This window comes from Hordeum vulgare, chromosome 2H (genome assembly GCF_904849725.1).
Source record: "Hordeum vulgare subsp. vulgare chromosome 2H, MorexV3_pseudomolecules_assembly, whole genome shotgun sequence".
NCBI classification, from domain to species: Eukaryota; Viridiplantae; Streptophyta; class Magnoliopsida; order Poales; family Poaceae; genus Hordeum; species Hordeum vulgare.
In genome coordinates, this window is record NC_058519.1 from 382,475,508 (window position 1) to 382,547,596 (window position 72,089).

Sequence of the window (72,089 nt, forward strand, 5' to 3'; positions counted from 1 at the left end):
CATATTCATCATGAGGTTTAAACAAATTTTCAAGATCATAAGAAAAATCATCACCACATTCATGATCATTGCAACAAGTAGAGGACATAGCAAAACTAGCATCCCCAAGCTTAGGGTTTTGCATATTTTTAGCATGATTGTCACTAATAGAATTTATAGTGAAACCATTGCAATCATGCTTTTCATTCAAGGAGCCCTCGTGAATCACTTCATAAATTTCTTCATCATGATTTCCAGATTCACGCATCTCAAGCAAAACTCCATAAAGATAGTCAAGTGCACTCAACTCACTAGCAATTGGTTCCGCATAATTGGATCTCTTAAAGAGATTAGCAAGTGGGTGAGGATCCATATCACTAGATTTTCAGCAAGCGAAGATGCAAGCATATTGAAGGCACATGGCACACAAGCGAACAGAAAGCAAGCGAGAGAAAAGGGCGAACGAAAAGGCAAAAGAAAAAAGGCAAATTGGTGAAGTGGGGGAGAGGAAAACGAGAGGCAACTAGCAAACAAAGTAAATGCAAGAGATGAGTTTGCGACACTTACTTGGATGAGTTCTTGACTTGATCCTCCCCGGCAACGGCGCCAGAAATCCTTCTGCTACTTCTCAAATAATAGCACCAGAAATTGACACGTTGATGGAGATTGGGATTGCGTTGGTTTTTCCCTTGAAGAGGAAAGGGTGATGCAGCACAGGAGCAGTAAGTATTTCCCTCAGTTTGAGAACCAAGGTATCGATCCAGAAGGAGGTTCTCGTCAAGTCCAGAGTACCTGCGCAAACACAAACAAGCTTGCACCCAACGCTTCAAAGGGGTTGTCAATCCCTTCAAGATTGTTTGCAAAGTGAGATCTGAAGGCGGAAAGTGCAACGAAGTAAAAAGTGTAAGGCTGAAAATATGGTGTGGAGTAGACCTTGGGGGCCATAGTGTTCACTAGAGGCTTCTCTCAAAATAGCAAGTATTATGGTGGGTGAACAAATTACTGTCGAGCAATTGATAGAACCGCGCAAAGTCATGACGATATCTAAGGCAATGATCATACATATAGGCATCACGTCCGAGACAAGTAGACCGATACTTTCTGCATCTACTACTATTACTCCACACATCGACCACTATCCAACATGCATCTAGTGTATTGAGTTCATGACGAACAGAGTAACGCTTTAAGCAAGATGACATGATTTAGAGGGATAATCTCAAACCAATGATGAGAACCCCATCTTTTTACCCTTGATGGCAACAACACGATACGTGCCTCGCTACCCCTTCTGTCACTGGGTGAGGTCACCGCACGGTATGAACCCAAAACCAAGCACTTCTCCCATGGCAAGAATCATAGATCTAGTTGGCCAGAAAAAATCCACAACTCGAAGAGAATTACAAGGATATGAAATCATGCATAAGAGATATCAGAAGAAACTCAAATAAGATTCATAGATAATCTGATCATAAATCCACAATTCATCGGATCTCGACAAACACACCGCAAAAGAAGATTACATCGGATAGTTCTCCATGAAGATCATGGAGAACTTTGTATTGAACATCCAAGAGAGAGAAGAAGCCATCTAGTTACTAGCTATGGACCCGTAGGTCTATGGTGAACTACTCACGCATCATCGGAGAGGTCATGGTGTTGATGGAGAAGCCTTCCGTGTCCAAATCCCCCCTCCGGCAGGGCACCAGGACGTGCCCCAGATGGGATCTTGCGGAGACAGAAGCTTGCGGCGCCGGAAAGTGATTACGATGCTCCCCTAATTTTTTTGGGAATATTTGGGAATTTATAGGCACAATATCTAGGTTAGGGGACCTCCAGGGGCCCCACAAGCATGCATGGCGCGCCCCCCCCTAGCCGCGGGGTGGGGCCCCTCGGGCCCTTCTGGCTTGGCCCCCAAGCTCTCCGATCTTCTTCCGTTCCAGGAAAAATCTTTTCGGAGATTTTCTTCCGTTTGAACTCCGTTTCAAAATCTCCTCTCAAAGGGGTCAAAAACATGGAAAAACAGGAAGTGGCACTTGGCACTGGATTAATAAGTTAGTCCCAAAAAATAAATAAAATGCATGCAAAACATCCAAAGTTTGACAAGATAATAGCATGAAACCATCAAAAATTATAGATACGTTGGAGACGTATCACCGGCCACCACCACCACCACATCGGCCTCTTCACCGGATCCGACGCCGCCTCCTCCACCCGTCCCCGGGAACTCCGGCTACACCGGGCATTCCCGTCAACGCCGGTGAGCTCCGGGCCCCGGCCATCCTCTCCTCCTCCCTCTCCCGGTTCCATTCCGGCGATCGCCGCCATGTTCCGGCACCGTTGGGCTTGTGGAGGTGGAGGTGGACCTTGCCTCCTCTCTCTTTGTGTTTAGGTTCGTGTTAGGAGAGAGATGTCGAGGAGATTGGAGATGATAGTTAGAAAGAAAAGAAAAAAATGAATGTATTATATGCATGTATGTATTTTGTGTGATGTATGTATGTATTAGGTATGTATGCATATATGTAGAAGAAAGAAAATACGTTATGTTTGTGTATGAATATGTGTATGTGTGTTTTGGGTGTATGTGGCTAATGCCACTTACCGGTGAGGCCAATACCCCCACTCCCACTGACAGGGAGGCCCCACACGCACTGTTAAAATATAAAAATATAAATGTGTTTTTATTAATAAAACAAATAAATAAATAAATAGATATACTATTTAAGTAATTAGTTAATTAATTATATAGATATTTAGCTAATCTGTTAATTAGGATAATTAAATTATCCTACTAGAGTATGACATGTGGGCCCCCCACTAAATTAATCTGATTAATTAATATTAAACCTAATTAAAAACCGAGTCTATGATGCACGGGACCCACTGGTCAGTTGACGAGTCAACTACTGATGTTAGTGTGACATCATGCTGATGTCATAATTGCATTTAATCAAGTTAATCAAATCTGTTTTTATTTCCTAAATATTGAATAAAACTTAAAAAATTAATATTAAATAAACCCTAAGTCAGATCAAAATATTGTCAACATGAAAGTTGATCAGCAGAACGAGACGAACCCGGATACACGGTCCTTTCGTGTGTCACGCGTCCCTAGCATAGCAAACGTGGAACTTTTTCATCGTTTTTCATGTGACCGGTAGTAGCCCGAGACCCGGAAAATATCATCAGATATTCTTCCGACCCGTCTATGACGGATGTTTGTGCGTTAGCTCATGCCTAGTCTGCATATTGACATGCCATGCTTAGTGTTGCACCTGTTGCTATTATTTATTGTTTCTCCCCCTCTTCTTACCGTAGACCCCGAGACTGACGCTCGCTGCCGGGTACACCTACGACCCTGCCTACCATCCCTTTGCCGCAGAGCAACAAGGCAAGCAAACCCCCTTGATCATCCCTATACCGCCAATGTCTTTCCTCCTCCTGCTTGCATTAGAATTTTGCTACTGTTGTAGTTAGCTCCTATATCTGATGCATAGCCTATTTCTGATGAACTGCTACTTTCAGTATTGTACCTTTAAACTATTTAGTATAGGTGGAGCGGTCATCTCCTCTGACCCCCTTAGTCCAGTTGCCCCGCTTTAATGTTAAGTCTCGATCCCTGATCGACGATCCAGACCGAGCACAACACTTACACCCCCTTAGTTGTGCGACGCTACAGAGATAATATCGGGTACCGAGGGTGACACCTTGCTAAGTACTCCTGATGATATCTTTGTAGTACATCTAGTCGGTCGTGGTTATCGAGGGTGATTCCTCTTCACCATTCCCGACGATGCCTCTGTCGTGCAGCCCCTCAAGTGTGGGACTCTCTAGGGTGATTCCTCTAAGTCCACCTTGACGGTTACATCATTCGGAATCCAACGAGGGCAATACCTCGGATTCCCCTCGATGTTACAACCACACAGTTACTCGACCATGTTACTGGGATCATTGGTGATTAGTTGTTAGGCGGGTGGATTCCCGCGTGTTTGTGTCGATGGCCTAATTAAAATGATAATGGATTTGGGTATTTGATCTAGGTTTGTTGGAGACCTTTTCGCACTAACCGGCTACGCGGGAAGAATTATGGGTAACCGACGTCGTGGTATCAGCCGAAGCTTTTCAGATGTCAGCAATAGAGCGGCGCACGCCCGAGTGGTCCCGAGATGCATCACGCTTGTGATTAAGGGGCGCTAGGACTGACCTCGGCCGCCCACGCATCGTGCAGGAGCGTGGAGGGCAAGTGGGCCCATGAACCCTTTCTGCTTAGGAGTTAGACCGGCGGGTTGGCCTCTCTGTTGAGTCTTAGGTAGGGCTGCGACGTGTCGATATTCCGAGGCTGGGCAGGACCCGGAAAAGTGTATCCGACCAGAGTGTTATCGAGCTTGACGGGAAACTTGGTGCACCCCTGCAGGGATGAATATTAACTATTCGGATAGTCGTGTCCACGGTTATAGGACGACTTAGAGTTGTGCCCTGACCTTATACAACTAAAATTGTTACTTAACTGGATTTAGTTGCCCCGGGATTGCTTCCTCGCATGGAGTCGAGGGAGGATCTCTGGGCGTGCCCTCATATTAATATTGCTGCAACAATATGACTATTAATTGTGATATCTTGCTCTACTCTCGTCTATTGTTGCAAGACCGTGAAGATGCTAGTCTTTGATAGGACTAGGCCTTCTCTCTCTATTCTTGCATTGCTACAGTCAGTCCACATATAACCCCCCTTCTTTGATACTGAAGCATACTTAGCATAGTTATGATGTAAGACTTGCGAGTACTTTGGATGAGTACTCATCGTTGCTTTGCTCCCCCTTTGTCCCCTTGATCTGTTGCCGCGACCAGATGATGGAGCCCAGGAGATGGAGTTTCCTGCCGCCCCAATGGTGTCTTCTTCGTGGAGGCCGCCGAAGATAGGAGTGGTTAGGAGGTTCCCAGGCAGGACGCCTCGCCTCGTTCGATCGTGTTTCTTTTGTGCTAGCCTTCTCTAAGGCTCCTCATGTTTTATATCTGTACTCAGATATTGTTGCTTCCGCTGACTCGTGTGCTTATCGAGCTTCTGTATTCTAGCCCTCGAGGCCCGTGGCTTGTAATATGAAGCTTGTATTATTTTATTTGTGTCTAGAGTTTTGTTGTGATATCTTCCCGTGAGTCCTTGAGTTTGATCGTACGCATTTGCCTGTATGATTAGCATACGATTAAGTTGAAGGCGTCACACACCATGTGCCAAGACGCAAGCGCGGAGCATATCTTCGAGTATCTGATTCACTCTTTCCGTTTGTCCACCCGTTTGCGGGTGGAAAGCAGTGCTGAAAGAGAGCTTTGTTCCGAGGTATTCTTGGAACTTCTTCCAAAATCTTGTGGTGAACTGCATGCCTCTGTCAGATACAATCTCCTTGGGAACTCCATGAAGGCTTACAATTCGCTCAATATAGAGACTAGCCAACTTGTTCCCATCATAAGTGGTGTTGACTGGAATGAAATGGGCCACTTTGGTCAGATGGTCGACAATGACCCATAAAGAGTCATGGCCTTTGCTAGTCCCACTTCCATTCTGGCACTTGGAGAGGTTGTAGCAGTCCAGCAGGTTGCTGATGCTAAGCCTTGACTCGCTCGCATACGTCGCACTTGGCAACATAAGACGCTATATCCCTCTTCATGCCATGCCACCAGAATCTTTCTTGGAGATCTTGATACATCTTGGTACCACCAGGGTGAATAGAGTAGGGTGTATCATGTGCTTCCTGTAGGATCAAGTCCTTGAGTTCAGCCTTGTTGGGTACGCATAAGCGTTTCCCAAACCACACTACTCCTTGTTCATCCACCGAGAATCCTGGGGCCTTGCCTTCTTGAATCTTCTTCTTGATGCCTTCAATGCTCTTATGACCCTTCTGGGCCTCCTTGATATCATCAACCAGTGTTGGTTTGACTTCGAGGTTATCTAGGAATCCTGATTCTCTAGCTCCAATCCGAAGTTCTCCAATTCTTCATACAAGGCAGGTTGCCTTTCCTTGAGCATGACGTTCAAGGTGCTGGTCTTCCGACTTAAGGCATCAGCCACTACATTGGCCTTACCGGGGTGATATTGAATGCTGAGGACGTAGTCTTTGATTAACTCCAAACATCTTCGTTGCCTCGTATTCAATTCCCTTTGGGTGAAGATATACTTCAGACTTTTGTGGTTAGTGTATATTTCATATAGTTTCTCCAGAAGGTAATGTCGCCATGTCTTTAGGGCATGCACTACTGCTGCCAATTCGAGATCATGGGTGGCATAATTATCCTCATGCGGGCGCAGTTGTCGTGACAGATACGTCACAACTCTGTCGTCCTGCATTAGAACCCCACCGAGTCCGGTCCTGGAGGCATCACAATATATCACAAACTCCTTGTTGATATCTGGAGTGGCCAATACCGGGGCGGTAGTTAATCTCTTCTTCAATTCTTGGAAGCTTGCTTCACACTCCGACGTCCATTTGAACTTCTTGCCTTTCTTCAAGAGTTGAGTCATAGGTCGAGCGATGCGGGAGAATCCTTCTACAAACTTGCGGTAATATCCAACGAGTCCGAGGAAGCTCCTGACTTCCTTCACATCAATTGGCGATTCCCAGTTGGTTACCATAGTAATCTTGGAGGGATCAACTGCCAATCCACTTGTTGTCATGGTATGACCCAAGAATCCAACTTCGTTCAGCCAGAATTAGCACTTGCTGAACTTGGCATAAAGTTGGTGCTCTTGAAGCTTTTCCAACACTAACCTCAAGTATTGCTCATGCTCTTCTTTGGACTTGGAAAAGATTAATATGTCATCAATGAATACGACGACAAACTTGTCCAGGTATTCCATGAAGACCTTGTTCATGAGGTACATGAAGTATGCTGGGGCATTAGTTAATCCGAAAGACATGACAGTGCATTCGTACAGACCATACCGGGTCACGAACGCAGTCTTGGGTATGTCCTCGGGTCAGATCTTCAATTGGTAATATCCAGATCGGAGGTCGATCTTGGAGAATACCTTGGCTCCATTTAACTGATCAAACAAGTCTTCAATCTTGGGGAGTGGATACTTGTTCTTAATCGTGACCTCATTGAGAGAACGGTAATCGACGCAGAGTCTGATAGTCCCATCCTTCTTGGACACGAAGAGAACAGGCGATCCCCAAGGTGACACACTCGGACGAATAAACCCTTTCCTGAGTTGCTCATCCAATTGCTTCTTCAACTCTGCTAGCTCTTTGGATCCCATCCTGTAAGGCTTCTTATAGATAGGCCTCGATCCGGGCATGAGCTCAATGATGAACTCGATGTATCGGTCAGGAGGCATTCCCGGTAGCTCATCAGGAAAGACGTCCGGGTACTCACAGTCTATTGGTACTCGATCGAGTTCTACCTCTGACAGGCTGTTAACCCATGGTACTCGAGCGGGTACTGGCTCAGAGACATACTTGACTTTGACCCCTTGGTCGCTTGTCTTGGTAATGGCCATGTTGGCACAGTCCAAGATGCTTTGATGCTTGGCCAACCAATCCATGCCGAGAATTACTTCTAGGGCTTGCGACTTAAGCACGATTAGATCCGCTGAGAAGCTCGTCCCATTGATAACTATCTCGACCTTCCTACATCCTAGGTTGGTCCTCAACACTTCTCCCGGGGTTTGAATTGCCATTTGCCCGCGAAGCAGGGTAGGTTTTAAACTACATTTTTCCGCAAATCTTTGTGTAACAAAAGAATGCGAAGCACCACAATCAAACAATACTGTTGCTGGGGTGGAGTTGACGAGGAACGTACAGAATGCAGTTCGCATCTTCATGTACCTCTTCTGAGGAGATATGATTAATCCGCCCCCTGCTGTGATACTGCTGATTGCGGGGAGCTTGATTCCTGCATGGTGCTCCTTGGCCTTGATTTGGCGCATTGGGGCGCGGTGCGTCGGGCTTATTGGGACACTGCCTGGAATAGTGCCCTGTTTGTCCACATCCAAAACAGGTAACTTGTGCTGGAAGATTGGTCTTGACTCCACTGTTGTTCGGTGGATTGACTGCTGGCTTGGTGTTGACTTGCTGCTGAAGCTGGTAGTTCTGGCGAAATGTTGGAGTCTTGTACTGTTGCTGTTGATAGCTGGGTCTTGCTGGTGCTGACTGCCATTTGCGTGGCTTCGGGTTACTCGGTCCTCCACTACCCATTAGCTTGCGCTTACGGGTGTCATCCATAGCACGACGCTTATCCTCCAACATAAGGGCCTTATTAACCACATCGCTGAAGGTCCGACATTCACAAACAACCAGATGATACTGGAGTGAGTGCTGCAGTCCTTCCATAAAGCGTTCCACTTTGGCGGCCTCAGTATTGACGCCTTCAGGTGCGTATCTCGACACGAGGTTGAACTTCTGCAAATACTCCTTGACAGATCCACTGCCTTGCCTTAATGCTCGGAATTCCCACTTCTTAATGGTCATCATTCCGGGAGGAATGTGAGCAGTGCGGAATCCATCTTTGAACACGGCCCAAGTGATGACTTGTCCTACTCGCATGATCTGAAATCGATCCCACCAAGCTCTGGTTGTGCCCCACAGACAGTGAGAAGCATAGAGGACTTTCTCACGATCATCAGTGCATTTGACCAGCGCGAGGAGGTCTTCGATAGTACTGATCCAGTCATCGGCTGTCGGGACCCCGATCCTAAGCCATAGGAATCCAGCCTGTAACACATTGCATCTCTTTGCGGTCTCACGCACGGTTATCCCCACGGTTGCAGCCTTACCTTAGCCGGGACCGTTTGCGCCTTTTGACTCACGTATGCAATTGTGTCGCTATCAATCCAATGACATAGAACCCGAATCGACATGTCTAGTCATAAACCAAAGCGGCAGTTCCACACAGGGACAGGCATACATGACCCAGCAAAGCAGGTGTCGATCACCAGCAAATGTAGACGGGTCATAGCAAGCTACAAGGACTCCATTACATCGCGTGACATTTCCCCAAAGGGGACAGGCACAACAGCTAAGAAGGACACATGCCGGTCAACCAATGTGTCCGGAGCAGTAGCGAACTACCATGGCTCGTTGGAATCACAAAGGGGCATTTTCCTGTAAGCAGTGCTACTAAAGCCTACGGCTAGGTATTCGAACCCAATACATATCAAGTACAACACACGTACGCATGGCATACCGATATGTATAGATACATCGATGGCATCACAACATAACCATAAACATACAACCTTATTTAGAAGGCTCGAAAGAGCCACACACATAATATTACAAGGTAGGGGTCTCACGACCCATCATCACAAGTCATACACACAATTCTTACAAGCCAGCGGAAGATTTAAAACTGTCTGAGTACAGACACAGGGAAAGATAAAGGCACATGGCCTGACTATCTACAGACCCATCCTAGGGCCAGATCGTAGCTGGGATACCAGCTACACGTCATCGTTGATGTCTAGGTAGAACCCTCCATTAGGGTCATTAACAACCTCTGCAACAATTTATTAAGCAAACGTGAGTACAAAAGTACTCAGCAAGACTTTAGGATAAACTATCTACTCATGCAATGTATCAATAAGGAATTGTGGGGTTTCATGCGGAAAGCCAACATTTGACTCATGGCTAGACAACTTGCATTTTTAAATAGTTTTGACAACTTTGATTTCTCGCACACGAGTCCACTAACACCACAACAATGCTCCATCATGGAATCATTCCGTCTCCATACGGAAATGCCGTCCATGACACTCACGCTTATCTTGACAATTTTATGAGTAGCCATTATTGTTATCTATGAACAACATCTGTTTCCAAGTAGTCCATATCCGCGGACGCGGCTATTCGAATAGATCATAACCCTGCAGGGGTGTACTTATTCACACACGCTCTCTCCACTTATCGCCATGTGCACGTCATGCACCTCGGCAACCTTCAAGCGGAAGCCCAGCGAGGGAGTCGGCCACGACTGTTAACCACGCTAATACTTAGTCCAGGTCTATCGCCTATCCGAGGGTAACCCGCACGGAAGTCCGGCCGAGGTTTCCGCCACGGCCCCAAACGATGTGCGCACGGTTCCCAAATCCACCATCCGGGTGTCACTTGGTACATCGTGCCACTGCCTACCGCATCATAGCCCACCTCTAAGGTCAGCGATACGCACGGCCTCCAGCATGACTATAAACACCAGAAACTACTTGCAACTCCTGGACCGAGTACTAAGCGATTAATAAGTCGAGAGGGTCAATTAAGTATCCCAACGTGTGGTAGTATCTAGTCTTGGATTACATACACAGAACTCAGTTCCTAAGGACGGCTCCAATGAAACAACCCGCCATGTACTCCTACATAGCCTTTCACTGGTACCTTTACCAAATCAGGTTCAACCACTCAACCTTTACTTACTGAACACATTCTCACAATTCTGTTCATCACCCAGATGACAGACCATACACAACTCTAAGCATAGCATGCATAGCAGGATAGGGCACATCATGTCTCAAGCATCTACCAGGTATGCTAGGTTGCAAGGTTCTGCTATTTACTGTGACAAGGACAGGTCATGCAAAGGAAGTGGGTTCAACTAACGTGATAAAAGCAGTGAAAGCATTTTGACCTAATGCAATAAGTAAGAGCAGGAGCGAGAACATGGGATTTATCGGGATGATCAAAATGGTTGCTTGCCTTGTTGCTGAGTAGAGGGACAATATCCGTCAGTCGGATATTCGGTGGAATCCGGAGGAGCGGGGCCTACCGGTAAAACAATATCAATCAATAACAATCATATGCAACAAGATGATGCATGAGCATGGCATGAAAATGAAAGGTGGTAGGCTAATGTAGCTACCATTTCTTAAGTTGAAGTTGATTTGAATCAAGATTCAAATATCACTTCAAACAAGGTATTTTCTAATACCCTTTTAATTGATTCGACCTGATGCTCAGGTAATCTTGTTTTAGCATGCATGATGATGGTATGTTGGGTTGCTGGTTGTGCTTGATCATGGTTTGGTCATAATATTTGAAGCGGAATTCAAATGGATTTCAAATTCCAACTCCAAATTATTTAATAAGGTTATCCTATTCATCATTTTATATGTTTGGTGATGTTAACATTTTCAAACATGTTTGAAAATATCAAAATCAGATTCCTTGGATTTTTCTGATCCTTTTTCATATATAAATTATTTTCAGTGGAGTTACAGATGATTTTCTATGATTTTTAGAAGTTTTGGGCATTTTCTGGAATTCTTTTAAAATGGGAATTCTCTTTATTGCGTCATAACTACGTCAGCACTGCGTCAGCAGGTCAGCCGACCTGGTCAGGTCAAATCTGACAGGCGGGGCCACTAGTCAGCGACACGGGAGATAATCCCGCGCTGACCAGCCCCTAAGTGGGTTTGACCCACTGCTAGGGCCCACTGTCAGTGACTAATTAGTGCTAAACAACAGGGATTAGGCCGGCCACGTCGTCCCCTGCCGAAGACTGACCGACGGCGACCAGATCCACGGCGGATCTTCGCCGGAGATGCACCAGAGCTTGTTGTGGTGCTCGGAATCGAGTGTCGAGAGCACTGGAATGATCCCCAGGCTCGGTCTCATGCACTACAGGCATCAGGAGGGGTTGAGGGTGGCCGGAGGATGCCGGCGACGAGCCGAGGCGGCTGCCGGAGCTCGGGCTCGTCGGTCTCGTTGCTAAAGTGCAGGAGAGAGAGGGGAAACAGGGGGAAAGGCTCGTGAGCTCACGGTGGAGACAATGGAAGGCTCAGACGGCTCGGGGAGGTGCTGTAGCCGGCGATCCAACGTCGATTTGCCGGCGGCCGGAGGTTGAAGATGACGGCAATGGGGCGTTGCAGAGCTCAGGGAGGCCAATTCCTTTGGCGTGCGCGTCGAGCTCGATGAGGCGGAGAGGATGGAGCACTCGGGGAGGCTTCTCTATGGCCAGAGAGCTCGGGCTCCTCGAGCTCAAGCTCCTGCTAATGGCGGCAGGGAGAGAAGAGAAGAAAACCGAGAGGAGGGGGAAGAATGGAGAGCGAGAGAGGATAAGGGAGCGCTCGGGGAACTCATCCCCGTTGTCGCGCTGTCCTGGGGGCACCGGGGAGCGCCACGGCGAAGCAGGAGGTGGAGGGGGTCGCCGTGGTCGATCTCTCCTCTGCCAGAAGGCACAGGAAGAAGACGACCCTGCCCTTGGTGGGCTGGGCCTTGCAGGTAAGCGTAGGATAGTTTTTTTTCCTTTTTCTGTTGTTTCTGTTTTCTATTTTATTTGCTGATATTATTAGCTATTTATTTTGGCTTCAAAAAGCAATTCAAAAATTAGTTTGAATAGCCCTGAGTGTTAGTTGGAATATTTCCAACTACTCCTGAGGCTTGCGACATTTTTAAAAACTTGAATATTTTTGAATTCAAATATAAGGTTGAATTCAGGGGCTTTCTGATTTTAAATAAAATGCCAAAAGTGATTTGAAAATATATTTCACCCCTGATAACTTATTTTCAATATTTATCAGAAAAGGTGAACTTTTAAGAAGGCCATTTTGGGTTCATTGATTTTGGCAAGATTTGAATTTCCTTTGAATAAGAAGTGACTAGGGTTTTTGGTTTGAGTTTCACCACTTCCTTTGATTTTGTTTCAACTTCTTGAATGCAATGGAAGAAGACATGAGCACAAATACTAAACCCTAGTTAGGGATCCAGGGATGTGACATTGGCATCCAATGGTTCAGTCGTCTCCGTGAATATGGGTGGCATAGTTCGCATGAACTCAGAAAGAGTAGAGCGACCACTGACATTCCCGTTCTGCGGCGGGTTGTTCACCAAGGCTTGAGCCAGCTGCTGAATAGCGGCATTTTTGGCTTGACGTTCCTCTCGAAGAGCTTGAAGGAATTGAGCCATAGTCAAGCTTTCGGGAGGAGGCGGTGGCAGTGGAACATCGTCTTGCTGCTCGTGCTGATCTCCAGCTTGAACTTCCCCTTCGGTTCCCTGCTGCTATCCTAAGGAGGCAAAGCCGAGGTTGCCGAAGGTGCTGTTGCGAGTTGCATTCACCATCCTGTCAAGGGAGTAGACAGGTCAATTTGCCGAACTGGCTGAAATCATAAGGGATTATACTCTAGTAAAGAGGGGGTCTGGTGATGTGCTAGTGCGAATTTTTTAAGCCAACGGTTTTGAAGGAGCTAATGCATTAGATTAAAACAAGCGATGTAGTCGCTCACAAGCTGCCTAAGGCAGAATGCGACTTGCATCCAACATGCTTACACAACACTCATGGTTCACTGAACCGATATATGAACTCCTATGCTCGGGGAGTATCTCCTAATTTCCTACGTCACTAATAGTAAGCGGCAGACTGTGCGGTCTCATAGGAGGGTTCTGCGGGATCTTCGTCTTCATCTTATTCTTCATCTTCATTAGTGCCTCCCTTCTTTGATGGAGTAGGAGAAGGAAGCGGACCATCACGGCGTCTCTTGGTTGGCAAGGTAGCGAAGAGTTTGGTGTATTCTCCTGCGGTCAGGCGACGAATCTGAAGAGGAGTAGCCTGAAGCGGTGGTATTCCTCCTCGAAAATCGAAGCCAGGTGGTCCTTCGGGTGCTCCTTCCTTCTTCACCTTGCGGTTCTTCATCTTCTCCGTGCGAAGTAGATCCTTGACTTGTACAAAGTATTAAAGGAGGTAAAGCGCTCCCGAGGACACATGAGAATTTCTGTCAAGCTAGTTTTCATCATGTTCATATGATTCGCGTTCGCTACTTTGATAGTTTGATATGTGGGTGGACCGGCGCTTGGGTACTGCCCTTACTTGGACAATCATCCCACTTATAATTAACCCCTCTCGCAAGCATCCGCAACTATGAAAGAAGAATTAAGACAAAGTCTAACCATAGCATTAAACTAGTGGATCCAAATCAGCCCCTTACGAAGCAACGCATAAACTAGGGTTTAAGCTTCTGTCACTCTAGCAACCCATCATCTACTTACTACTTCCCAATGCCTTCCTCTAGGCCCAATAATGGTGAAGTGTTATGTAGTCGACGTTCACATAACACCACTAGAGGAGAGACAACATACAACACATCAAAATGTCGAACGAATACCAAATTCACATGACTACTTATAGCATGACTTATCCCATGTCCTTAGGAACAAAACAAACTACTCACAAAGCATAATCATATTCATGACTAGAGAGGTAATGAGTAGCATCAAGGATCTGAACATATAATCTTCCACCAAGTAATCCAACTAGCATCAACTACAAAGAGTAATTAACACTACTAGCAACCTTACAAGTACCAATCGGAGTCGCGAGACGGAGATTGGTTACAAGAGATGAACTAGGGTTTGGAGATGAGATGGTGCTGATGAAGATGTTGATGGTGACGAGTCCCCTCCAACGAGAGGAGTGTTGGTGATGACGATGGTGACTATTTCCCCCTCCAGGAGGGAAGTTTCCCCGGCAGGACGACCCTGCCGGAGCTCTAGATTGGTTCTGCTCAAGTTCCGCCTCGTGGCGGCGGCGATTCCTCCCGAAAGCCTCCTCTTGATTTTTTTCTCGAACGAAACCCTCCTTATAGCAAAAGAGGGGGCCAGAGGGCCAGCAGGGAGCCCACAAGCCCCCTAGGCGCGGCCAGGGGGTAGGCCGCGCCTAGCAGGCTTGTGGCCTCCTGCTGGCTCCCCTCTGGTACTTCTTCGGCCCAATATTTTTTATAAATTCCAAAATAATTCCTTGTTGATTTTCACGGCTTTTGGAGTTGCGCATAATAGGTATCTCAAACTTGCTCCTTTTTCAAGCCAGAATTCCAGCTGTCGGCATTCTCCCTCTTCATGTAAACCTTGCAAAATAAGAGAGAAAAAACATAAGTATTGTACCGTGAAGTGTAATAACAGCCCATAAAGCGATAGATATCAACATGAAAGCATGATGCAAAATGGACGTATCAGTGTTCCTTGGATATTATCTTGGGGGTGCCTTGGGCATCCCCAAGCTTAGGTTCTTGTCGCTCCTTATTCTCCCCATATTGGTGTCTCACCCAAAACTTGAAAAGTTCAATCACACAAAACTTAACGGAACTTCGTGAGATGGGTTAGTATGATAAATAATGATCATTCACTTAGGTATTGTCAAGACACGATTCATAATTGTTCCCACATGATACCTATTGTATTCTACTATTCCCATAATTTATATCACTGAATATAGGCTATGGGAACACTAAAACAAGCAACCTATGCATGCAAAACAAAATCTGTCAAAAACAGAACAGTTTGTGAAGATCTGTAGTGTAACCATACTTCCCTGTCTCTAACAATTCTGAAAAGTTTAGGACAATCCAAGAAATTTGTATATCAATCATTTGTAAAAATTTATATCAGAAGAACGTTCCTGTGAATTTACGAAATTCCTCGACTGAGAGAAAATGTTTTTGTTTTTGTACAGAATCAAGTCAACTATCATCCACACTATCCCAAAGGCTTTAGTTGGCACTTTATTGAAATAAAAGGCATAAAACATTATTACTACAGTAGCTTAATCATGTTAACACCAAACAACATAAAGTAAAGGTGTTGGGTTGTCTCCCAACAAGCGCTTTTCTTTAAAGCCTTTTAGCCAGGCATGATGATTTCAATGATGCTCACATAGAAATAATAATTATAACATTCAAAAGAGAATCATGAATCTCATGACAAGCACATTTAAATCTAACCCACTTCCTATGCATAGTGATTTTGTGAAAAAATAATTTATGGGAGCAAGAATCAACTAGCATAGGAAGGAAAAACACACATAACTTCAAAACTTTGAACACATAGAGAGGAAACTTGATATTATTGCAATTCCTACAAGCATATGTTCCTCCCTCATAATAATTTTCAGTAGCATCATGAAGGAATTCAATAATATAACTATCACATACATCATTCTTTTCATGATCTACAAGCATAGAAAATGTATCACTCTCCACACAAACAAACTTCTTCTCATTCATAATAGTGGGAGCAAACTCAACGAAATAACTACCATGAGGTACTTGATTGACATAACCACTTTGAATATTAAAATCATGATAACAAGTTTCATGGTTACTATCACTCTTTATAGCATACATGTCATCGCAATAATCATCATACATAGGAGGCATGCTATCATCATAATAGTTTTTCTCATCAAAACTTGGGGGACTAATAATATCATATTCATCCAGCATAGCATCCCCAAGCTTGTGGCTTTGCATATCACTAGTATCACGAATATTCAGAGAATTCATACTAAGAATATTGCTATCATGCTCATCACTCAAAGATTTAGTGCCAAACATTTTAATAACTTCTCCTTCCAACACTTGAGCACAATTTTCCTTTCCACCATTTTCACGAAAGACATTAAAAAGATGAAGCATGCGAGGCAACCTCAATTCCATTTTTTGTAGTTTTCTTTTACAAAACCAAACTAGTGAAAAACAAGAAACTAAAAGATTTAATTGCAAGATCTAAATATATACCTTCAAGCACTCACCTCCCCGGCAACGGCGTTAGAAAAGAGCTTGATGTCTACTACATAACCTTCTTCTTGTAAACTCGTGTTGGGCCTCCAAGCACAGAGTTTTGTAGGACAATAGCAAGTTTCCCTCAAGTGGGTGATCTAAGGTTTATCATTATATGGGAGGCGTAGGATGAAAATGGTCTCTCTCAAGCAACACTGCAATCAAATAACAAAAGTCTCTTGTGTCCCCAACACACCCAATACAATGGTAAATTGTATAGGTGCACTAGTTCGGCGAAGAGATGGTGATGAAGAAGGTGATGTTGATGAAGACGATCACCGCGGCGACAGTTCCCCTGGTGGCACTTCGGCACCACCGGGAGAGAGGGGGAGAGGGTCTCCCCCTTGTGCCTCCTCCTCCATGGTCTCCGGTGATGGTGACCCCCTCCAACAGGGTGCCGGAGAGAGCCAAGATTGTTTTTTCGTGGCTCTGGAGTCTTGCGGTAGTAGAACCCCCGATCTAGGTTTCTTTTCGGGGGTTTCTGCATTTATAAGAATATTTGGCGTTGGGATCACGTTAGGGAGTGCTCGAGGGGCCCACAAGCTAGGGGCGCCCTGGTGGCTTATGGCTGCCTCGGGACTCCTCTCCGGAATCTTTTTGCTCCATTATTTTTCATATTTTTTTAAAAATATTCTCTGTAAATTTTCAGCCCATTCCGAGAACTTTTATTTCTGTACAAAACAACACCACAGTAGCTGTGCTAAAAACAACGCCAGTCCAGGTTAGTTCTAATAAAATCATACCAAAATCATATATAATTATTGTAAACATGGCATGAATACTTCATAAATTATAGATACGTTGGAGACGTATCACTGATCCATGTGCCTACACTTTACATATACTGAATCTTGCTAAGTTGCTATTGCTCCTGTTACTTTCACACTTGTTACTCAATCTGTACTATTACCGTTGTTCCCAAAATTGTTGCTATCACTATTACCGCTACTACTATCATTTATCATGCTACTGAGCCTTTGCTGTAGAGCAATGTCCTAGGTGCGGTTGAATTGACAACTCAATTGTCAAGGCCAAAAAATATTCTTTGGCTCCCCTTGTGTTGAATCAATAAGTTAGGGTGAAATACTATCTGTGAAGGCTGTCACGATCCCCTATACTTGTGGGTTATCAGCTACCAAGTGGGTGGTGGCCTGGTGGGTGTGACGTAAAATTCCCCATGTCTCGCCTCAAGACCGATTCAAGTATAGGTCGAGGACGGGTCATCCGTAATGTTCATTGTCTAGATCTGGGCCCGCGTCTTGTTCAACAGCAATATGTTGGCCGGACTGGTCTTCCCGACTCTTTCAGAGTTGACCTCCGACGCGTCGGCACAAAGAGTGTTCTTGGGCAAGGCTGACCCCTGGTCTCCGGATGCTATGATCGGATCCGAGCTCGAAGCCGGATCCGTGGTAAGCATCGACCCACAGAAGGGGTCGGGCAAGAGGCCCGAAGTTAAAGCTTTGGGATTTCCATGCTCATTGGGCGAGGCCGAGAGCTCCGTAAGGACCAGTTCGCCTCAGGCGTTGGCGATGTACTCTAGGTTGCCGAACATGAACTTCTGCTCTGGAGGGAAGCTGATGATCTAGTCAAGGTGACCGGCCGCATCGGTATGTAGAACGATGATGTCGAACGCGAAGAGCTGTCCGGGGATGAAGACATCCCCAGTGTGGATGCTATCATTGATGACTAAGCAAGCCATTGATTCTTTGGAGACCCCACATCGAAACTCTCAACGGAAGCGCCAATGTCGGTGTTAAAACCGATGGATCTCGGGTAGGGGGTCCTGAGCTATGGATCTTGGATCATTGGGGAACAGGAAACACAGGGACAATATTTACCCAGGTTTGGGACCTCTCAAAGAGGTAAAACCCTACGTCCTACTTGATATTATTGATGTTTGTATGATGATTAGTGAGTCGATATACCACGAGATCATATGAACTAAACACTAGATGAGTAGTATAATGATTCTCTCCCTCTACGAGCTAAACAATCCGGTTTATATAGACACCGAGGTACCTAGGGTCAGGGCCGGCTCTATATTTTTGGGGGCCCTAGAGCGAAGTTTAAAAATAGGCCCCTTACGAATAATAAATATATATGCATTTATAGATATACAGACGTAAAATATTGAATTTTAGATCTAATCATACATTTTTATTTAGAGACGTCTATAAATAATTAATAATCGCTTAAGTTATGTCATATCACGACAAAAGAAAAAAAAGTAGAAAAATATAACAAATAATATTCTCTGCTAGTTTGATTACCTCAAATAAGAACCAAGTTTCTTATGAATTCATCGATAATAATGTAATCAGACCAATCAGGGCCTGAGATCAACTGATCTAAAAGGATTAGGACAGTGGGCAAATATATACGCAGAAACGTAGTATTTAAATTATATCGAGTGAATGGATGCATGGATCAGGACGTTGTTATTTTATAATCACCAGGCCTGATCACGTGCTGCAGTGCTGGGTGATCTCCAGTTCTTCCCCAGGCCTGATCTCCACTACAGAAAGTATATACAAACTGCAGATACGTATATACCAGTCCCCTCTTTCTCCGTCGGGGTCGGACGTGCCTACCAGAGTGTCGGAGGTGCAACCGCGCATGCGCATGCGCAGCGATGCAAGCAGGCGGCCGAGGCAAGGCGACGAACGAACAAGCAGGGATTGATCGATGCCTTCTCCTCTTCCGAAGTCCCGATCAAATACTTTTTATCAACCCATATAACAACAAAAGTATACTTACACATATGCGGTGATGGGCCCCTCCGGAACATGGGCCCTTGGGCGTCGCCCATGTTCGCCTAGGGCCTGAGCCGGCCCTGCCTAGGGTTACACATGGTCGATTGCCATCATGAAATAAACATGTTGATTCTATCATCTTGGCTTGGAGGATACACCAAGGTGCCAAAGAATTCCTTCGTGAACACGGATTCGCCTTATGGCTCGGCCTTCAAGTGATAGTCACAAAGCGGCCAGCCATTCCGACACACAAGAGATACACTGACGGCCCGAGGACCCATTAGTCCAAGACTCCCTCACTAGGAAGGAAAGCAAGAAAGAAAAACTGAAAAGGAGCAATAATTACTTTTGTGTTTTTGATTTTTTTTCAAACACACAAAAGAATGCGAAAATAAAACTAAACTTGTATAAATAGTGAAAAAGGACGAACACCGACGAGTGGAATGAATGTGTGATACATGAATGTAATGCCGGTGAGAAATACATACTCCCCCAAGCTTAGGCTTTTGGCCTAACTTGGTTTATGGCCATGGCTGGTAATAATGAAATCCATGTGGGTATTGCAGCTCCCAAGGATCCCACTGGTAAGCGGGTTCCTGCGGTTCCCACTCGTAGAAAATCTCGTGGGGCTCCCACTAATATGCATACTCCCGCGATGACTCTGGTTCTGGTGCAGCTAGTGGTGTTATGCCCCAATATGTGCAAATATCCACATGCATAATGGTGTACGTGCCACTGGAAAGATCAAACAAAGAAGGAGCAGGCAAAATAATTCTCTCATGAGAATCCTGACTGAATACCAGGTTGTACCAAAATTTTATATCACCATAGTCAATGGTTGTCCCCAACCATGCTAGCATAATCAAGATATTTATTAGCTAAAATCTCATCCTCCCCACATCTAATAGGAATCCCAAAATGTCTATCGAGGAGAGAGGCATAAATGCCACCATGAATAGCACCCTTCGGTTGGTTTATGTGTAACCGTCGAGCAACAATGGCTGCCAAGCTAAAAGATCTATTACCATAAAGAGAATGTTGTAAAATAGCAAGATCAGGCGAGCTAAGCATTCCACTTTCCCACCTACCAGTTAAACACCTCCTTGCGAGTAATGCATAATAATGCTGGATGGGAAAATGTAAACTAGCAACCCTAGCATTTCAAACTCCTCTCATCTCCCCTAGAGTTACAACAAATATAAAATCTTCAACGTCTCTAGGTCGTGGATCTAGATGGGTGCACTCGTTAGGAAGCATGCAAACTCGTGAGAAATCCTCAAGTGTCATTTATGTTTCTACATCATATAGGTTGAAAGTTACGGTGCGTGGAATACTCCTAGCATGAAAATTAAATCTTCCATTAGTGATAAAATCTTTCGTATACTTGGAATAAAGAGGATTTTCAAAATATCCATCAAGCGTGTTGGCAGAAAGACGGATCTAAGCATTTCAACAAAGCGCTCAAAGTCCTCCCCATCCTTATTTTTCGAAGGTTTATGAGGAAATGGTATGGGGTTTTGAACACATGACTCTCTTTCTTTACCATGTTTTCTAGCAACGAAATCACTCTTATCATAACGTTTGTTCTTAAGAGGTAGGTTATCAAGATCAACAACATGTTCTATTTCTGCATCGTTATAGTTTTATTTATTATTATCCGGTTGAGCATCAACATTAACATCACCCTTATAATTATCATTGTCAATATCACTAGGTGGGTGTTCGATACCAGATTGTGTCTCAGCATCAAAAATAGAAACATCATTATGATTCTGAGGAGTTTTTTTTATAAGAGGTTCATTAGAAGCACGCAAAGTCCAACCATGTGTTTTTTCCTTTTTTTCTTCTTCTTGGATGAAATTGGTACATCATTATTAATCATCTGCGAATCTTGTTCAATTCTTTTAGGGTGACCTTCAGGAAATAGAGGTTATTGAGTCATCCTACCTCCTCTAGTCATAACCCTAACAACATTATCATTCAATTCATTATTCATTTTAGCAAGCAAATCATCTTGTGACTTGGCAACTTGGTCTAATTTAGTATGAACCATAGATGCATGTTTACCCAAACCTTTAACGTCATTAGCAATTCTAAACATCAAGTAACTCAAATGATCAATCATCACGCCATTTCTTTAAATTGATCTTTAACATACATATTAAAATGTTCTTGCATTAACAATGTAATTATCAAATTCGTCAATGCATTGACTAGCAGTTTTGTTATAAGGTATATCAACCTCATCAAATCTACGAAAATAACTTGCCTCTATTATTTGTGCAAGGATATCGAGTGCATGTATTTCTTCAATAGGTGGTAGATTATTAACATCTCTCAAATTTAATACCTTTTTATTTCATGGATTTCTTAGCTTCTTGCATATCTTATGGACTGAGGAATAAAATACCTCTCTTCTTTTGAATTGGTCTTGGGGGTGGTTCAGGAAGTGTACAATCATCAACGTTTCTTTAAAATATTATTCAATAGTTATTCAACCTATCCAATGGTTTTTTCCCTGAAAACACAACCATCACAACTATCTAGGTAATCCCTAGAAGCATCGATCAGTCCATTATAAAAGATAACAAGTATTTCATTTTTCGTTAGAGTATGATTAGGCAAAGCTTTAAGTAATTGGAGAAACCTTCCCCAAGCTTGAGGGGGATTCTATTCTTTAGTTTGCACAAAGTTAAATATTTCATGTGTAGCAGCTTGTTTCTTATGAGCATGAAAATGTTTTTTTTGGAAAAGTAATATATCATATCCTGGAGAATACGCACACAACCTAGAGCAAGAGTATATATTACTCCCTCCGTAAAATAATATAAGAGCGTTTAGATCACGAAAGTAGCGAACTTTTTCCTCATGAGCAAATTGGGTGGCAATATCATTTAGTTTGGTAAGGTGTGCGACAACACTTTCAGTTTCATAACCATGTAAATGATCAGATTCTGCCAAGGTAATTAGTTCAGGATCAATAGAGAATTCATAGTCCTTATCAGTAACACATACATGAGAACTAGCAAACTTAGGATCATATTTCATTTTCTTCGTCACATTTTTTTTTTCTTTTAGCTTACTCAGTAGTTTCTCAAGACCATCTCTATCATTACATGCAAGAAAGTCTCTAGTTATCTCCCCATCAATAACATAACCATGAGGTATTTTAGGCATATCAACTCTAGTAGGGAAGCTAGGCATAATAGGTGAATCATAGTTTTCATCAGTTTGAGCATTTTTGGTTTCTTTAGATCTAGCAATACGAGCATCAAGAAATTCACTTAGCGACACCATTTCAGTTTCATATAGCATAGTAGTAGCAGCATCATGAGTTTCATCAATAACATAAGTAGTATCATCAATTTCTTGTGACATATAAGATTGAATAGCAGGTGGTGGTGTCACAAGCTTACTTAAAACAGAAGGTGAATCAAGTGCAGAGCTAGATGACAGTTCCTTACCTCCCCTCGTCTTAGAGGGTACGATCCTTGTTCTGGAGTATTTCAGTTTATTCATAGTAAACAAATGTAAACCCCAAGTGAACTCAATAAATAGAGATATGCTCCCCGACAACAGCGCCACAAAAATGTCTTGATAACCCAGAAGTATAGAGGATCGCAACAGTCTTCGAGGGTAGTATTTCACCCAAATTTATTGATTCGACACAAGGAGAGACAAAGAATATTTATGAGTATTAGAAGTTGAGTTGTCAATTCAACCACACCTGCAATATCTTTCTATAGCAAAATGTTTAGTAGTATAGTAACAATAGTAACAGGAGTAGTAACAATTTGTGATGTTTTGTAAGAGCAACAACAATAGTAGTAACATAGCAAAGAATATGAGAATAGCCTAGGCATTGGATCAGCGATGGATAAATATGTTGGATGATATTCATCATGCAACGATTATAATCTAGAGCGACACATAACTAGCACAAATTCATCAATGTAATGTAGGTATGTATTCTGTATATAGTTATATGTGCTTATAGTAAGAACTTGCATGAGACCTTTTGTCCCACCCTCCCTTGGAAGCAAGGTCCAAAGGGAAACTGAGGGATATTAAGGCATGCTTCCATAGAGAACTCGAACAAAGCATGAACACATGGTGAATACATGAACTCCTCAATCCACGGTCGTCCCCGGAGATGATCCCAATTATTGTCACTTTGGGGTCTATGGATCATAACAGATAATAAATGCTAGGTGCATATAACTTGCAAGATCAGATCTAAAACAGTCTCATATTCATAGAAACAAAATAAGTTCATATCTTAAATCATGGCACTTGGACCTGAGTGACAAGCATTAAGGATAATAAATTCATATCAACATCAATCTCAGAACATAGTGGATAATCGGGATCAATCCGTGTCAAATTAACTTAGTTACATGACAAATCTCATCCAATCCCATCACCGTCCAACAAGCTCATGAAGGAATCACTCACTCCCGATGGTGAGCATCATGTCATTGTTGATGGAGAATGGTTGATGATGATGACAACGATGAATCCCCTATCCAGAGCTCCAAACGAACTCCGGATCAGCCCTCCCGCGGAAGAACAGGAGATGACAACAACACCTTCTCGTACACGATGAAATTTCCTCTCTATTTTTCCTATGCGGAATGGTACTTATAGAGTTGGAGCTAGGGAAACTGGAGGCTCGAGGGGCCCACGAGCTTAAGGAACACGCCCTATGGGGTGGGCGCACCCCGAGGCTCGTGGAGTCCTGGTGGGTCTCCTCTGATTACTTCTTTCGCCAATATTTTTTATATATTATAGAAGAAAAGTATTATCGCATTTGGACTCCGTTTGGTACAGATTTTCGAAAAATTCATAAACAAGCAGAAGACAACAACTTGCACTTGGCATTGGTTTAATAGGTTAGTTCAGAAAAATGAGATAAAATGATGTATAAAGCATACAATATTGATAAAATAATAGCACGAAATAATAAAAAAAAAATATATACGTTGGAGATGTATTAGTGCGTTGCACGATTACAGGCGTGATTTGATGGAGGATGAACTATGGTGGTGATGGCGGTTATGGAGATGGAAAATGACGGCGGCTATGGTTGGTGAAGAGGGATGAATATGACTCTGTTATGGCTTCGCTCGTGGATGTTGTGTTGACATTTCGGTCTCGACCCCTTTATAAAAGTTGTTCAGGTTGATGAGTGGCCCCGCTTTTCATGCAAAACAACCGCTCATGCGAGCCCTCGCGGTCGCATGGAATGTCGTCTTTCGTGTTGTTTCTTCTAATGCACCTCTTCCTAATTTCTTCCATCTCCTCTTTTACTACTTTCCATATTCCCACTTGATTTCATCCATACTCTGCCCATTTCCTATAGAAACACAATAAAGATAGGAACTGTGAAATCCTTTGCATTCATTAGTTATTAGTAGCCATATCAAAGCGAATATATTGGTTTTAATGAAATATCTCGGTTTAAACAAAGGGTAAATGAGTGTAAAAATATTACTCATCGGTTTGCGGGCGTCCGGACCGCTGCCACGTTCGACTATGGCAACCATGGCCCACCCAAAACCCTCCTCCCTAACACGTGTGAGTTCCCGTTCATTGACAATTGATCGCATTCATGTCGGTGTAGAGCGGTCGCCCCACATTGACGGTGTCCCACAGTGGATGTGACCTCTCACTGTCAGGATTGAAGTGGCGCGCCAACCGAGAGAGCGTCGCCCACTGCCGTGTGGCCAAACACGCCTCCTCGCCGCATTCAAACTACTGCAGAATGCCCGCCTTCCTCCATTAAACCCGCACGTGTGCCGAGAAATCTACTTCGGCCACATGTCCGCTTGCTAGATGTCCGACATTAAACACAACGTCGATTCACTCCTCGCTTACGCTCGCTAATTAAATGAGGCCAAGTGCGAGGTGAAGAATCGCACCACAGCTCCGCTCCCCATCTCCTCCTTGCACCATTTTCTCCGAACTCCGCATGGCACCCCACAAGAAACAAGAGGAGTTATCTTGCATAAAGGGTGACTCGATGGCCCATCGAGGCAACTCTTTGGTCCACCTCCTCGCCACTCCAGGCCTTCGATACCATGAGCGAGGCTCCAAGATCGCGTGTCCTCCAACAACTCGCTGCTCCAAGCCAGCCTGCGAAGGAGTGGCGAGTTGCTACCATGGACGAGGCCTGCTCCTCCCGTGCTTGTGACCACGCTATCCGCCGTCAACGTATGCGGAACAACGCCCTACCAGACAAGAAAGATGTCGGCTTCGGAGATCGATGAGGCGGTGCTAGCACGTCGACGCCCTGTGCCAACATCAAGGAAAAGTAGAACATGGGAAGGTGCCGCCGCTTGGGTCTGAGGAAGGCCATCATTAACGCTCCGCCTACGTGCATAAGAGGTATCTTGCCTGCTCGTAGGCCACCGCCGTCCGACCCAAAAACCAACCCTTATTTATGCTTCACGAAAGCGGAGCCCGCCCTTCCCGCCTGACTGAACCATATCCCTCCGGTGCCATTCCGATGAGCGGTGCTGTCGAAGAAAGAGAAGACGGAGGCTACTTTTCCCTTCTCAGTGAAGCATATAATCTTAGGGCTCCCAACAGTACGAGGAATGGGCTTCCGAACATGGAGAAGACATGTTGTCGGAGTGGAGAGCTCCTGCATATAGAAGTCCGCCGACGAATGCCGGAGCAAATTTGCGGGTCAATGTTGGATTTGGAGGTGCCCCCATAATGTAAACTGAATGTTACACATATACTTGTACGTTCGATATCACAAGAGATGTCGGGAACTCGTGATGCACCATCGGCTACGTCGCCGTAGCTGCCCTTCTTATGGCCGGAGTTCATTTTTTCTTTTAGAACTCGTCAAAGTACACACATGATACACAAAGGTGCTCTATTCCTTCTTGAAGGTGCTGCTTGGTACGTGAAGGTTCGGAGCCTTGGATTGTGGTGGGATGACTCCCGAGGGCGCAACGGTGGCACATCATTTATACTTTGTCGAGCTGCAGTTGTTGGCATTTGTTTTTCTTTCTTTCTCTTTTCTTTTGAGCTTGATGTGATGCTTGCCCCGACAGTTGCTATGTGTTCGGTGTTGGTTGTTTTATTATTATAATATAAAGCTGGGAAAACCCTTTTTCGAAGGGGAGTTCATACATTTTTTGAAGACAATACATATGCAATCGCTCACATATACGCACACACAGTCATCCCAATAAACGCACATACGTATGCCCTATCCCTATGAACAGCTCCAACAAATTGAGCCAACATATCATCTTGATGATTTACGAAGTCATCGTAGGCGTCTCTTCGTCGACGGAAACGTCTCCTTCAACTAAACGCGCATCGTCGAAAATTTTAAAATAAATCCACGACGCAAGCATCAGGATTTAAACCATGATGAATTAGAAAACTCACCGTTCCTTTAACCATCCAAGAACATATTAGTTCGCGGTAGTTTACACATGATGGAAGGCCATGGCCATGAGCCTAGTGAGATACCACTATTTTATTTTTTGAGATTTCGACACTACTAATAAAAACATCTCGAAACCCGTGACAGAAAATCTTTTGAATTTGTTTGAGCCCACCAAATCCAACCCAACCCAACCCAACCCATCAACGCGTTTATTTACTTTACTGTGCCCACCAGCGCATCACATGTAGAGTAGTAGTAAGTTACTGTCGTCGTGACTTGAATGACTGTGTGCTTCCATCCTTCCCCCACAAGATTGGTCGTCGGAGCAGAGAGCAGGCCTCTCTCCGGTCCTGCCACCCCACCGTAACTTCCTAATTTGCACCACCGCACAACTACTAAACGCTTAGCTAAGCAACTACACAAAATCCCCTTTCCATCGAGTAGGCGACGCGCCCTCCAAGTCCTTCCTTGCTCGCTGAGAGTCTCTCCCGTTCGAAATCGATCTAGGGTTTCGCCCGCCTGCCCGCCGGCCATGGACCTCCCGGCCGGCGCCGGCGACGGGAGGGAGCCCGGGAGGGCCGGCTTCGAGCGCGCCTGCCGCCTGCCCAACACCGTCCACTCCGAGATCGCCGCCGCTCTGCCGCTCCCCACCCTCCCCGCTACGCTCGGCGCGGACCTCAACGACCACGACGAGCCCCTCGCCGAGCCCGACCGCCCCGACATGATCATGCAGGCGGCCGCTATCGCCCGCATACTCGCCAACACCGACATCTCCCACCTGTTAGTCACCCTTCGCTTCCCTTCCCCTCTCGCTCGCTGCTCCCGCCCGGAATTTCGCCCCACTGACTTCCATTTTCATGGAAACAACGCAGGGGCTTCACGGAAGCGGATCACGTCGCCGTGGATCCCAGCGAGTGCTCCTTGCTCTGGAGGGAGGTGCTCAAGCACAACCCCGACGCCTTCAAGTTCAAGCCCCGCACTCCCCAACCTCCTCCTACGCAAGGTAAACGCAGCCTTCCTTAGGCCGCTCCAGTTAGCTAGCTACCCATGTAACACAATGCTTGTTACGTTTCCGCCCATTCAAATGGACACGGTACTTATCTGGACTCTTCAGGTTACTAGCTTCTGTGGTTGACTTGATAGCTACTGTACTAGCTTACCAGCTTCAACTCTCGAACTCCTGCATGAACAGTACTTTGATATTGCTTTACTTGGACTGGACTTATATGCTGCTGTATCTCTATCATGGTGCCCGGGTGCTGGTGTGAATTTTCATGGTAGGTAGCATCGTGGTTGCTCGTGTTGGAGTTGCTGCACTGGTGGATGTCAAATTTCTTTGAGCAAGCTCAGATTCGTGCCATGGAATTTGGTTGAAAAAAAAAAACTGCTGTGCCACGGCATTCCACTATTTGGTAAACCTGGTGTGGTGTATCACTTTGCTTTTGGTATTTAATGCAGTTAAACAGAACAGAATTTAGTGGCTTTCGAGGCCGTACTGAACAGAATTTAGTTGGAAGCCATTTTGTGTAACACTAGGAGTTTGAAATGTCAGTGGTTCCCTGTCGGGGACAGGATTTCTGAATGTCACCGGTGCTGAGCTTCTGTTTAGCCCCTTGATGATGTATGGTCGTTAATAAGGTGATGCAGTACATAATTTGCTGCTTCCTCATCTTTTTGATTGGACATGTCTGTGTAGCAGTACCTCAAATACTTATAGTTCCATGAATTAACTGGCACGATAGACAGGGCTTTGATCTAATATTGCCTGAACATTACAGGGTACTTGATTCAAATGCGGGCTATGGTGACTGATTTGCAGGGCTTGGCGAAATAGTATCCAGTGGGTCATATTTTTTTGGCAGTGGCCCATCTAATATAAATAGGTCTCTTCGCGATAAATCAAGCCGTTCAAGTGCTAGCTTAAGTATTAGTGGTAGGTCAACCACTCCACTGTTGCACTCAGCCGGCTTTACACACTCATGTGTTGGCATTGCTCACTTTATTCAGTATGCAGTGGTTCTACGTCCCGAACAGAACTAATTCACAGACTTCCCTGTTCATTTATGTAACTTAGTGCATATCTAGGTAAGTATTATTGCTTAGAACCTTTAATTTTTGTTATTTTTATGCATATATATGACCTATATCTAGCACCACTGCTATAACACACATAAAATATGTCTGTTTCTTTCTAACAGTTTTTGAACCGTATAGAAGGCAGCATGCTGGAAATATACAGAGACAGGTGGAATGAATACTAATTTACGCTATATTTTACACACACACACACACACACACACACACACACACATATAGTAATGCTATTCATCATCCAGGGTGCCGAATAAGTTACTTTACACCCAAGGTTTACTTACGTCATTACATGTGGTATACAAATATATTGATTCACTACACAAAAATCGGTACAACAACAACAATAACAACAACAACAACAAAGACTTTAGTCCCAAATAAGTTGGGGTAGGCTAGAGGTGAAACACATAAGATCTCGCGACCAACTTATGGTTTTGGCACATGGATAGCAAGCTTCCACGCACCCCTGTCCATGGCTAGTTCTCTGGTGATATTCTAGTCCTTCAAATATCTCTTTACGGACTTCTCCCATGTCAGATTCGGTTTACCACGACCTCTTCTGACATTATCAGCATGCTTTAGCTGTCCGCTATGCACTAGAGCTTCTGGATGCCTGCGCTGAATATGCCCAAACCATCTCAGACGATGTTGAACACGCTTCTCATCAATCGGTGCTACCCCAACTCCATCTCGTATGCCATCATTCCGGACTCGGTCCTTCCTTGTGTGGCCACACATCCATCTCAACATGCGCATCTCCGCCACTCCTAACTGCTGCATATGTCCCCTTTTAGTCTGTCGGCCAACACTCAACGCCATACAACATCGCGGGTTGAACCGCCGTCCTATAGAACTTGCCTTTTAGCTTTTGTGGCACTCTCTTGTCACGGAGAATGCCAGAAGCTTGGTGCCACTTCATCCATCTGGCTTTAATTCGATAGTTCATATCCTCACCGATATCCCCATCCTTCTTCATCATTGACCCCAAATATCGAAAGGTGTCCTTCTGAGGCACCACCTACCCATCAAGGCTAACCTCCTCCTCCTCCCCGTGCCTAGTAGTACTGAAACCACACATCATATACTCGGTTTTAGTTCTACTAAGTCTAAAACCTTTCGATTCCAAGGTTTGTCTCCATAGCTCTAACAAAATTTACACTTACATGTATATTTTATACTATATTTTACATTCGTAATTTTACGTCACATAAAATATACTTATTGACTGACATACCTTTTCTTACCTTCTTTTTTCACTTCCAACGTAAGACAAAATTTACAGGACATAAAAAGTTACTCTTCACCCTGAGTGATGAATAGTTTGACTATATATATTTCAATTAATGGTCGGCATTGGCACATTTGGTACCTAGCTCTTTGGACTTGTTTAAATGATGTTTTGATGGCTTGGATAGTAACTAAAGTCCCCATATTAGGCCTCGGTGGTCTAATGGTAGCACAAGTGGAAAGATCAATTTTAGCCCAACCATTTGATGCCCGCTTTACTCTTGCCTTCCTCAAACATTTATGCGCAAACACCATACTTCACGGCTTCTGTCATCTGACCACGGCACCACCACACAGCTCCATGCTCCATTATCCGTTGGCTCCATTTCTACTATATCTCTTTGTGCAGAAGCTCTAGCCAGTGGCCATCACCAGTTTTCGACTAATCATCGTCTCCTTTTTCGTGAGTTTTTCCAGTTGTTGCCCGGGGGTAGTCACCTATTTTCCGTTGATACTAGGTCGCGGTAACTTGTTAAAACTATTGGTTATTAATTCAGACTCTATGAGCTTTTGATAAATAATAGTGTTAAGGAGTATTAGTATTGGTCTAGGAGTTCGTGTTAGTCTATATTTCCTTCCTTGTACCCCAAGGCTTGTGTAACATATATATGCCCTATGCAATAGAGGTAAGTTGTATCCATACCAAATAGGCGTAAAAGGAGGGCCTTATTTTCTAGATTAATATGGTAACGTTGCAGTGCCTCTTTAAATCTATTTCAGCATATTTGTTTGCTTCTCAAAATGGGAATGCATCATCAGCATTTTGGCCTTCTATGTCAACGTCCTGTCAATGGTGATCCCAAATAGTTGACCATTTGCAAATAGAGTTACCGCCTCGAGCTACAATCAAGTAGCACGACCAAACGGACCTTTACGGCTTAATGTGCCATTTATGGTTTATTTATCCTATCCTCAAAATAATTCTTGTCCTTCTATTACTGTATCAGCAGATATAAAATACCATACCAAGAACCATCTAGATTCTAAAGTTACTACTTTGCCTTGGCGAGCGTTTGCTGCAATGTGTCAGATAAATGCTTGAGCATGGCAAATTCCACGTGGCAACAGCGGTATGTCTATATGGAGCCAATTCGTTACAGGCTAGTAGGTGCACTAAAAATATTTATGCTCTTTTATTCAGCAGTCCCCTTGAGCCTTGGCGAAGCGGTAAAGCTGTTGCCCTGTGACCATGAGGTCACGAGTTCGAGTCCTGGAAACAGTCTCCTGCAGAAATGTAGAGAAAGGCTGCGTACAAAAGATCCAAAGTGGTCGGACCCTTCCCTGGACCCTACTCCAGCGGGAGCTACGTGCACCGGTCTGCCCTTTTTGGTCCTCTTGGGTAATACTTGTCTTTGGAAAACACGCAACATATTCAGACTCTCGATTTTGTAGAAAAGAAAAAAGAAAGCTAATTATTATCCTGAGTTGAACCCGAGAATTACGTTGGTGGTAATGAGCTAGGGTGTGGCTCCTGACCAAGGTTCGTTTCCTGAGCAGTTGGGGGAATAAGCTCTTTTTAAAGTAAATGGTTGATTCTTTTTGGAAGCTTGCTTTCTGTTAATAACATGGATGGTACATGGCTCTATAGAAGTTGATAGATTGGATGGTGTGCTATTGTTGTAAGATATTTTTGGGCGATCTGTTCCTGGTGTATCGCATGCGAACTGTGAAGTAGAAAATTTCAATTTTTCTATTTTGTTTCTTCTTATACTGACAATATTATAGGAGTACTAATTTGCTAGTTTTGGCCCTCAGTATTGTCATGTCAACTCAAAAACATATTTAGCGCAGTGCTAATGTATAGACTATCTGCTTGTTCTTCCCTGGTGCAACTTCTATTCAACCTAACATTCAAGCCCACAATTTGTTGTCCTAACAAAACAATGTAGCTCGCATATAGAGTTTTAATGCGCTGCATATTCTTTCTATATTAAGCTTTCTTGTTTCACTATGTAATTTCATGTTACGTTGGTCAAGTTTTTCAGGTCTGTTTGATGGTCAGGAATATCAAAATCGAGAACGCGAGAGGCAATTTGAGTACCTCACACCTAATCTGACTAAAGCACGGAAGGATCATGCATTTCCTCCAGATGACATCAACTCACACCGGGAGGATCTTCATGTATGTTAGATACCAATGGTTTTGCGTCTTACTACCAATGTTCAGTTCCTTGTGACCACTTTGTCTTTGTGCTAACATGCTTTCTGTTGCAGAATGAACTATCACCAGATTCAGTTGCTTCAAGGAAACCGAAAGTGAGGAAGAAAGATAATTCTACTTCAAGTTCTGGTCCCAGCATTCCTAGCAGTCAAGGTTTATTCTTTTAGTCCATGTATGTCCCATCTTCGTCCTATTTTACTTCAAACATTCAGCTGATTCGAGTTTGGATTATGTATTCTAGAAGTCATTGCCAACTTCCGTGAGCTGGTGGAGGACTTCTGTGGAAAAGCAGAAATCCCTGATAATGCAGATGGTGATGATTGGCTATCAATTGCACTGAATGATGTGAAGGTTCTTGTAAATGAAATTACATATGTTCGATCAAAGGGGATGTTGCATGAGATTCCCATGGATACGCTTACTAATCTCTTACATGTGATAGACCGGCAGATCCGGTGTTCTCAAGGATTATCAATAGACGTGAAAGAAAATGTGAGTTATTCATTATATCCCTTCCCCCTGTATCCTTCAAATAAAAGATGCTCCATATTGTAGTCTGACTAGTGCTTGGGTGATTTCAGCCTGATGCTGCAGATGCTGAACACTCAGTCTTCTCTGCTTTGGAGTCCATTCATGCGGCGTTAGCAATCATGACCAACCCTGATATGCCAAAGCAGCTGTATCGAGAAGAGGTTCGCACACTCAGATTCCTTCCTATCTTGTTATGAATCATATTGTTGAGGTTTCTTACTATAGTAACTTTGGCTGTATCAGCTTATTGAGAGAATTATTGATTTCTCAAGACATCAGATAATGGATTGTATGGCTGCAAGTAACCCAACCTTCCGAGCTCTCTACAAGCCAGCTGGAAATGTCACTAATGATGGTAGTTGTTGTACCATCTCTTGAACATTGAAAAATACGTTCTACATGCACTTGTGGAATTCTACAAGTACTATCTTTCTCTTTAATGTTCTGCACTCACGTTTCTCTTTCTAAGCTGGATATATACATTCATATTCTTGGGGACTCGGGGCATATATCGTACCTTGTCATTTCCTTCAAAACAAGACTGTTTAATTTTGCCAAAAAATTATTAGCCCTGCTTATCTGTATGTACTAATTTAGTGCTTCGTGGTGACCAGTTGGTGGTTACTAAACTTATCTTTTTCTTAGAAAATGGAAGCTTGCCATGATTAAATTATGTGTGTACACCACAGATTAGTATTTAATACCTGTATGTACTAATTTAGTGCTTTAGTTGTGGTGACCATTTGATGGTTACTAAACTTACCTGTCATGATTAACTTATGTGTGTACATCACAATTTGTAGCATTTAATAAATTCTCTTTTGGTAAAATCTAGGAGATGAAGATGAAGACGACATGGAAAATGGACCAGCTAGCAAAAAGAGGCGCACTGCTTCTAATTTAAGTGCGAGGAAATCTTCTGCAAACAAGTATGTGATTAATCTATGCTTGATTTTTACCTTCTCTAGTTTTTTATGAAGTGTTTGTGGGGAACTAATACAGTTCGGTTGTCTTTTTCTTTGTCAGAGTTTCTGCTTCTATATATTCTGCTGTGCAGAAACTATGCTTGATATTGGGCTTCCTTAAAGAACTCCTCACAACGGTGCGCTTATCAGATAGTTGTATCCTGCAGTTAGCGAAAACCTGCTTTACTACATTCTTGGTGGACAATATGCAGCTTTTACAATTGAAGGCGATTGGTGTTATTTGCATGGTAGCTCTTTGCTTATTGACTCACAATTTCCCACCCTTTCAGTTGTCCAAATAATTTCCTTCCTTACCTTTCAACTCTTGCACAGGTTTTTTCATCATACACACAACACAGGAGTTACTTGGTTGATGAAACACTTAATCTTGTCCGCAAGTTACAGTTCTCAAAAAATGCTATTAGAACTTACCATGTAGCTGATGAAGAACAAAAGCAAATCCAGATGATAACAGCCCTCCTAGTTCACTTGGTTCAATTCAGTGCAAATGTTCCTGATAGCTTAAAGGGAACAGTAAATTGGAGCACTATCATTGATGCCTCAGTCGATGCTAGGTATCCAATTAACTGCTATGAAGCAGCAACGGAGGCTTGTTGCCTTTTTTGGACCAATGTGCTTGAACGTTTCGCTGCTGCTAAATCTCAAGATGTGTTGGAAGCCAAAGGGATTATAGAAAATCTTGTTCAAGACTTGCTAACAGTACTAAACTTGCCCGAGTATCCAGCTGCTGCCCCTATACTTGAGGTAAGCTATGCACTGACAGTGCTATTGTTGAGATAGTAAATGTTGTTTATGGGCTGCTTTAGCATTAATTCATTTTTGCAGTAAAATTTCACAATTGGAATATTCTAGTTCAAGTAGTCAATTTCATAATGCCTACAAGTACTATTCTTATGTATAGGTTCTCTGTGTGTTGCTGCTTCAAAATGCTGGATTGAAATCAAAGGACACTTCTGCCCGCTGCTTTGCTATTGATCTTCTTGGTGGTATTGCATCAAGATTGAAGCGTGATTCTGTCATCTGTAGCAAGGAGAAGCTTTGGATACTGCAAGAGCTCACTGATGCAGATAATGATAGCTCAAAAATCTTGAAAAATAAATGTTGTGTTTGTCTTGGTGCAAGAGGTATAAATATGGCATGTGATGTATGTGGGAGAAGTTTCCATTCAGATTGTATGGGGGCTGGCAGTCAGGAAAATTTACAGCGTGGTTCTGTTTGCCCCTTATGCTTTTGCAAGCAACAGCTCAGTGTGTTACAGTCATACTATGAGCTACAAAATAAAGAAAAGGGCAAAAGAGCATCTACCGCACATAAGAAAAAAACTGCTATACCTGATGAGGTGACAGCAGTGGATACTGTTCAACAAATACTTCTGAATTATCTCCAGGAAGCTGGCCCACAAGATGATGGGAACCTGTTTTCTAGATGGTATGTAGTGTGATATCTTTGTTTTTGTTGTCCAAATGTCATTGGAAATTGATTTCCATTTTGTATGCAGGTTGTATCTCTGCATGTGGTACAAAGAAGACATATCTTCTCAGGAGAAGATTATCTACTATCTTGCCAGATTGAAATCTAAGGAGATTCTGCGGGATTCTGGAAGTGGCTTGGCCTTATCCAGAGACTGGGCTAAGAAAATTTGCTTGGCACTTGGCCAGAAGAACTCGTTCTCTCGGGGTTTTGACAAAATTCTTTCCCTCCTTTTGGTAGGTCATTGCTTCTCGATGTTTGATTTTAATTAGATATTGCGGCGTTAATACCCAATGTTTTATCAGGCTAGCTTGAGAGAAAATTCTCCTGTGATAAGAGCAAAGGCCTTACGAGCGGTGAGTATGCGCTAACTTTGAAAACTATATATGATGTATATCATTCTCATTTGGACATTGGACATCACTAGTTAGCCTTAATTCTGTGTAGGTCAGCAGTATAGTTGAAGCTGATCCTGAGGTATTGGGTGACAAACGTGTCCAATCCGCTGTTGAAGGAAGGTTTTGTGATTCAGCTATTTCTGTTCGTGAAGCTGCACTTGAGCTTGTTGGAAGGCATATTGCCTCACACCCTGATGTGGGTCTTAAGGTTGGTGGACTTATGAACTTATCTTATGAGTTATGACCTGTTCTTGGGTGCTGTTATTGTTTCTCTGCAACTAACCTTTTATCTTTCCATCACAGTATATTGAAAAAGTCGCTGAACGGATAAAGGACACTGGAGTAAGTGTTCGCAAACGTGCGATCAAAATTATCCGTGATCTTTGTGCTTCAAATCCGAATGCGGATACAAGTCATGCGTTTGTGGAGATTATTTCGCGTGTTAACGACGAGGAATCAAGTGTACAGGTAAGTTTATGTATAAAAGCATTGTCCGGTGCTCCTGAGTCATGGTAGCACATTATGATACCAGACTTGATATTGTACTAGAGATGTTCCATTTATTGTTGTTTTTCTACTTCAGTGCGGTGTATGTTGGTGCATGAGCTGAAACAACCAGTCTTCTGTATGCCTAAAGAAAGTAGTGGCAGTTAGCTAGTACCTCTTACATGTGAAATTCCCTTACATTTGCAAAATCGAAATTATCCTTATCAGGCGAATTGTATATTTATTACATAAAGTAAATGATCGGAATTCTTTACACACGAAATCTCTCGTGCAAAATGACTCTTATTGTGTCCTTAATAGTGATGCCTTTAAAAGTAAATCTGATATTAGAGGTTAAGCATGTGACAAATAAACTGCTATGCAACATCTTTGGATCTGCAAGCTTTGAGTTGCTTTTCACTGTCCATGTTAGTCAATTTTGAACATATCTTCATTTTTTTCTGTAGGATCTTGTATGCAAAACATTTTATGAACTGTGGTTCGATGAACCATCTGGGAGTCATAAACACTTAGTTGCTGATGGTAGTTCAGTTCCTATGGAGATCGCAACAAAGACTGAGCAAATTGTTGACATGTTGAGAAAGATGCCTAATCATCAACCCCTTATTACCATTATAAAACGCAGTTTGACTCTCGAGTTCCTCCCGCAGTCAAGTAAGGCTGCAGGCATTAATTCATCCATGATGACATCGCTCCGGAAACGATGTGAATTGATATGCAAGCGCCTATTGGAAAGGATATTGCAGGTATTTTTCTGACCAAAATTTTGCACTAGCTAGATCTTGCATAATTGAGTTTTGTTCTTAATCATGTTTGTTGTCAAGGTTGAGGAGGGAGCTGATAATGAGACAAAAATCCACACACTTCCTTATGTTCTTGTCTTGCAAGCATTTTGTATCGTGGATCCCACCCTCTGCACTCCAGTTACCGATCCTTCTCAGTTTGTTGTGACACTTCAACCGTACCTTAAGAATAAGGTGAGCATGAGTTTCCTTCCCTTGAACTTATAACACATTTCAGGTAGCATTAAGAAAAAAAGGTTGAGATTTCTGGCTATGTTTGTCGTGTCCTCACAAAGGAGGGCCGAGTAGTGATATCTGAAGTGGGATAAGTTTTATTAGAAAGATGGGCTTATGCATTATAGACTGAGATGCTGAAATGTAGATGGGAGAAAGAACAATTCGTTGTTTTTTCTTGATACTATTGGTAGCTTACGTCTCTTCTTTTATGGATGTTAACCTCTAACAGTTCATCTCTAATAAGAATGGAGGAATCTGATCTAAATAACCAGCTAACTTACAGATGATGAAATATCATGACCAAACTATTCTTATTCCAGTCTGTTGCAGCCCACTCATGTCACTTGCATGGGGATCAGGCATGCACATGAGCATGAGGTTTTATGATTTGCGTCTTCTGATCCGCTTGTATCTGCTTATTATTTGCCCTTTGATGGACTATACTAAAAACCATCGATATTTCTGACCATAGCTTTGGACCTGAAAGCCATCGATATTTCTTACCGTAGCTTTGGACCTGAAAACCATGATCCCAGTTTAACAATGGTAGTTCATCTTTTTTGTTGCCCAAATCGGCCAAAACAGGGGCACCCAAAACATTGCTAGCCAGTTTTTGTTGGGGTTGCCTTGGGCTCAAAGGAAACACACCCTATATTTTAGCTCCTCGCATGCTATTGTGATTCATGCTTGTTCTTTCTGATGGCCAGGGTTCACCCATGCTCTGTTGCTGCACAAGTGCACATGCCTTCCGAATTGTATTCTTGTTTCATGTTCCCCTACTAGTTGTGCTGCAGACATTAGCAGTAGAGCATAAATGTCTATGTTGGCAAATTGTAATGTCACGTGTAATAGGTACATACAACAACAACAACAAAGCCTTTTGTCCCAAACAAGTTGGGGTAGGCTAGAGCTGAAACCCATAAGATCTTGAAACTAACTATGGTTCTGGCACGTGGATAGCTAACTTCCACGCACCCCTGTCCATGGCTAGTTCTTTGGTGATAGTCCAGTCCTTCAGATCTCTCATTACGGACTCCTCCCATGTCAAGTTTGGTCTATCCCGACCTCTCTTCACATTATCAGCATGCTTTGGCCGTCCGCTATGCACCGGAGCTTTTTGAGGCCTGCGCTGAATATGCCCAAACCATCTCAGATGATGTTGGACAAGCTTCTCTTCAATCGGTGCCATCCCAACTCTGTCCCATATATCATCATTCCGGACCTGATCCTTTCTTGTGTGGCAACACAATGCGCATCTCCACAACACGTAACTGTTGAACATGTTGCCTTTTAGTCGGCCAACACTAAGCGCCATACAACATGGTAGAGCCTGTGGTTTGATTATGCTTCTTAAAAATGATATTGTTGCTCATGCGAGCAAGTAAAAAATTATGCACTGCGAGTGTGAATGTCTTTTCCTGCTAGAAACAAGAAGATTCTCAAGTTTTTTCCTTACATTTTCTTATGTGTGATGAAACTCTGAGATATATTTTTCCTGGAAGTGAATGTAAAGGTGTTCATGGCCATGTGAAATTGTGAATATATTACAGTCTGCCTCTTCTGTATCTGCAGGTTGACAGTAAATCAACTGCCCAGTTACTTGAAAGTATAATTTTTGTGATTGATGCTGTTATTCCACTCATACGGAAGCCACCACAGACTGTGGTTGAGGAACTCGAGCAGGACCTGAAGCAGATGATAGTTCGCCACTCTTTTTTGACTGTTGTACATGCCTGTATCAAGTAATTTGATTCATTCCATTGCTTTTAATTTTTTTATCAGCTCATCTTGCAATTGCCACATCATTACTCCAAAAATTCATCATTTTTAAATATCTAACAACAACAACAACAAAATTGGGTTATTGTTTTATAGCCATGAAAAATTAGATATGGTGTTTAGCTAAACTTGTATGAATATATAAAAAGCGAATGAAGATGCAGATCTAACTAGGTACAAATGGGCCCTACAGCCAGGCAGTAGCTGTAAAATGGCAATTGGATTAGTAAGTAGGAAACTAGGTACAATCAAATGAAGTTAGAATGCTATCCGGTAGGAAAGATATTTGTTTAGTTATCGATTTAAAGACAGGTATAAGCTTTGTTAGGAAATTACAGATAGCGATTGGGTCCTGCGGAGCAAGTCAGTTGTCCTAAATATGAAGGTCTACTGTGTAGTTCTTTGATCAGGCAATGGCAATTTTAGAAATTAAACTAAGCCTCAGAGCCTGTCTTCCGTGGGCAAGCCTTGTTTGGCCCGTCGCCTCTCTCCCGTCTTCAGACCCTTAACCTATTCAAGTTACACTGTTGCGAATCAACTGAGGTTAATAACACGTACTTATCTCCCTTGTCATGGTTAAGCACTCATAAAATGCAGTAATCTATACCCTTTTCAAGCATGAATAATTACACCCATAACATCTACTCTCTCTGTTCCAAAATAAATGTCTCAAATTTGTACTAACTTTAGTACAAAGCTGTACTTGAGTTGAGACACTTATTTTGGGACGGAGGGAGTAGAAGTGAAGTAATCCATACCTTTTCCATGCATGCATCATCACAATCTGCATCTTGGGTATTATCTAATGCAAATCTGACATTAGATGCAATACTGCAAATCTCATTTGATTCTTGCATGAATGGTTGAGCTTGCTTGCTTTTCTGTGGAACATGTTGTTTACCTATTGCTGATTTTCACGGACAGGTGTCTTTCTGCCCTTAGCAATGCAGCAGGCAGAGGTCCGAGCTTGTTGGAGTCCCTCGTTAGCCTTTTCTACAGGCTTCTGTCTGGTCCTAATTCTGATGGTCAGGTATTGTACGATTACCTGATTGATTGAGTGAACTGCAATCTGAAATGTATGATGCATGCTACATTTGAATATTATGTTGTTCTCTTCATTTACATCCTTTCTAGTCTCCTTTAAGTCAAAACAGATTCACATCATAACATGTAACACCTTATAAGCTTCTCTTTATGAGAACTCTATTTTTTTTTTAATTTCCATTGTTGGTGAATTGCATAAAATATTTTATTCAAGCATAGTTTAGGATGGGTTCGACTCAATGGTGAAGTGGTGAAATACTCACTTGTGCCAAGAGGTCCTGGGTTCGGCCCAGCCTCTCTGCACTGCACTGTGTAGGGGTAAGGCTTTGCCTCGTATAATCCTCCCCAGACCCCACCTGGTGTGGGAGCTTCTAGAAATATAGTTTAGGACATTCTTTTGGAAGTACTAGTTTAGACTTTAGAGCAATTGGCATAGTTGTATGGTGTTATGTGGCAGTAATTTGATGAACATGTGATACATTGAGTACATTTGCATATGTGCATCATTGGTTGTTTTTACCTACTTTCTTTTACTTGCAATATCATGTAGGTTAGTGCTTTCTTAGAATTACGATAATGTTATCTGGCAAACGTCAGCTGGGAGGGGGATGGCGAACGCTTTTTCCTGGCAGTTTTAGTTGCTTCACGAGATCAAACGGTGGCAGCTTTAAAAAAATGCCTTCTTCCGAAGAAACCACCATGTTTTGAAGAAGTTGCCATTCCCTCACAACTAAAACTGCCAGCGAAATCGTTCAAAATGCCACCCCCTTCCAGCAAATGTTCGCCAGCTAAGAGGGTCCTAGAATTACCATGTAGCTTAGTTATGATGAACTGACCGTTTGCCTTGTTGAAACTCAGGTGTTGGGTCGATCATTATTCTGTCTCGGCCTGCTCCTTAGATATGGTTATAAACTGTTGGCGGCATCGGAAAACCAACTTGATTTTCCAAAGATTCTTGATTTGCTCAAGAAAAGGTATCTCCTCAAGGAGGATTTCAGCTTGAAGATTCGAGCTATGCAGGTGTGTGTGCTCAGCATTATTACACTCAATATTTAACATAATGATACTGGTAGCTAGCTGCAATGACTCAAGTAACTTAACATGCATATGACACATTCAAACCACCTGTCTATTTGACTGTTGCTTTAGTTGTTTAGGGTGCTTGGATATTTTTTATATGATATTTTCCTTATTAAATGAAAATTTTCATGTGTGCGTGCAGGCTTTGGGATACATACTTATTGCAAAGCCGGATTTTATGCTGCAGAAAGATATTTTGAATCTGATAGAGGCATCACTATCTTCTCATGTCGATTATAGGTTAAAGGTATAGACATTCTTCCTATAATGGGTTCTGCTCCGCATAGCTTTTTCTATATATAATTGGACCTATCTGTCCAGATTCAAGGATTGCAAAACCTTTATGAGTATCTCCGTGATGCGGAAAGCCAACTCACGGCTGACAGTACTGGCAAGCCTACTGTACCCTATGCAACTAATGGTGGGAGTGAAGTGCCTGTTGCTGCTGGAGCGGGGGACACCAATATATGTGGTGGTATTATCCAGTTGTATTGGAATTCTATTCTTGAAAGGTCCTTGGATATGAACGATCAAGTTCGCCATGCTGCACTAAAGGTGAATTAGTTCAACTGATTTCTACACTTCTCTCTTTTCATTTTAGAGTAGCAAGTAGTGATTGTTTTTTTGTTTTTGTTTTGCAGATTGTTGAAATTGTTCTTCGCCAGGGTTTAGTTCACCCAATTACTTGTGTTCCACACCTTATAGCACTTGAAACTGACCCTGTGGAGGGGAACTCAAAGTTGGCTCATCATTTGCTGATGAATATGAATGAAAAGTATGATGATTCAACTTCTCATTTCTTCATTTCTTCATTTCTTTATTGGATAAAATGATCTGACCTATTGGCGTTCTTTTGCAGGTATCCTTCATTTTTTGAAAGCCGCTTAGGTGATGGCCTACAAATGTCGTTTAGATTCTTCGAGACCATAGTCAGCAACCATAACGTGGTGGCAACCAACATGAAATCAAATCCGATTGCATTTGTTAAACCTGGCATATCTAGAATATATCGTCTTATCCGTGCAAATCGAAATTCAAGAAACAAATTTGTACACTCAATAGTTCGCAAATTTATATCTGACAGCCGAAGTTACCCCACAATTGGTTTTCTTGTGTAAGTATTTAATTATGTGCCTGTTGATCCTATTATTCTTATATTTGGTATCTGACTCTCCAAGTTGTGTGAATATTGCAGATACTGTGTTGAAGTTCTTGCATCTCTCCCTTTCACATCTCCTGATGAACCACTTTACTTGGTCTATGATATAAATCGAGTTATTCAAATTAGAGCCGGAGCTATCGAGGCTAATTTGAAGAATTGGACTTCCATGGATCAGCAACAAGATGTGGTGGGTCAGCAAGATGTGGTGGTTCAGCAAGATATGGTGGGTCAGCAAGATGTGGTGGTTCAGCAAGATGTGGTGGTTCAGCAAGATGTGGTGGTTCAGCAAGATATGGTGGTTCAGCAAGATGTGGTGGGTCAACCAGATATGATGGATAATGCTATGCATGAACCTGGGGGATATCCTGACCAGAATCTGGCAGATATTCCTCAAAATTTGCTTAACAATCCTTGCAGCACGTCGGATATTGACATGGCCAAACTTAAGGTGAGCTTGATATGTTTTGGGTTGAGGGATTTTGGTAGAATATAACTGATGCAGAGATGGTTGCATCTCATCTTCTTCCACTAAATAGGCCTTTGTTTTCAGGAAGATTGCCATGATGCGATAGCTCTGCAGCTCCTTCTCAAACTGAAGAGACATTTGAAAATTGTCTACAGTTTAACTGATGCTCGTTGTCAGGTGTGTGTTTTCCCTTGTTTGGAAATTAGTCCTCCGAAGAAATGTTGCATGACAGCAAGATTTATTCCCTATTTCAATACAGGCATTTTCTGTGAAGGATCCACCAAAACCTGGTGAAGCAATCTCCAAGCAGAATATCCCGCTTAACATTAACAACACTAACATCAGTTTGCCGAGCTGCCTGCAGGATGTAGCGCTTGTGTACCAGGTAGCATTTCTGAAAATGTAATTGCATTGGGCCTGGGCTTGATGATCCTACAACTCTTTAACATCTGATGGGACTTGTGATGCACAGGATTTCAAGACATTGCTGCGAGAAGATTCCATGGACTACGTACTGTATACTTCTGCCACGGTCCAGAAGAAGCGTCCAACTCCAAGAAGTGCGTCGAAAGTTAGAAGGCCGGTGGCTGTTACAAGAGGACGTGGTGGTGGTGGTGGTGGTGGTGGTGGTGGTGGTGGTGGTCGTGGTCGTGGTCGTGGTGGTGATGATGACGATGACACTGATGATGATGACTGGACTGGCGGGCCGAGAGTGCTGGAGTTCGGCGCTCAGGCAGTGACTGGTGGCCGAGTAACGAGACAAAGGGTCCAAGTATGACTGGTGATTGTGCTCTGTACATTGTAGGGAAGTTTATAGCTGACTGACAGGCAGGGGACATAGGTCGTCATTTAGGGCTCATACCATCACTGATGATGATACCATCACTATTCAGTGGTAGTCGAGATTCTAGTATATAGAAGCAGAAAGGGAAGGGAGATAGCTTTACCTACTTAGAGCCATTAACTTGTAGTACTCCTTTTCTTGCTGTGCCCATTTTATTATTTTTTTGTACTTTTGTGCTGGGCTTTTCCAGAACTCTAAACAGGTTGTGCTCCATGTCTGATTCAATGGAAAAAGATAGATAGAAAGGATCTCTTTTGCTTCCCTGGTTTGTCGTTGTACCAATAATGTGTTACTAAATCAGTAAAATTTCTAGTTTTGTCCTAAATCAAACTTCTTTTATTTTGAACAAGCCCATAGAAAGATATATGTAACACCTACAACACTAAGGCCTCATTTGGTTGCAACGGGAGCAAACCCAGGGCAGAAAATCCCCAATCGGGGGATTTCCCTTGGGCCTTGTTCGGTTGATCCTCCTCTCACGGGGATTGAAGAGTATTGGAGGAGATTTTGGCCTATAGGGGATTTAATCTCTTAATCCCTTACAATTCCCTTCAAATCCACATGAATGTTCTTCAAATCCACATGAATGTTCAGCGTTGAATCACATAGCAGATATTTTTTATTAATAAACATTAAAAAACAGGCTAATTCCACACGCAATTCCCAAAAACGTCTAAACAAAAAGCACAAAATAATTCTGCAAAATACATAGGAATGTCCAGGACACTACAAATAATTTCAGAATTTGGAAATAATCAGAGGAAATAATGAACTTGCAAATTGATAAATAATAATATATGACGCTGAGTGTTGGTCGACTAAAAGGCAACATATACAACAGTTAGGTATGACGGGATGCACATGTTGAGATGGATATGTGACCATACAAAAAAGGATCGAGTTTGGACTGATGATATACGAGATAGAGTTGGGCTAGCACTGATTGAAGAGAAGGTTGTCCAACATCGTCTAAGATGGTTTGGGTATATTTAGCGCATGCCTCTAGAAGCCCGAGTGCATAGCGGATGACTAAAGCTTGCTGATAATGTCAAAAGAGGTCGGGTAGACCGAATTTGACGTGAGAGGAGTCCGTAAAGAGAGATGTGAATGACTGGAGTACCACCAAAGAACTAGTCATGATTAGAGGTGCCAAAACCATGAGTTGACCGCGAGATCTGATGGGTTTTTCCTCTAGCCTACCCTAATTTGTTTGGAACTAAAGGCTTCGTCGTCCTAACCGTAGTGAGGGACAATATCTTCACTCCCCAAACAGGATTACATAGTCTAGAAGCAGTTTGTTTCTTTGCAAAGATAAGACCATCTCGCAACACACGAAGAATGACATATTGTCACTTATCATAATCAAACAAATCAAAAATCATTATCGAGGTATGTTATTTTTAATCTGGACAATATTCCATATTTTTCAATGGAAAATAAATTATGTACATCATGTATAGTTTGAGCTTAAATTACAATGCCATTGAAACAAATTCCATACTAAAGCAAGAAAAATAATGATTACTATTTTTGAGATTAGACAATCATAACAACAGATACAGTGATAAATAATTCTCTTCTGGTATCAAGACAAAGCAACATTAAAACAATCATTCATAGTTCGGGTCATACGAATTTGGATTTTATACTCTACTAGCAAAAAACAGATGCAAGATCGAGCAGTACATGATTCAAGAGTTAAAAGAACAAACCAGACGCCGTCCATCTGCACATACCAAAACAAGAATCAGTCAACATATTATGGTCTTAACATAAAGTAACATTACAAGTAGCATAATAATTGTATTAGGAGTATCTAGGGGTCTCGAGCCAGCTTGGCTGAGCAAAAATATGCAACAAACCAACATCTATATGTTGTTTGGTTGCTTGCATCGCATCAATGGCCACTTTAGGGCTGACTGTCTGGTTGCTTGCATTAGTGCTAAGGGGTGAGCACATGCAAACCACAGTTGTTTGGCTGCATACACGTTCGTGTTTTGCTCACCCCATTCAAATGTGATGGCCTTACCACCACATTAGGCACAACAACAAACATAGCACTAACTAAGCAGCAAACAACACGTAAACAAGCAAGTAAACGACAACTAACAACAAATAAATAAGTAGGTAAACATCATATTGCTAACACACATAAGATTTAAAATAGCAGGGGCATCCCATGCCCCCTGGTTCACCATGGGGTGCTATTGTTAGAGCATAATATATCTCCATATGTGGTTTTGGTAATTGATGACAATTCTTATGGACTAATGGTTGCCTTAAGTTATATTTATGGGATTTGTCCATAGGCACTTCTTGAAGTCCATCTGTTGGGTTCAAGGAGTTTATATGTTGACCAAGATGTTATTCAAGCTATTGTCCAAAGAATGGTCATAGAAACACTAGGTTGATCAAGATCTCACACAAAGAGTAAATCAAGATGATCAACACACAAATCGTATAAGATGTGCCGAGAGGGAGCAAGTGATCTCATGGTACGGTAAGCATTGTCCATTACATGTTTGTGTACTAACCCATGGTCTTTGTGAGACTCCTATGTGGGGGTTAGGTGTGTTTCCATTGGGCTTGCGTCAAAAGGAAGATCTCATACAACCCATGAAGGATGACGTCAAGTGGTGATCGTCATCAAGATTGCGGTGTGCAAGTTCAAGTGGATCAGCACGAATATATCATTGAAACTATTGTCAATGATCATGTGTTGATAAGGACAATCTCATGTGCTAACAAGGACAAGATCAAGATAAGCATTCCTGAGCACTACATGCTTGATTCTTGTGGATCTTCACATGGTGGACAGGACAAGATCAAGATAAGCATTCTTGAGCACTACATGCTTGATTCTTGTGGATATTCACATGATGGACAAATGAAGATAAATACATAAGCTAGGCTTTCCACATTGTGTATGGGAAAGCTACTTGAATACTTCATCATGTCCTGCTTTCAACTTGAGCCAAGAAGGAACAACAACATCAAGCTCAGGTGAAAGGGCTAACTCAAAGGTATCAGTTCCTTTGACGTTAGTGGTGCGGAGTGATGATCAGCGAATAAAAGTATACACTCAAGTATGGATCATCAGTACTCATTTATGATTCTTGAGTCCTTAGGGATCCCGCACTATTAAGAGGGGATCACAGGTTTTGCGATGAACTTGCTCAAACTACAACTTCACTTTCTGCTCAGACCACATCTCCACTGTTTTGCTGATTATCTGTGAACAAAACCAGTGCCTCGGACATCCGGCTTCCTCCGGACGTCCGAGGGCCGGACGACCGACTACCTCGGAAATCCGGCATCCTATACCAGAGAAATCAGAGCCATTTAACTCGGACGTCCGGCTACCTCCGGACGTCCGAGGCCCGGATGTCCGGCCAAGTCCCGGAAATCCGAAAGCCTGCACGAGTAGAAGTTGAGTTCTATATCTCGGAAATCCGGCTACCTCCGGACGTCCGAGGGCCAGACGTCCGGTCAAGCTCCGGAAATCCGGAGGTCAACACCAGTAGAATGTGTGCACTATATCTCGGAAATCCGGCTTCCTCCGGATGCCCGAGCACCGGATGTCCGACACCATCGGAAATCCGGAAGCCACCACCAGTAGAACTTGTGCTGTATAACATGGACTTCCGGGCCACTCCGGACGTCCGTATACTGATGAATTCAAATATGTTTAGTCATATCTACAGGCCTCGGACGACCGACCCCTGTCGGACGTCCGGTCGCTGTTTAATTCAAAATAGTTTCAGTCGTATCTACAGGCCTCGGACGATCGACCCCTGTCGGACGTCCGACCCCTCGCGGACGCCCGGACTTCCGACAACTGTCGGACGTCCGGACCCCGTGTGACTTAAAGTGTCCCCAACGGCTCTTTTTCTCTCCCCACTATAAATACCCCCCTCCCACTTCGTGAGAGGGTTGCCCAACACAGCCTTATCCTCATAAGAACACATTTCCACCTCACACACATTTGCTCACTCCAAATCTTAGATCCTAAGAGCATTTGTGAGCCCCTTTGAGAGTTGTTCCAATCAAAAGATAGATCTTCTCCCTCTCCTTCTCTCAACCCAAGCTATTTGTGATTTGAGCAAGTTTTGAGCATTCCCCGTGATCTTGTTACTCTTGGAGGTTGGAGACTCCTAGGCGGTAGGAGTTCTTCGGAGAGGAATCAATCCGTGTGATTTCCCCCGGAAAAGTTTGTGAGGGTTTGGAAGCCACCTCAAAGGCTTACCACTACTGGTTGAGAAACGCCTTCGTGGTGTTATCTCAAAGGGAGAATAGGGTGAGCCTTCGTGGCGTTGGTGTGCCTTCGTGGTAACATCCACCTCTCTAACGGTGACTAGCTTCCCTCCAAGGAAGTGAACATCGGGATACATCTTCGTCTCAGTGACCTTGGTTATCCTTAACCCTAACTCCTTACTTGTGGTTTACTTGTGTTATTTGAGCATACATACATTGCATATTGCTTGTGCTCATTATATTGTGTTGGCCATTTCTTGTACAAGATTAATCATTCAAGCATACCCTCTATATCCACACATTCATACTTGCAGCCCTTGATATATCGTGTAGATATAGCGTGATCTAGTATCTTGTGTTGTTCACCTACTTGTCATGTGATATAGCTCAAGTAAGTTTGTGTAACTTACTTGTGCTTGTTAGTAACTGTATTGTGTCCATCTTGGTAGATCGTGTTGTTGATACACGTTGCAGTGCCTAGTGCATTTAGGATTTGTGCTTGACAAGTACCCTCTTAGTTTATTTCCGCATTAGGTTCAAGCCAAATCTGAAGAAGTTTTTAAATAGCCTATTCACCCCCCTCTAGGCGTCATCGAGGTCTTTTCAATTGGCATCGGAGCTAGGTCTCTCTTTAATTAGGTTTCACGACCTAGAGAGTATCGATGTCGACTATTGGATTAGTGCACAATGGCATCTTTGACTTTGATGACACAAATTATACCCTATGGAGAATTCGTATGCTTCATCACTTTCGGGCCATGGGCCCAAATACTTTACGAATTGTTCTTGTAGGGATTGCCGACAAAAAGGATGATGCATCTTCATCTACTAATGAAATGTATCTTGATTGTGAGGCCTTTCTTGCCATTCATCGAACCATTAGTCCTGAAGTGCTCAAGTCTATCTCGACTTGCAAGTCAGCTCATGAAGTTTGGACTAAACTTGAAGATATATATGGTGGGTCCAATCTTGATGAAGACGCTATTATGATGAAGGAGTTGGTGCATGAGCTCTTCACTCTTTTCGATCTTAAAGAGTCCACCACTACTCCCATATCCGATTGCTTGCACACCTCAGCATCTTCAATCTCACAAGGTAATGACATGGTGAGTAAAGAAATATATGTTGATGAAAATGGCATAGCCTCTATGGACACGAGCATATCTAGCACCACACATAGTGTAAATTATTGTGCTGATAGGTCATGCATTTCACCTAAAGATTCCTTGACAAATGTCTGTGGTGATATGCCTGCTTCCTCGTGTCCTCTTGATCAAAATATCTTGCTCCTCCCTAATTGCTCTATGACTAACCATTTAAGGGAAATCAAGAAATATGAAGTACTTTTGACTAATGAAGAATCTGATTCACCAAAAGAATCATCATCAACTCCTCCAGTTCACATGTGCCTCATGGCAAGAGGTAATAATGAGGTATCATCTTCCCTGTGCAATAACGATGAAATTTGCGATGAGGATGATGATGATGACTTGACTGAAAATATCTATGTGATCAGTAAAATTCTTCATAAAGCTAAAAATAACTCTCTTCAAAGGTTCCAAGATGTTCTTGCTTACTTTGAAAACTGTAATGATTCACTTAATCATGAACAAGCTAAAAGTGAACAACTTGAACTTGAACTTGAGAAGAGTCATCAAGCATGTAGAGACTTAAGATCTTCAAAAGGAGAGATTGAAGTTGCTCATGATAAACTTAAAGGGATTTTGAGGTCCTTCTCCTTGAATGCAATAATGTCAAGGGAGAGCTCATCAAAACCTCTAAGATCTATGAGGAGCTTCAATCTACTCATGAGAAGTCTCTATTTGCTACTTACTCCTCTCATATTGTTGATGATACTTGTACATCTAACTCTACCTCTTTTGAAGTATCAACATTGAAGGAGAATGTTGAGCTACGTGCTCAACTTGATTTACTAACTAGCAATTATGGGAAGTTGGAAGAAAACCATGTAATGCTCACGAGCTCTCATGCCGATCTTCTAACATCCTATAATGTGCAAAAGTTAGCTCATGAGGCTATCATCACCAAGGTAACATCAAGCGAGCCTCATGTGGACAATGGCACTACTTCTGGTCAAAGTACTATATTTCCATGTGCTAGTCCTCGTAATTCGTCTACTCATAATGTTGCTACCTCATGTGATGAATTACTCTCCTTGCCTTGTTGCTCTAACATTGAAGCCTACACTTCCTCTAGTACTTGCATTGATACTAACCGTGCAGAGGAAATCAAAGAGCTCAAGGCCCAAGTCACTTCTTTGAAGAAAGACTTGGAACAGTGTCATGAAGGGATGCCCACACTCAACAACGTCCTGTGTGAGCAAACATCTCCGAATGAAAAAAATGAGTTTGGAGTAAACTCAAACAAAAACAAGAGGGGCCTAGAACAAGTCAAGAATTCGGCCAAAATCATTTGCTTCAAGTGCAAAGTTAAAGAGCACCATGTTAGATCTTGCCCTCTGAAGACGAAGTCTCAAAGTCACAAGCAACAAGGGAAGCGGCCACAAACTCAATCACACATTCAACTACAAGTTGAAGGAAGGCCTCTTCCCAACCAGACCCAAGCCAACACTCCCCAAGGTGGGAAATCAACTGGGAAGAAAACAAAGGGTATATGTTGCTACTTATGTCGTGAGAAGGGTCACGGCACTTCGTCTTGCACGAAAGGTAACTTATCCAACCCAATCACTATTGATAATACATATTCCCTTGGGAAGGATAAGGTTGGCAATGTGTTTGCCAAGTTTGTTGGTACTCAAAATGGTGTCAAGAAAAGAACCATTTGGGTTGCCAAGCCTATTGTGATTAACCTCTTAGGACCCAACGTAGTTGGGGACCAACAAGCTCAAACTTGATCAATAGGTGACCATGGAGGACATTAGAGACTTGGATACATAATGAAGAATTAAGGGGTCTTCATCATTCATATTATCTCAAGCCAAGTCATTTGGATTATCGAGTTCCTACCTTATATCCAATGTGCCTCCTTTACGGTAACTTATACTTAAACTGTTTACATTGTTAGGTGCTTGCCCCTTTGCATGTTGTGGTTTTGTACCTTGCATGCGTTTGTATATGTTGTGCTTCCAACTTGCTTATCTTGAGTAATCGAGTATGTGTATGTTGTTTTGCACATCATGTACATGTGAGTCCTGTATTGAGCCTATTTGCATCTTGTCTGTATTTCTGTTGGCTCTTGTGAGAGAATAATGGACTATCTCATTGTGGGGGAGTGATGTGCTTTGCACACCTCACAATCCTATAAATGTGTATACATGGGGAATACCACTTAGTTTTGATGCTTCAAGATTATCTAGTGTCTATGTGGTATGTGTTACTCATGAGAAATTCAAATTCTATATGGTCCATTAAGTATCTCTTGTTGGTTTTAATTTGCCACTTGTTAATATTGTTGGTTTATCACATTATGGGGGAGTAATATGCTATGTGCATATTACAAACCTAGAAAATGTGTACATCTGAGGTGTTGCCACTTAGTGTTGATATTGTAAATTATCCTGTTCCTAGGTGGCATGTTAGCTCTACAAGTGTCATTTGCTTGCGTTGTATGGGTAAAGATGATCTTGGATATATTTGTGATCTACCAATGAGCATCATTTCAAAAATACTTCTTGTCCTTGACAATTGGTATTCCCATCATATGATTGGAATTGATAATCATCTTTACATTGGATTTTGTGTTTCATTTGTCTTTCTTGCCTCTTATGAATCTATTTTTAACATGTCTAGTGTGGTTATAGATATAGAGAAAGTGATGATCCCATCGTGTGCGTTTTGTATTCAAATGCAAATTCTATATAATGCACGTCCCTTGGGGGAGCTATCCTATTCTCTTTAAAAACACTCTCCTTATTCACCCATCATAAAATCATTTGATCCCCATCAAGTGTGTGTTGATGGGAGGCAAGTCTTGCTCTTTATGATGCTTTGTGCCATCATGAAAATTTGTAGAGGGCAGCAACCACTGATCAATGCAAGTTGTAATCACTTCCACATTGGCAACATTCTACATTGGTACTAGTACCTAAAGGAGTAAACACAATGGTACTACCTACCATGAACACCATGCACATAACAAAATCATGCAACATATCGTGCCCATTTCAGCACTAATCTAACTTTAACATCAAACACAAACCCTGCCTATGAACACCCTGAACACTAAGCATGAGAACTAAGCATGAACACATTTTACCTACATATCATGCAATGACCTATCTACCTTGCCTATGAACATCATGAACACTAAGCTAGAACATGCACTGATCGAATCTAAGAATGGACACTACCCTTCCTATGAACAACAACAGTAACACACAAGAAGGAATCTATTGGATTCAAATCGGTTCGAATCCATTCAATTGGAATCAAATCGAATTGAATCTAATCGATTCCTTGGCATGTGTAATGCTCAAAACCCTAATCTACATCTATGAGGAAAGGGAAGATTTGTAACTTGCCAGAGCAGGTGGAGTTGGAGCGTATGCCAGCCGGGAGAAAACCTTGGCGGGAAGGAGATGTCGGGTGATGAGGAGGAGGAGCCAGCAATGCTCGTGGCCATGCGTGTGGTCGAGGAGGAGGGCACCATCGTCCATGGGCGTGCTGTGCTGCCCGAAGAAAACCCTTGAATGGGGATAATCCTCCACCTAGAGGGAATCCGAGGAGCGGTTCGGTTACCTCCCCCTTCGGTGGTGCTACCGAACCCAGGACCAAGAGGTATGGATATGGTGGGAGAGCTGGAGCGACCGACACCTCATTGGCCGAACGAGGCAGCCTGGTGCAGAAATGCAATGACGCGCGAGGAGCCCTCATCAGATCGACCTCGGAGTTCGCGAGACCGACAACCCACCACTCTTGGATGCGGTTGATGCCGACTCTGATGTGGTGAGTGGACGACGCAATGACGTGTGAGTCATCAGAGGAGAGAAGACGATAGGAGAGCAATGGACGATGAGGAGAGTGAGGAAGCATGCTGTGAAAGTGAGTGGGCGGTGACATGAGAGAGGGGGAGTTATGAGACATCCCGTCCGTCTCCAACGCTCACCGAGGTGTGCATCACACAACCACGTAGCAGTGTTGAGCCTCACTGTGGAGAAACTGCCAATTCGGCACTAGTTCGCGGGCCTGACCCGGGACTGCTTTAAATTCCATGTGGGCTGAGATATGGATGCAGCCCAGGCAAACAAACAACTAATTTTTGTCTTGTGCAGGCCTGGTTGGGCCAAATGCGAGCAACCAAACATGCCCCTAGTGTACTAGAAAGAACTATATTCATTATGTTGTATCCCAGGAATTAAGGAAGTCAAGGAACACCACATATTACACCAACTTTGTTCATCTCATGGACCTCAAGATCCACCATCTGCAATCAAATCTGCCAAATTCTTTAGAATTGCACCTAAATTCTAATGTTTGCACCCAATAATCCAACTTCAGCAGACAAATTGCCACACATTAGGAAATTCATACATTGTGCAAAATTAGGGGATTTTGATGCAGATCTAGGGGAATTAGGAGATTTTGATGCAGATCTAAGGGGGAGGAGAAGAAAGAAGCTATGCTCAATACTAATTTTACAATGGTGGGAGAGATCCAAGATTTCGAATAGCTACAAGAGGAGGAAGAGATGCTCACGTCCGTGGATCTGAAGCAACAAGTCAACAATGCTAACCGAGGCATAAACTAGAGGAAATAACAAATTGGTAGTAGTGGAGAGAGCTAACCTGGGTCAAAGAGGGAGGAAGACGACTCCTGGGTCACCACTGTTCGTCTGAAGAGACATGAGCCACGAGGGTTAGTCGACATTGGGGGGGGGGTACAAATCATATATCGGGCTCTTGCCATCACTAGATGAGCAGATGATCTTGGCCGGAGGTAGGCGTCGCCAGAGGGAGAAACTCCTGGCAAGAGGGAGCGTCACCAAAGTGAGAAGCTCGGGCGGGTGGAGGCATCGCACCAACACCAGTTCACTATCATCGCCTCGAGTGTTTTCTCCACGACCTTGATAAAGGCGAGGGTCCAGATCTTTTGATGAGATGGTGGCTATCAATTTGGTGGAAACGACTTTGATGATCCAACTTCAAACGTGCACGACGTTGCACCTTAGCAACCGCTAAACCAACTCCAAGAGGTTATTGACCACGCCGTAGCATGATAACCCTGACCACGAAGGTCCCTTCCTGCAAGCAATCGAAGAACAAGCAAGAATATGATAAAAACAATCTGAATATTGCGAATATATATGAAGTATTGATAAGGGTGGGGATCCGAAAGCAGTCTTGGTTTGTTCGTTGGACACAAATGAAGTACACGAAGTTGCAGTGGCTAACTTTTAACTAAACAAATCCCAAGTCTAAACAGTTCCCTAAGGGTTGTATATATGAGGGAATAGAGAGGGATTTTCGTGACCCTTGGAGGAGGGGTCCGAAAATGACCCTAAATTCGGTTTCTCCACACATACGGACTCTAAAAACAGCCTATGTGGTAGCATTTCGAAATTACATGGGTGTGGTCCAAAAATAAGGTGACACAACACCTATAATAACCTATGGACGAAATTTATGAAGTGGCATCCTATATATTTCGTCCAAGCCTTCATGCTTTCCTTATGGTGGCTTCAAAGTTCGAAAATCACCAGTAGAAGCTTCCTTGTTCTTTCCCGCATGTGCACCTTTCCCTTCGTGCTTGATCCCGCTCCAATGGCCATCCTCCTTGTCCATGCTAGGTCCTTCATTCATAAGCAAAACAAAAGTATCTAATTTAGGCAGCATCATATGTTCATGAACATTAGAAGGATTTCCAAGAAACGAAAGTAGGTATAGCAATTGTAACAATGGTATCGATGTCCTCATCATCCTCCCCTTCTTGAATTGAAGTCATCCTCGACAGAAGCTCATCTTCCTCACCCAAATATTACTTCAGATCTGCAACATTAAAAGTGGGACTAACCACAAACTATGCAAGCAACTCAAGTTTATATGCATTATCATTTATTTTCTCTAACACCTTAAAAGAACCATCAGCACGTGGCATTAGCTTTGGCTTGCGCAAATCAGGAAATCTATCCTGACGCAAATGCAACCAAACAAAATCTCCACGTGCAAAGAAAACATGTTTTCTACCCTTATCCCCTACAAGTTTGTATTTAGAATTCATACACTCAATATTTTCCTTAGTTACCTTATGCATTTTAATATTAATTCATCACGTTGTTTAGCATCAAAATTAACCTTCTCTAAAGATGGAAGAGGCAACAAATCAATAGGTGCACGAGGTATGAAACCATACATAATTTTAAAAGGGCACATCTTAGTAGTATAATGCAATGCACGATTGTAAGCAAATTCAACATGAGGCAAGAATTCTTCGCACATTTTCAAGTTATTCTTCAAGACAGCCCTAAGCATAGTAGACAATTATCTATTTACCACTTCAGTTTGTCCATCAGTTTGGGGGTGACATGTAGTACTAAAAAGTAATTTAGTCCCCAACTTAGCCCATAAACATCTCCAGAAGTGGCTAAGAAATTTAACATCATGATCTGAAACAATTGTATTTGGCACACCATGCAAGCGAATAATTTCACGAAAGAACAAATCAGCAACATTAGCAACATCGTCACTTTTATGACATGGAATGAAGTGTGCCATTTTTGCAAAAACTATCCACAAAAACAAATATGCTATCCCTCCCCTTCTTTGTTCGAGGTAAACCTAAAACAAAGTCCATAGATATATCCTCCCAAGGAACACTAGGTACTGGCAAAGGCATATATAAACCATGAGGATTGAGTCGTGACTTAGCTTTTTGACATGTAGCGCAACTGAAAGTTTAATCATGACCTTAATCATATTTTGATGTTGTTGACAACATACATATAGGACACCAATCAACTTCATCAAGTGTATCTCAGGTTTTGTTCCCGAGAGAGTGTTGTGTGGATCGTGACTATCATCTCCAGGATGCTTAAGAACGAAGAAATAGGACGAAGTGTTCTATCATTTTATTTATCATTCTTGAGTATAGGGACCCCGCACTATTAAGAGGGGATCACTTGGTCTCGCAAGAAACTTGCTCAAAAATCTAGGGAATACCTCTCTATCTATTTCCCTTATGGTTGTTTTGCTCTTGTCCGGACCATCGGTGGTTCTCGGATGTCTGGAGCCGGATGACCGACATCCTCCGGAAATCCAAAGCCAGCCATCAGATCCAAATCCTCGGATTTCCGGTCCCTTCGGTCGTCCGAGATCCGGACGTCCGGGTATGGTCGGTAATCCGTAGCCACTCACCAGAACCAAATTGTCGGACTACCGACCCCTTTCGGACGACCGTGCCCCAGACGGCCGACGTCCTTCGGACGTCCGTATGCTCTTCACTATTTCCACCAGATGCTGTGCTGACCTGCTCCTTCCCGTTTCTTCGGACGACCGACCCGTGTCGGACGTCCGAACCCTCGTGGCTGTTCCGACGACCGAGAGCTGCCGGACGTCCGACAACTTCACATCATAAGTGGCTCCAACGACCATTTTTCTATCACCATTATATATAGTCTTCTCCCACCTCGTGTGGGGGTTGTCCAACACAGTCAAAAGATTCCAAGAACACCTTTCTCTCTCACACCCATTTGTATACACCAAATCCTAGATCCCAAGTGCATATGTGAGTTCCTTTGAGTGTTGTTCCAATCAAAAGATAGATCGTCTCCCTCTCCTCATCTCAACCAAAGCTATTTGTGATTTGAGAAAGTTTTGAGCAGTTCCCGTGATCTTGTTACTCTTGGAGGCTAGATACTCCTAGGTGGTAGGAGTTCTTCAGAGAGGAATCAAACCTTTGTGATTTCCCTCGTAAAAGTTTGTGAGGGTTTGGAGGCCACCTCAAAGGCTTACCACTAGTGGTTGAGAAACACATTAGTGGTGTTGTCTCAAGGAGTGAATAGGGTGGGCCTTCGTGGCGTTGGTGTGCCTTCGTGGTAAAATCCACCTCTCTAAATGGTGACGTAGCTTCCCTCCAAGGAAGTGTACATCGACATACATCCTCGTCTCTCGGAGTTGCGGTTATCCCTAACCCTAACTCCCTACTTGTTACTTGTCTTTGAGTACTTAATTATGCTTTATTATCTCATACTTGTTGCCGTGCTTGGTACACATAGCTTAACCTTCATCCTTGCAATTGTTAGGCTCACTTTCGTATTTCGCAATATTGCCTAAAATTGCTAAGTAACGATTAAATTTGTAATTGTACCTATTCACCCCCTCTAGGTCCATCTCAACCCCTTTCAATTGGTATCAGAACCTCGTGCTCTATTCTTGTGGCTTAACCGCCCTAGAGCGAGATGAACCCCGATGGGACTCCCCTTGTTGCGGATCTGAAGGATAAGGGCGCGGCTTCCATGGAAGTCAAGTCCTTCACTTCCGAGGTTCTGGAACGGTCTCTTGCTAAGGAAAAGGAAGAACATGATGCTTCTCTTGAGGCCTTGGTCCAAATGAGATTAACCACATTATCCACGATGATGGCATCACCTCTAGGTGGTGCGGCCTCAAGGCCAAATGTGCCTATTCCTTTACTTGGCCAATAACCTCTTAGCAATGATCAAACTAGTGTTCCATGGCTTTATGCTAGACCTCAAGTTGAGAAACCTAAGTACAATCCTGGAGGAAAACCTCCCTTGCTTGATGACATTTCTGACTTTGCTTTGTGGAGAGTTGATATGGAGGATCATCTTAGGTACGCCAATGATGAAATGTTGGACATTCTGGAGCATGGCTACCACCCTGTCGACCCAAATAATCTCACTCCAAAAGAAACTTATGACAAGCATTTCAAGACACCACAATCAGGTGCATAAGAAAAGGAATGAATGATAATCAATGGAGACCTTACATACACATCACAAGTGCCAAGGAATCATGGTAAATCATTGTAAGGACCAAGACTCGTACCTCCACCCTCCGGCTTTCTCAGTATGAAATTGCCAAAGGCCAATTGCAAAGCTTTTGTATGGAAAAAGGTGAATCCCCCAAGAATCTCCTAGAGTGTCCCATGAATCTCACCGCCGACATTGAGTCATGTGATTGTGACAAGACACAAGATGGATTCAACTTGACTAAGAGATTTATCGTGGACAATCTACTTCATGCTCTTGCTCCATATCATCACCAAATGGTGTGGGACATAAGACAACACCATGGGTTCAAGGAAATGACTCTGGATGACATCATATCCACTTTCGAACTATTCGAAGAGTCAAAGGCAAATGCTACAAAACATCTTGCCATGCATGGTACCTCAACATCAAAGATCAATCTTGCTTTGAAGGCCAAGCATGTATGTGAGGAAGAGAAAAGTGAAGAAGAAGAAGATGGTGGTGAGATTGACTCCAATGAGAACCCTTCATATGAATACATTGCCCTCTTTGTCAAGAAGTTTAGCGCGGGAATATTCAAGGGAAGATTCGAGAAGAAGAAAGTGAGAAAATGCTGTGAGGAAATCAACCACTTCTCCAACGATTTCCCTTATGAGAAGAGAGAAGATAAACCAAGGTTTCCCAAGATCTTTTCAAATAAGAAGTTACCACATCCTATGAAATCCAAGCTCAAGAGGAGAGATGGGAAAGCAATGGTTGCTCATGAAGAATCCGATCGAGATGATGTTGGTGGGGTTGCCGGAGTAGCTCAAGATTCACAAAACACCTTGAGGTTAGTCAACAAGAGTGGTGATGTTGTCACCTACAACTATATGAAAGACTATAAGGGAAACGCTCACAAGTGCTTCATGGCAAAGGCCATCATAGAAGATGGAGAGGACCAAAACTCTTGTGACAAGGTCAAGGTAACCCCACGCTCAAATCCACCTCTTTTATCGTCTACTCCTTGTGATGAGTATCTTGATGCGGAGGATAAGTATGATGATGACGATATAAATGATCCTATGCTTGCTAAACTGAATAAGTTCATGTGCTCCCTTAAAGGAAAGAAGCCCACTATGTTTCATATGCTTATGGAGATGGTGAGTAAGCACACCAATACCATTAAGGAACTCGAAACCCTCGTCACCAAGGAAAAGGAAAAGTACGAAATCCTTGAGCGGAAATTCCAATATGAGGAAGCACGAAATGATGAACTATGCTTAAAAATTGGTGCAAACATTGATGGTCATGCTAAAAATCTTGCCTCCTTGAAAAAGGCCAAGAACTCGTGCAAGGAGTTGATAAATGATAAAAGTAAGCTTGTGGAATCTCATGCTTATCTCTCTATGGATTGTGAGCTTCTATCCATGTCCCTCAAGACTAAGGAAGAGGATCTCACTCTTCTTACAAAGAGCTTTGAGACGCTCAAACATACTTATCTTGAAACTCTAGCCAAGATTTACTCTTCACCTATTATCAATGTTGATGCTTGTACTACTAACTGCAGTGGTGACCTAGCATCTATTCTTGAGGAAAACCATTTTCTAAAGGCACAACTCGAGAGAGGATTCATTACATGTGCTCAAGGAAAAAATAACCTTAATGAGGTACTAAGAAAACACAATGAGGTGTTTGCCAAGGAAGGGCTCGGGTTTGACCCAAGCACAAGCAAGAAGAAGACGTCTTCTCACAAGTGCACCACCCCTCTCAAAGAAACATTTGTACGAGAAGGGAACAAGGAGAAAGGTAAGGTTGCGAGTGGGTAGGCCACTAGGGGCATGCTCACTCTCAATAAGCCAGAAGAGTTCATGCCTCCATCCTATGTACTTCGTAAAACAAAGATGGAGAGGTTTATGCTAATTTTTTTGGTCCTCGTAATGCATTCTGGTTCTATGCTATTTGGGTCCCTAAGACCCTTGTGACTAACTTGAGAGGTACCATTGCAAAATGGGCGCCTCTAACGAAGTCATAAATTGTGTGTAGGTTGCTTTTTCTGGTGGAGTCAAATGGGTGATCGATAGTGGATGCACCAACCATATGACCGGAGATAGCAAATTGCTTTTTGATTTCATGGAAGCTATTCAACCATTTATGAGCATTGTGTTCGGTGGAGGATCAAAAGGACATGTACTCGGGTTGGGCAAGGTGGCTATCACAAATGACATGTCTCTTGCAAATGTCCTGCTTGTCCAATCCCTTAAATACCATTTGCTTTCTGTTTGCCAATTGGCTTCCGTTGGTTATGATACACTATTTGGACTAACGGATGTGAAGTATTTAAGAGAGATACTCTCAAAGTGGCTTTTGTTGGAGAGTTGGACGACAACCTTTACACGGTTGATTTCTCGAAAGAGAGCACATTACATGCAACTTGTCTAATGGCCAAGGCCGACAAGGGGTGGCTATGGCATCGCCGGCTAGCCCATGTCGGCATGAGAAATCTTCAAAATCTCTTAAAGGGTAATCACATCCTTGGACTAACCAATGTCTCGTTTGAGAAAAATTGTGTGTGTGTAGTGCATGCATAGCCGGAGGCAACATCAATCAAAGCACCCGCCCAAGAATATTGTATCTACTTCAAGGCCTTTAGAGATCATTCATGTGGATCTTTTTGGGCCTCCGTCATGGGATAGTCTTGGTGGGAAAAAGTACGAACTTGTCATTGTTGATGATTACTCAATATATACATGGGTGTTTTTCCTCAAGTCCAAGGACGAGACGAAGATCACCTTCATTGATTTTGCCAAGCAAGCCCAACACAAGTTTGACAAAGAAATCTTGGCAATAATAAGTGATAATGGCTCAGAGTTCAAGAACTACACCTTGGAAGAATTTCTTAGTGATGAGGGGATTGAGCATCAATATTCCGCACCCTACACTCCTCAACAAAATGGTGTAGCCGAGAGGAAGAACCGTACACATGTGGAAATGGCAAGGTCCATGTTAGATGAATACAAGTCACCACATAGTTTTTGGGCTGAGGCTGTGAAAATAGCATGCCATTCATCAAATCGGCTCTTCCTCCGCACAATATTGGAGAAGACTCCATATGAGCTCTTAACCGAGAACAAGCCAAATGTCAAGTACTTTCGTGTATTCGGGTGCAAGTGTTTCATCCTCAACAAGAGGGAACGATTAGGAAAATTTCAATCCAAAACAATTGGCGGGATATTTGTTGGTTATGGATCAAACTCTCACGCCTATAGAGTCTACAACAAATCCAATGGATGTGTTGTAGAAACTTGTGACGTGATGTTTGATGAATTTAATGGCTCCAATGGGGAGCAAGTTGATCTAAGTGATGTAGGTGAAGAAGATCCCTCTCAAGATATTTTGACCATGGGTGTTGGTGCTCTTCTTCCAATGGAACAAGAACCTCATGATGATGATGAAGAAGATGTAAGTTTCTCTCATCCTCAAGTCACTTCAACACCCATACCTCCACAAGATCCTAGTGCTCAAACTATGCCCGTTGTTGAGGATCAAGAAGGAGAACACGTCCCTCACCATGATCACACTCAAGAACAAGATCATCACCAAGAGCAAGAACAAGAAAATTCAATCATTGATGATGGACCTCAACAAATGCAACATGAAGAAGAAGATCTTCCACCACACATTAATGATCCATATGTTGAGGATGTAGATGATGGAAATGAAGTTGAACCTCATGAAACCCTGACCTCCATCATTCCACGAGTGACCGGTCGTGTCGATGTTGATCAAATTCTTAACGGCATATCAAAAGGTAGAGTCACTCGTAAACAATTGACAAACTTTTGTGATCACTTTTCGTTTGTCTCTAGTGTTGAGCCACTCAAGGTACAAGATGCATTGAGGGACAATGATTGGCTCGTTTCTATGCAAGAAGAGTTGAACATTTTTAAATGCAACAAAGTATGGTCATTAGTCAAAAGACCTACTAAGGAACACAATGTCATTGGAACAAAATGAATTTTTAAGAACAAACAAGATGGGGATGGCACAATCATCCACAACAAGGCAAGGTTAGTGGCACAAGGGTACTCCCAAGTTGAAGGTTTGGACTTTGTTGAGACCTTTGCTCCCATTGACCGTATTGAGTCTATTCACATCTTACTGTCTTATGCTGCTTTCAATGGTTTTATGTTACATCAAATGGATGTGAAGAGTGCTTTTGTTAACGGTCCTCTACAAGAAGAAGTATATGTATCACAACCACCTGGGTTTGTTGACCCCAATCACAAAGACTATGTGTATAAACTTCAAAAGGCTTTGTATGACCTCAAACAAGCACCGCGTGCTTGGTATGATCATCTTAAGAAGTTTCTACTCGATGATGGTTTTGTGAGAGGGGTTATCGATCCTACTCTTTTTACTAAGAGGGATAAAGGTGATTTGATCTTATGCCAAATCTATGTGTATGCCATCATTTTTGGTTCTCCTAACATTCATTTGTGCAAGAAGTTTGCGACCTCCATGACCAAGACCTTTGAAATGTAACTCAATGCGGACTTGAAGTTCTTTCTTGTATTGCAAATACAACAATTTCAAGAAGGAATTTTATTGTCTCAAACAATTTACCCCAAGGATATTCTAGAGAAGTTTGACATGACAAATGCTAAACCATGTAAGACACCCATGCCCACAAAACTTGTTGTCACTGAAGACACCAACGGTATTCCTTTTGACCCATATATTTACTGCTCTATGATTGGTTCATTGATTTATCTTTGTGCATCTAGACCAGACATCATGTTAAGTGTAGGCATATGCGCAAGATTTCAAGCTTCCCCTAGGGAAAGTCATCGTAAGGCGGTTAAGCCTATTCTTAGATACCGTGTTCACACCCCAAAGTTGGGTTTGTGGTACCCCAAGGATGCAAAGTTTGACCTCATTGGGTACAGATATGCGGATTGGGCCGGTGACATAGTGGGAAGGAAGTCTACTTCCGGTGCATGTCAGTTTCTTCGACGCTCCTTGGTAAGTTGGTCCTCAAAGAAGCAGAATTTGTCTCCCTCTCCACTGCCGAAGCAGAATACATTGCAACCGCAAGTTGTGCAACTCAATTGCTATGGATGAGGCAAACTTTGAAGGATTATGGTATGACCTATAGACATGTGCCTCTTTTATGCGATAATGAAAGTGCAATCAAGATTGCTGATAACCCTATTGACCACCCTCGCACAAAACACATCGATATTAGGTATCACTTCTTGAGAAATCTTGTGCAAAAGGGTGACATTGATATTGCTCATGTTGGTACAGATATGCAACTGGCAGACATCTTCACCAAACCATTGGATGAATTAAGGTTTTGTCAACTTAGGCGTGAACTTGGTATCTTGGAGCTTGATAACATTATGTGAAATCTTGTACACCTTCATACACTTACTTCATGTCTTGTCTAGGTGTAGGCATGCATTTAGGGGGAGAAATTCAATTCATGAGTTCTATCACCCTATATATGATGCATAAATCAACCCAACACTCTCAAAGTTACTTTGTTTGCTTTGGTGACTTGGTGCTTTAAATGATGGAGTTGTGGTTATGGGCTCAAGTTCATATCTTCGCAGTGCCATCCCACGTTTACTCAAACATGGTGGATTAAACCACGACCCCTTTCATGAACATCGTTAGAGCAGTTTAGCTAGAGTCATCGCTATTTGACACAATCTTGGGTGTTACATGTGTTAGGCTATCCTCCATCATCTCACTGTCATTCGTGTCACCGAAAACTAAACATTCTCCCTGATTGCCTGTGTCTCCTGTTTGTCCCTCTCGGACGTACGATGTTCCTCGGTTGTCCGACCTCTCGTTGATGCCCGGACGTACGACGTGTCTTGGTCGCCCGATGTTTCGGCCCCCATATAAAATATGGAGGCCCGCGGGTCTGGGAAGTTGACCTAACTCCCTGTGCCGTCTCCCCTTTTCAGTCTCCTCCCTTGCACTGCCAGGCCACCGCTGGGCTCTCTCCGGATGCTTCTCCGGCCGGAGCTCCTCCCTTCTTGCATCCCGAGGTAAACCTCCTCCTTCCCTCTCTTTTCCACTGTCTCCTTCCTCATGATTTTGCTCTGGGTGCTCAAAATGCATCATATTTAATATCTTAGGTGTTTCTCAAACGTGGTTGTAGGGTATTTGCTATGCCGAAGATCAAGCACTCCGCACGCAAGAACCCTGTGGTTTCGTCCTCTCGTGCCTCCCATGGTGCGGGGTCTGAGAACTCCCAAGAACGGGCTCGTCCTCCCAAGTGCCCCGCCAAGCGTCCGGTTCATGGAACCGTTTCATCCTCACAGGCTTCCGACTATGAAGAAGAGATGGAGTATGAAGAACAAGCTGAATTTGTTGGGATTCGCAGAAATTTTCCTAAGCCCGGTACTCTGAGGACGTCATACATGCCTCCTCCGCCTCCCGATTATCCCCAAGGTGATGCTCGCCGCATCTCTCTTGATCCTCCTCCCTCTCTTGGTCACGTGATGAAGGATTTCACCAAAGTTCCTCAATCTTCCTATCTTAAGTTTCGTCGCGACACTGATCAATACTCTGTTTTCCGTAATTCCACGGACTCTCGTTTTTGCACAAATGTTTAGGTAGACATTTTCTCCACTGTCATTGTTCCCAAAGGTCTGTCTGTTCATCACTATATTGACTCAGAGCATATTCGCACTCACCCAACAAAATATCCAGGTGCCATTAATATCATTGAGTCTTCTTGTCTTGGTGCACAATTTGCTTTTAAACATGACTTCAATCATGCTGCCATTCATCAGTTCTATGCCACTTGTTTCTTTGGTCTAGATAAGACCATCACTTGGATAACTTCCGACACCGAGCTCTCAGCTTCTTATGCTCAGTTTGTCGCTGCTCTTGGCTTTCCTGACACCAGTTTTAAAATCCATAAGAGTGATCCAAATCATGCACCTAGAGCCATTGAAGCGTGTGGCTATCTTTTAAAAGGCATTGATGATCTTGATGAAGTGGAAAAGGGCAAGGATCTCAATCAAGTTTCTATTTAGAGGTCTCCTTTCTTCATTATTTTTCAGTGCGTCATTCGCACCATCTATCCCAAGATGGGTTACAAGGGAACTTGTAGCGGATATTGCATCAATCTCATGACTCACCTTACTGAACATCCTAAAGGGAAAATCAATGTTCCTCACTTTTTATGGCATGAGATCCGCCTCGCTAGTTTTCAATACAAGCGAGCCTTTCCTCATGCTCCTTTTATTCAGGCTCTCATTGAGCATGTGCCCCCCTTTTCCATTGCTTGAACTCTTGTGCATCACAAATGGGTCATTCCCCCTTACATGGCGGATGATTGGGCTCCCAAGAAATCCTCATCCGCTCCTCTCGACGGGATGCTCCTCGGTCTCGTTCTATCTCATCCGGCTCTGCCTCTTTCGGTCGCTTTGCTCGTTTTCTTGGGAAAGCCCATTCTTCCATGATGAAGGCTTTCAATTTTCAGTGCTCACAAAACCACGATGTCATCACTCGCATGATCTGTTCTAAGAATGCTCTAAAGGCCCGTCTGAGAGACTCTGAAGCAACTGATATGAGTGAGGATGAGGGTCTTCCTACCACTCCTCCGTCCGACTTTGGTTTTCCTTGTGGCCCCAAGTGGGCTGATTTCCTTGACGAGACACGTGGCAGTGGCACCCATGGTGATGATGATGATGACAGTGATCACTGAGTGCGTGGTTTCTTTTCCTGGTCCTTCCCTTTTCGGTACTTGATGTCAAAGGGGCATGAGATTATCGTAGTATTCGACTTGTTAGTCGTGTGACCCTTTTATGATATGATATACTTAATGTAATGCTATTTATGGATGATGAATCATTATGCCTTATATGAGTGATGTTATGGATGAGGAATCTTTATGCCTTATATGAGCGATGTGTTATCATGAGACATCCTAATTCCATATTGATCTATATGATATTTTCGATGCACTCATTATCAAGTAAGGGGGAGCTCCCGACCATAATTATTTTACTATGCATATAATAAGGGGGAGATCTATAACAAATCTCTCCTAAGTTACATAAGCCTACTTTACTTTTGAGTGCTATATGTGTGTTGCCATCAACTACCAAAAAGGGAGAGATTGAAAGTGCAATCATGCCCTTAATCGTATTTCGATGTTGTTTACAACATACGTATAGGAAACTAATCATCTTCATCAAATGCATCTCAGGTTTTGTTCCCAAGAGAGTGTTATGTGGATCGTGACTATCATGTCCACGATGCTTAAGAATGAAGAAACAAGATGAAGTGTTCTATCATTTTATTTATCATTCTTGAGTATAGGGATCCCACACTATTAAGAGGGGATCACTAGGTCTCGCAAGAAACTTGCTCAAAAATATAGGGAATACCTCTCTCTCTATTTCCCTTATGGTTGTTCTGCTCTTGTCCGGACGATCGGTGGTTCTCGGATGTCCGGACGCCAGATGACCGACGTCGTCCGGAAATACGAAGCCAACCATCAGATCCAAATCCTCAGATTTCCGGTCCCTCCGGTCGTGCGATCTCCGGACGCCCGGGTACGGTCGGTAATCCATAGCCACTCACCAGAACCAAATTGTCAGACTTTCGACCCCTTTCGGACGACCGTGCCCCGGACGGCCGACGTCCTCCGGACGTCCGTATGTGTCCACTATTTCCACTAGATGTCGTGCTAACCCGCTACTTCCTATTTCTTCGGATGATCGACCCCTATCGAACGTCCGACCCTTCATGGATGTCCGGACGACCGAGAACTGCCGGAAGTCCGGCAACTGCACAACATAAGTGGCTCCAACGACCATTTTTCAATCACCACTATATATAGTCTTCTCCCACATCGTGTGGGGGTTGTCCAACACAGTCAAAAGATTCCAAGAACACATTTCTCTCGCACTCCCATTTGTTTACACCAAATCCTAGATCCCATGTGCATTTATGAGTTCCTTTGAGTGTTGTTCCAATCAAAAGATAGATCATCTCCCTCTCCTCCTCTCAACCAAAGCTATTTGTGATTTGAGCAAGTTTTGAGCAGTTCCCTGATCTTGTTACACTTGGAGGTTGGAGACTCCTAGGCGGTAGGAGTTCTTCGGAGAGGAATCAAACCTTTGTGATTTCCCCGGAAAAGTTTGTGAGGGTTTGGAGGCCACCTCAAAGGCTTATCACTAGTGGTTGAGAAACACCTTCGTGGTGTTGTCTCAAGGAGAGAATAGGGTGAGCCTTCATGGCGTTGGTGTGCCTTCGTGGTAACATCCACCTATCTAAATGGTGACGTAGCTTCTCTCCAAGGAAGTGAACATCAACATACATCCTCGTCTCTCGGAGTTGCAGTTATCCCTAACCCTAACTCCCTACTTGTTGCTTGTGTTTGAGTACTTACTTGTGCTTTATTATCTCCTACTTGTTGCCGTGCTTGGTACACATAGCTTAACCTTCATCCTTTCAATTGTTAGGCTCACTTTCATATTCCACAATATTGCCTAAAATTGCTAAGTAATGATTAAAATTTGTAATTGTACCTATTCACTCCCCTCTAAGTCCATCTCGATCCATTTCAGTAGCGAGCAACAAAATGCTCAACATCCCGTCTCTTCTTTGGCCAAAAGAAATTTGTAGCAAGTACGTCCTATGTATTCTTCATGCCAAAGTGTCCCATCAATCCTCCTCCATGCTCCTCCCGCAACAACAAAAGACGAACATAGCTAGCTGGAATGCATAACTTGTTAGCATGGAACTCAAATCCGTCACTAATGACATACTTGTTCCATGTTCTCCCTTCTTTACAATTCTGCAACACATCTTTAAATTCAGCATGATGCACATATTGATCTTTGATGGTCTCCAAACCAAATATTTCAAAGTCAAGTTGTGAAACATAGTATAACGACGAGATAATGCATCGGCAATAACATTTTATTTACCCTTCTCGTGTTTAAGGACACAAGGGAAAGTTTCAATGAATTCAACCCATTTAGCATGTCGACGGTTCAGTTTTGCTTGACTTTTAATATGTTTCAAAGATTCATGATTAGAATGTACAATAGATTCTTTGGGCCATAAATAATGTTTCCATGTTTCCAAAGTACGAACAAGAGCATATAATTCCTCATCATAAGTAGAATAATTCAGACCAAGCCCACTCAATTTTTCAAAAAAGTATGCAACAGGTTTACCATCTTGTAATAACACACCTCCTAATCCATTTCCACTAGCATCACATTCAAGCTCGAAAGTCTTATTAAAATTAGGAAGTTGGAGTAAAGGAGCTTATCTTTCAATACCGTGAAGGCTTCTTAATGTGCGGTACCCCAAGCAAAAGGGACATCTTTCTTTGTAAGCTCATTGAGAGTTGCAGCAATGGTGCTGAAATCTCTCACAAAATGCATATAAAAACCAGTGAGGCCAAGAAAACTCCTCACTTGTGTGACCGTTTTGGGCTGCGACCAACTCTCAGTAGCTTCAATCTTGGCTTTATCAACTTCAATTCTGTGTGGAGTAACAACATAGCCAAGAAAAGATACTCGGTCGATGCAAAAAGGTGCACTTCCCAAGGTTAGCAAACAAACATGCTTCACGCAGAGCAAGAAAAATAGCACACAAATGTTCCAAATGTTCCTCCAAAGATCTACGATAAATGAGTATATCATGAAAATAGACTACCACAAATCGTCCAATGAAAGCACGTAAAACCTCGTTCATTAATCTCATGAAAGTTCTAGGTGCAATAGTTAACCCAAAAGGCATGACTAACCACTCATATAATCCAAACTTAGTTTTAAATGTTGTTTTCTATTCATCTCCCAATTTCATACGAATTTGATGGTATCCACTACGCAAATCAACTTTGGAGAAAATGGTAGAGCCACTTAATTCATCAAGCATATCATCTAACATAGGAATAGGATGGCGATAACGAATAGTAATATTATTTATGCCTCTACAATCAACACACATTCGCGATGTACCATCCTTTTTTGGCACTAGAATAATAGGAACAACACAATGACTAAGGTATTCACATATATATCCTTTGTCGAGTAGCTCCTGTACTTGACGCATAATCTCCTTCGTCTCCTCTGGATTGGTACGGTATGGAGCACGGTTGGGTAGCGATGCACTGGGAATTAAGTCAATCTCATGCTCAATCCCTCTAATAGGTGGTAATCCCATTGGCACGTCTTAGGGAAAGATGTCAACGAACTCCTGCAAAATGTTAGTGACAGCAGGAGGCAAAGAGGGAGGCACATCCTCGAAAGAAAATAATACCTCTTTGCACACAAAAGCATAGCAAACAAATGTTGTAAAATCCAGATCAGTAATATCGGATTTAGTAGGAAGTAAACATCCACTCTTTAATTTTATTTCAGACGCAACGCTAGATGATGGTTCATTAGGTTTATTGTTTTGCTCAAATTCCTTTGCCACAATATGATTTTCACTCTTATTTAGCTCCAGTTTTGCTTTACTAGCTCTATCAACATCATCTTCCATAACATGTTCAGGAGACATATGAAGCAAGGTTATATCGTGATCCTTATGAACAAGAGTATATTGATTTGTCCTACCATGGTGTACATAATTTTTATCAAATTGCCATGGTCTACCAAGTAAAACAGAGCATGCTTGCATGGGTACCACATCACAATCAACATAATCTAAATATGCAGCAATGCTAAAATGCACATGAATAGTACGTGCTACCTTACCTTGCCATTGTTGTTGAACCATTAGATTTAATAAGGACGAGGATGTGGTCTGTTAGTGAGAGCAACTTCTCCACCATCTACATGCTATCCAAGTTGTTTCAACTCCCTCCATTCATGATGACGCGAACGAAACATTCCTTGACAACTCCCTTTGTATGGAACAAGTTGTGCTCTTGATTTTTCTCAACCTATGTTACATGCGCACTCAAAACACGTTGAGCAACTAAACTTTCATACCTATCAGCGTAGTCAGCGGCCATGTATTGTGTTTCCTGTTGTTAGAGCATATTTCTCTGTATGTGGTAATTAATGACAATCCCTATGGACTAATGGTTGCATTGAGTTATATTCAAAGGATTTGTCCATAGGCACTTCTTGAAGTCCATCTGTTGGTTTCAAGGAGTTTATATGATGACCAAGATGGTATTCGAAGTATTATCCAAAGATTGTTCATAAAGACACAAGGTTGATCAAGACTAAGCAAAGAGTAAATCAAGATGATCAACACACAAAGTGTACAAGATGTACTGAGAGGGATCAAGTGATCCCATGGTATGGTAAGCATTGTCCATAACGCTTTTGTGTACTAACCCATGGTCTTCGTTAGAGTTCTTTGTGGGGTTAGGTGTGTCTCCATGGGTTTGCGTCAAGAGGAAGATCTCATTAAACCTATGAAGAATGACATCAAGTGGTGATTGATACGTCTCCAACGTATCTATAATGTTTGATGTTTTCATGCTATTATCTTGTCAAACTTTGGATGTTTTGCATGCCTTTTATACATTTTTTGGGACTAACTTATTAACTCAGTGCCAAGTGCCAGTTCCTGTTTTTTCCATGTTTTTGACCCCTTTCAGAGGACATTTTGAAACGGAGTCCAAACGGAATAAAATCCCCGAAAAGAATTTTTTCGTAAAGGAAGAAGATCAGGAGACTTGAGAGCCAAGGCAGGGGGACCCCAGGGGCCCCACAAGCCCTCACCCCACAGCCGGGGGGGAGGCCGCGGCCCACAGGCTTGTGGCCCCCTGGACGCCCTCTACCCTAGGGGTTGCACCTATATATTCCCTAAAAATCCCAAAAAAATCAGGAGATCATCGAAAGTACTTTTCCACCGCCGCAAGCTTCTCTCTCCGCAAGATCTCATCTGGGGCACGTTCTGGTGCCTTGCCGGAGGGGGGATTCAGACACGGAGGGCTTCTTCATCAACACCATGACCTCTTCGATGATGCGTGAGTAGTTCACCATAGACCTACGGGTCCATAGCTAGTAACTAGATGATTCTTCTCTCTCTTAGATCTTCAATACAAAGTTCTCCATGATCTTCATGGAGATCTATCCGATGTAATCTTCTTTTGCGGTGTGTTTGTCGAGATCCGATGAATTGTGGATTTATGATCAGATTATCTATGAATCTTATTTTAGTTTCTTCTGATCTCTCTTATGCATGATTTCATATCCTTGTAATTCTCTTCGAGTTGTGGGTTTTGTCTGGCCAACTAGATCTATGATTCTTGCAATGGGAGAAGTGCTTGGTTTTGGGTTCATACCATGCGGTGACCTCACCCAGTGACAGAAGGGGTAGCGAGGCACGCATCGTGTTGTTGCCATCAAGGGTAAAAAGATGGGGGTTTTCATCATTGGTTTGAGATTATCCCTCTACATCATGTCATCTTGCTTAAGGCGTTACTTTGTTCGTCATGAACTCAATACACTAGATGCATGCTGGATAGCGGTCGATGTGTGGAGTAATAGTAGTAGATGCATAAAGTATCGGTCTACTTGTCTCGGACGTGATGCCTATATGTATGATCATTGCCTTAGATATCGTCATGACTTTGTGCGGTTCTATCAATTGCTCGACATTAATTTGTTCACCCACCGTGATATTTGCTATTTTTAGAGAAGCCTCTAGTGAACTCTATGGCCCCAGGGTCTACTCCACACCATATTTTCAGCCTTACACTTTTTACTTCGTTGCACTTTCCGCCTTCAGATCTCACTTTGCAAGCAATCTTGAAGGGATTGACAACCCCTTTGAAGCGTTGGGTGCAAGCTTGTTTGTGTTTGCGCAGGTACTCTGGACTTGACGAGACCCTCCTTCTGGATCAATACCTTGGTTCTCAAACTGAGGGAAATACTTACTCCTCGTGTGCTGCATCAAAGCCCAGTCTCCGTCAATGTGTCAATTTCTGGCGCTGTTGTTTGAGAAGTAGCAGTGATCTTCGTCAAGATTGCAGTGTGCAAGTTCAAGTGGAGCATCACGAAGATATCATGCTTGAAGCTTGTCGTCCATTGTGGTGGTAATGGACTTTTGAAGATGTGCTGAAGAGTGGCTCACCCATAGTGAGTATGGTGGAGCAATCGACTGGTCTTCATCAAACCAACGCAATCAAGAAAGGTGGTCCATCTTGAGGAAGCCAAGATCATCATCATCTAGCTCAAGAGGACTAGATGCAAGGTATAGGTTTGCCCTTGATAGGTTTTCTATTTTAGGACAGATTGCCGTACTCTCAAGGGGGGCTCTCAAGTGAGTAGCTTGATAGTATCGTTCGTTGAGAGCTCAAACCATTTGCATCGTTGCATCATATTTCTTGGTTCTTGTTTGGTGTTTATCTTTGTGAGTTTTAGACCTTATGGTCATCTTCATGACAAGCTCAAGTTCATCGAAAACGGAGTCCATATGCATCTTCTATGATGTTTTCGAT

General features: G+C 42.9%; 1 protein-coding gene across 1 annotated transcript; it reads left to right on the forward strand.

The window, feature by feature from the left end:
• The first annotated feature begins 27,187 nt into the window (after window positions 1–27,187).
• LOC123426364 (sister chromatid cohesion protein SCC2) lies at window positions 27,188–43,759 on the forward strand. The gene is made up of 28 exons (XM_045110174.1): window positions 27,188–27,450; window positions 27,543–27,673; window positions 32,037–32,173; window positions 32,266–32,365; window positions 32,454–32,704; window positions 32,794–32,904; window positions 32,987–33,098; window positions 33,579–33,672; window positions 33,770–33,956; window positions 34,042–34,473; window positions 34,631–35,157; window positions 35,228–35,435; window positions 35,505–35,555; window positions 35,647–35,805; window positions 35,901–36,065; window positions 36,551–36,850; window positions 36,929–37,081; window positions 38,696–38,865; window positions 39,827–39,932; window positions 40,805–40,966; window positions 41,169–41,273; window positions 41,348–41,581; window positions 41,668–41,801; window positions 41,886–42,140; window positions 42,222–42,636; window positions 42,739–42,831; window positions 42,914–43,039; window positions 43,127–43,759. The coding sequence occupies exons 1-28, from the start codon at window positions 27,203–27,205 to the stop codon at window positions 43,430–43,432; spliced, it is 5,472 nt and encodes a 1,823-aa protein (XP_044966109.1). The 5' UTR covers window positions 27,188–27,202; the 3' UTR covers window positions 43,433–43,759.
• Window positions 43,760–72,089: the final 28,330 nt, after the last annotated feature.

What these genes read in the sequence shown, in the direction of transcription:
- LOC123426364 (XM_045110174.1), top strand. Translation starts at nt 27,203, where the DNA reads ATGGACCTCCCGGCCGGCGCCGGCGACGGGAGGGAGCCCGGGAGGGCC. An exon ending in CAGCATTCCTAGCAGTCAAG is followed by an intron (nt 32,366 to 32,453) that starts GTTTATTCTTTT and finishes TATGTATTCTAG; the next exon opens with AAGTCATTGCCAACTTCCGT. An exon ending in TGAAGATTCGAGCTATGCAG is followed by an intron (nt 40,967 to 41,168) that starts GTGTGTGTGCTC and finishes GTGTGCGTGCAG; the next exon opens with GCTTTGGGATACATACTTAT.